The 72,089-nt window shown below is 42.1% G+C and overlaps 4 protein-coding genes and 1 pseudogene across 5 annotated transcripts; 3 read left to right on the top strand and 2 right to left on the bottom strand.

Moving 5' to 3' along the window:
- Positions 1–27,318: 27,318 nt before the first annotated feature.
- On the bottom strand, positions 27,319–28,505 carry RTL8B (retrotransposon Gag like 8B). 2 transcript variants are annotated; one of them, XM_071089197.1, is made up of 2 exons: positions 28,075–28,505; positions 27,319–27,522 (listed from the first exon to the last, which is right to left on the bottom strand). In XM_071089197.1, the coding sequence occupies exons 1-2, from the start codon at positions 28,264–28,266 to the stop codon at positions 27,463–27,465; spliced, it is 252 nt and encodes an 83-aa protein (XP_070945298.1). In that variant the 5' UTR covers positions 28,267–28,505; the 3' UTR covers positions 27,319–27,462. The 2 variants fall into 2 exon arrangements, with proteins under 2 accessions (XP_070945298.1, XP_011739268.1); XM_011740966.2 differs by lacking the exon at positions 27,319–27,522 and having other exon boundaries at positions 27,783–28,457.
- A 7,333-nt stretch (positions 28,506–35,838) lies between these two features.
- On the top strand, positions 35,839–36,998 carry RTL8C (retrotransposon Gag like 8C). The gene has a single exon (XM_024792735.2). It carries the CDS (start codon positions 35,839–35,841, stop codon positions 36,178–36,180), a length of 342 nt encoding a protein of 113 aa, XP_024648503.1. The 3' UTR covers positions 36,181–36,998.
- On the top strand, positions 36,156–36,998 carry LOC105481403 (CAAX box protein 1). Its single transcript, XM_071089196.1, has one exon. The coding sequence runs from the start codon at positions 36,156–36,158 to the stop codon at positions 36,780–36,782; it is 627 nt and encodes a 208-aa protein (XP_070945297.1). The 3' UTR covers positions 36,783–36,998.
- A 14,213-nt stretch (positions 36,999–51,211) lies between these two features.
- LOC105481399 (retrotransposon Gag-like protein 8B) lies at positions 51,212–52,503 on the bottom strand. Its single transcript, XM_011740965.2, has one exon. It carries the CDS (start codon positions 52,484–52,486, stop codon positions 52,073–52,075), a length of 414 nt encoding a protein of 137 aa, XP_011739267.2. The 5' UTR covers positions 52,487–52,503; the 3' UTR covers positions 51,212–52,072.
- A 5,863-nt stretch (positions 52,504–58,366) lies between these two features.
- On the top strand, positions 58,367–59,491 carry LOC139360880 (uncharacterized; annotated as a pseudogene).
- Positions 59,492–72,089: the final 12,598 nt, after the last annotated feature.

The raw sequence follows: 72,089 nt of genomic DNA, 5'->3' as shown, positions 1-72,089 counted from the left end.
TGATTAGTGAACAAGCTGAACGTCCATTTCCTTAATTTCACTTTGAAATTATTAGAAAAAAATTTTCTTTTTAAGACAACATATGAAGAAGACCAATACTGAACTTTAACCAAACAAATCATATTAAACATATAATCATGTTAAATGACACACAACACGTTAAATGACACACAAAACTGGCAGCAAATGCAGCTGCCATTGCTCGTCATAATCCCACACTGGATTCCTCTGGGCATTACTTTCCTCCTTTTCAGCTCTAAAATAATATAAATATGGGTAACAAAATGGACAAATGAGGGCAAAGTACAAAGTGTAAACAAATAATTGGAAAGAATATCCACCCAATAACTCTGCGAAATAAAGACAAGATCAGGTCCCTGGCGGCCGACAGCCACCGTGTGGCGTCCCGGACAGACACTAGCTCAGTCAACTGAATCAGCCGTTTCCTCATTTTTAAGTTGAAAACACTTCGAAACCTTCAGATCACGAATAGTGGGGGTCCAAGAACAACATTTCAACAAACGAAATGATCTGAAGGACTCATCACGTCGTTACACAAAGCACAACACTGCTCCCGATGAGGCTAAGAAGCTTCCCCGTCATCAACCCATAAGCCCGTGGGTCACATCTGTTAAAGATGGTAGAAGACACCATATACCCGATTCCATCAAAACCACAACACAAACCAACAACCAAGAATGAAAATCCTTTAAACTTACACTTCCGTGATTGCCGGAGGAGAAGCCGCCATGTTCCCATATTCCCGCGGGCAACTGTCAACGGAAGCCGCACTGCACAATCCAGTTTATTTTATTTTCCGCCCCCCCCCCACCCGTATCCCCGCGGGCAGCTGTCAACGGAAGCCGCACTGCACAATCCAGATTTATTTTATTTTTTTGAGACGGAGTCTCGCTCTGTCGCCCAGGCTGGAGTGCAGTGGCGCGATCTCAGCTCACTGCAACCTCCTCCTCCTGGATTCAAGCGATTCTCCTGCCTTAGCCTCCTGAGTAGCTGGGATTACAGGCGTGTACCACTGCATCCGACCCACAATCCAGATTTTAATGAGCCGGGTCACGTGGTAGGGCTTCTTTGACACCTACTCTATGACGCTGCCTTTAAACAGTATCACTGGAGGATGTAAAGTGATTGACAGGAAAACTGTCCACTGTCTCCAGGTCTACAAGTGGAAACTCCACCCAAGCCTTAAGGCCCGCCTAAGTAATAAGCAATAATTATTCTTGCTTATTATAACTGACCATCCCCCAATGTCCAGATGTACCACTCAGGTCTTTGCACATACCATAGTCTCTGTTTCTTGTTATTTCTGATTTTGGAAATTTGGCTCCCCCAGTTTATCCAGGCCAAGCAAAATTGCACTCTCCTCCAGGAAGCCTTCCATGCTTCACTCCTCTCACCTTTACAGGAAGATGGGAGTTGTTCTTTACTATTAGGAGGGCACATGAAGAGACATCAGAGGTGGAATGCAAGAGAATGATGTGAGCTCTGGGATCAGATACCTGTGGGCTGGGCACAGTGTGATGGATTCAAGGTTTGCCCTTGGGATTTTGGGAAGCCAGTTGAGGTTGCAGAAACTGTGGGAAGTCCAGGAAAGCCAACAACAAGGGAACTCAGCAACCTCCCAGGATTGGTTCCAGCACTGAATTCAAACATGCCTCCATCACCCGTTTTTTCTTTTTCTTTTTTTTTCTTTTCTTTCTCTCTCTCTCTCTTTGTATGTGTGTGTGTGTGTGTGTGTGTGTGTGTGTGTGTGTGTGTGTGTATGTGATGGAGTCTCACTCTGTCACCCAGGCTGGAGTGCAGTGGCGCAATCTCGGCTCACTGCAACCCCACCTCCCGGGTTCAAGCAATTCTCTCTGCCTCAGCCTCCCGAGTAGGTGGGATTATGGGCACCTGCCACCACATCCGGCTAATTTTTGTATTTTCAGTAGAGATGGGATTTCGCCATGTTGGCCAGGCTGGTCTCGAACTCGTGACCTCAGGTGATCTGCCCGCCTCAGCCTCCCAAAGTGTTGGGATTACAGGCGTGAGCCACTGCACCCGGTCCCATCACCCTTTTTTGGATTTCATGTATTGTCCTCCCTTTCTGTCTGCGAAAATCTTGCCCCACCTGTCAAGGTCCATGCATAAGCCACTTTTCTAATGTTATCCCTGATTTCATGTCCCCCCGCTACCCCCAAGAGGAGTGATTTCTTCTGTTGTTGTAAGATGAAAGATAATGGGGCTTCAGATTTCATTTGCAAAGATCACCAGCTTCATGACTTCTCAAGGTGGGATTGGACTCTGCTCCTTTTCAAGAGACCATCTGCTAAGTGATTTTTGTAGCTGCTTTCGATTTGTAAGTCAGTACAAACAGGGAAGTCCAGCTGACCTAGGGTCAACTAGCTTGAATGTTGAACTCATCGACCCTCAACCGTGGAAGGTGGAACACATAGTCTCTATGTCATGTTAATTGGACTGCAGAATCAATGTGGACATCATCCCTGAGAAGGCCACTCTAATGATAGTACTATCCTACCTATAGGAAAGAGTATTTTGAGAGGGAAGGGTGAAGCTCCATTGTGTGAATATATAATAGTTTATGATGTTACCCTACCTACTCTGGAATATCATAGTCAATAGTAGCTGGGAAAGATGAGCTCATAGTCCTCCAGGTAGAAGTCCAAAGAAACAGCAAAATCAAATTGACTAGAATTAGTTCCAAACTATGGTTTAGGAAGCTCAGACACCAAAGACAGACACTGGATTATTGTGTAGTGCTAAAAACATAGCTGTAAGAATCAACCTGTCTGTCTCCAGCATCTTAGCTTCCTAAACCACAATTTAGAACTAACTAGAGGCAGGATCGGGGAGAAATGGGGAGATGTTGGTCAAAGGGCACACAATTTTACTTAGACAGGAGGAATTAAATTTTTAGATCTGTTGCACAAAAAATAAGTATGTGAGGTGATGGATATTTTAGTTAGCTTGATTTCATTATTCCACAATGTATACATATATCGAAACAGCACACTGTACCTCATAAATATATACAATTATTTGTCAATTTAAAAAAGAACACAACCATTGGCTTTGATGGATACCTTATCCACTAGAGTCTGGCTGTTCCTTTACAAGCTCAGGGAATGTTTATAAATGAGTTTTTCCCAAGTTGGGGTTTGGGGTAAAATTTTTTATACAAAGATCTGGAGGGGCAGGAGAGTTGTTGCGAGCTTTGTGCCGCAATCACTGAAGCGATGAATCTGGGAACTTAAGTATCATGGGGAGGGAAGAGAATGAAGACCATGGCTGTTGATGGGAATCCTATTCCCAGGAACACCTAACTCATTCCCTACCTGTTGATGAGGCTTGTCTCTCTGACTAGCCTCTGCAGATGGACACATGGCTGGACCCTCTCAATGCCAGGACATCACACAGGTCCTATTTCTCAGTTCACCTATGTATCCACAATCTGTGGTCACAGATCACTCTTGTTCCATCCATACTTCATCTCCCACCTATAGCCTATCTGGAAAAATAATCTATTACTTTTTATCTACTATGCACTATGGACAGTGATTAAGTAATAAGGTTCAAGGCATGCTGTTTGGGTTAATGTCACAGCTCTTCTTCCTACCATCTGTTTATCTGTTAAGGGTTTTTGTGCCTCAGTTTCTTTACCAGTAAAATGTGATACTGTCTCAATCAGTTCAGGCTGCTATAACAAAATATCTTAGGCTGGGTAATTTGTAAATGACAGAAACTTATTGCTCAGGGTTCTTGAGGCTGGCAAGTCCAAAATGAAGGTGCCAGTAGATTTGGTGTCTAACGAGGGCCTGTTGGTAATAGATGGCACCGTCTTTGTGCCCTCACATGGCAGATCTATGTGCCCTCACATGGTAGAAGGGTCAAACAGGCTCTCTGAAGTCTCTTTTATGAATGCATTAATCCCATTACGAGGGCAGAGCCCAAAGGTCTTAATGATCTCCCAAAGGCCTCACCTCTTAATACTATCACATTGGGTGTCAAGCTCCAACATACACTTTTTGGGGGGGACACCATCATTCAAGTCATAGCATTCTGCTTCTAGCCTCCCAAAATTCATGTCCTTCTCACATGCGAAATAAACTCATTTCATCCCAATAGCCTGAAAATTCTTATTGGTGCCAGTACCAACTCAAAAATATAATTCCAGAGTTTCATCTAAATCAGATATGGGTGACAGCCATAGGTTTGATTCATCTTGATGCAAATTCCCCTACAGCTGTGACCCTGTAAAATCAAACCAATTATATGTTTCCAGTATACAATTATGGGACAGGCACAGGACAGGTGTTTCCGTTCCAAAAGGGAGAAGTAGGAAAAAAGAAAGGGATAACAGGTCCCAATGAAATCCAAAACCCAACAGGACAAACATTAAATCTTAAGGCTCCAGAATAGTTGTCTGTGACTTAATGTCCTACCTTCTGAAACACTGGGCTAGGGGTTGAGATTCCAAGGGTCTGGGCAGCCTTGTCCCTATGGTTTTACTGAACACAGTCCACACCACAGCCTATGACTATGGCTTTTCTAGGCTGGAGTTGCATGCCAGTGGATTTACCATTCTGGGGTCTTGGGGGCAGCCCCACTCCCATATCTCCACTGGGCAATGCCCTAGTGAGGACTCTCTGCAGGAACCCCATCACTGTGACAGTTCTCTGCTTGGGCCCTGAGGTTCTCTGTGTATCATTTGGAATCTAGGTGGAAGTAGCCATGCCCTCCATAGTTTGTACACCCTGTGCACCTGTGGAGATGGCACTATGTAGATGCCACCATGGTTTATGACTTGTGCCTCCTAAAGAGGCAGCCTGAACTGCACCTGGGCCTGCTTGAGCCACAGCTGGGGTGAATGAGGAGCACTGCAACAGAATGCAGGGAGCAGAGCCTTGAAATCATTCTGACCACAAGGCCCAGGCATTCTGGCCTGTGATGGGCAGGGCAGCCTCAAAGATCTCTGCGGTGCCTTCAGGATCATTCTTTCATTGTCTTGATGAATAGCATCTGGCTTCCTTTTATTCATACTAATCTCCTTATCAAACATTTGCTTGGCTATGCCTTTGGTGTTCTTTCCTTAACACATTTTTTTTTCATTCTTTACAACATGACCTGGTTGAGAATTTTCCAAATCTTTAAGATCTGCTTCCTTTTTGATTATAAATTCTGTCTTTCACTCATTTCTCTCTTACATTTTATTATAAGCAGTCAAAAGAAGTCATGCCATATCCTCAACACTTTGCTTAGAAATTTCTACTGCCAAATATCTTATTTCATTGCTCAGGAGCGCTACCTTTCACAAAGCAACCAGGACACAAACACAATCCAGCCAAGTTTCTTGATACTTTATAACAAGTATCTCCTTTCCTCCAGTTTCCAATAGCACGTTCCTCATTTCCATCTGAGGCCTCATCAGAATGGCATTTACTGTCCCTATTTCTACCAACATTCTGACCATAACCACTTAAATAATCCCTAAGAAGATTGAAGATTTCTCTACAGTTCTCATTTATTTCTGGTCCCTCTCCTGAATGACTTTTTATAGTCTACCCATAGCAATGGACTTCAAAACTCTTTCAACCTCTACCCATTACCCAGTTCCAAAGCCACTTACACATTTTTAGGTATTTGTTATAGCAACACCTACTTCATAATATCAATTTCTGTCTTAGTCTGTTCAGACTGTTATAACAAAATACGCTAAACTGGGTAGTTTATAAACAACAGATCTTTATTGCTCATAGTTCTTGAGCCTGGGAAGTCCAAAATAAAGGTGCCAGCATATTTGGTGTCTAGTGAGGGCGTGTTGGTAATAGATGGCACCTTCTATGTGTCCTCACATTGTAGAATAGGCAAACAACTCCCTCAAGCCTCTTTCATAACGGCACTAATCCCATTCATGAGGGCTCTGCCCTCATGACCTAATCACCTCCCAAAGGCCCCACCTCTTATTACCAGTACATTGGGTATTAAGCTCCAACATAAAAATTTTAAGGGGACACCAACATTCAGATCATAGAAGGTACCAATAAGAACCATTTATTCAGTTGCCATGACATTAGGTGAGTTAATAGAAAACACTTAGAATAGCTCCTGGAACATAGTAAGTTTTCACATAAAGTTAGCTATGATTGTTATTTTAACATCTTTCTGCATGCTTTGGTCAAATCTCACCTCCTTCCTGAAACCTTCCTGTGCCATTCTAGTCCACATTAATCTACTTTCTCTAATTCCTTTTATATGTAACATTCCTAACAAGAGTGAGTCAGCATATCCAGGCCCCAGGAGAGCCTCAGAGGAAACAGCCCAGGTCCTCAGGTCAGAGGTGAAGGGCCTGAGATGCAAATGGTGAATTCACAGCAGGAGGGAGGGGAGGCAGAGATGCGGAGCTTGCACAGAAGCAAGAGTGTAAGAAAATATGGCTTCTCAGGGAATAACTCCAATCAGACATAGTCTGGCCTGATTGGAAAGACTGAATTATGTAAATGGCAAAAGATAAGTGGGAGAAGCAGCCCAGAGAAGAGAAGCTTGGGTTGGATGCTATAAACTTGAAGAAACTTTGATAGTTTAAGGCCTTGAACAACAAGATCTATTATGCATTTAAATCTGCCATTTGGGTGTCAGTGTGCAGAACAAATAAAAATAGAGAGTCACTGAAGAAAAGACGTCACTTTGCCGGGCGTGGTGGCTCACACCTGTAATCCCAGCACTTTGGGAGGCCGACACGGGTGGATCACCTGAGGTCAGAAGTTCAAGACCAGCCTGGTCAATATGGTGAAATCCCGTCTCTACTAAATATACAAAAATTAGCCGGGCATGGTGGCGGGTGCCTGTAATCCCAGCTACTCAGGAGGCTGAGGCAGGAGAATCGCTTGAACCCGGGAGACAGAGATTGCAGTGAGCCAAGATCTTGCCATTGCGCTCCAGCCTGGGCGACAAGAGTGAAACTTCGTTCCAAAACAAAACAAAACAAAACAACAACAACAACAAAAGATGTCACTTAGTTACAAGCAGGTTGTTAAGAGTCCAGGTGGGTGGTAATGAATGCTGGAGCTATTAAAGTTTTAGGGAATGAAAAATATGGGCAAACACTTTAACCTATGGCATGGCATGGTGTGAATGTACAGCGTCTCCTACGTGAAGTGAGGGAAGATAAAGAGTCAGGAGCTACTGGGAGTTTACTGGTGCTGCTGCCTGGATGGATGGCAGTCCCATGAACTCACAAAAGAGACTAAAGGACAGAACAGTTTAGGGGAGAAGAGATGGAAGTTGTACATGCTTAATTAACTGTTTCAAATGAATTACAAACGGCCGATAAGTTTATTAAGATCATAAAGTATGCAGAAAAAAGTCTCAGACAGCAATTAGTAAAAACTATCAAACAATGTCAGACACCACATTCAAGGTCTTTTGCTGGCAGCTTCCAGTTACCTGCACCAAAAATGACTGTAACAGGTACTTAGCTTCAAGACTGACAAAGAAATGGAGAATGCTTAAAGGCTGTGTGTGGGATTCTTTAGTAGGTGGAAAGAAAAGGACTCAATATATGGATATAATAAAATAAGTGATTTATAAACAATGATATTTTTCTGGGGCTCTCAAAGTTGTCAGGTTTTCTAGCCTCATACAACATAGCATCATCTTGATTCTTTTGTCCTCTGCCTTGTAATTTTCTGTTCTCCCTATATCTACTCGTAAATATATTTTTAAAAATTCTCCTACATTTAGTGTTGGAGAGCAAGATCTATCCTGGAGTCATTTTGCTGCTTAGAAAATTTGCCTAGCCATTAAACCATTACTAATATATACAAGTAGTATGTTCAGTACTTTTCTACCTCAAACTAACTTTCTTTCTTTCTTTCTTTCTTTTTTTCTTTCTTTCTTTCTTTTTCTTTCTTTCTTTTTTTTAGATGGAGTCTTGCTCTGTTGCCTGAGTTGGAGTGCGAACTCGGTTCACTCCGCCTCCTGGGTTCAAACAATTCTCCTGCCTCAGCCTCCCGAGTAGCTGGGACTACGGGCGTGCGCCACCACGCCCAGCTTATTTTTGTATTTTTAGTGGAGATGGGATTTCACCATGTTGGTTGCCTAGGATGGTCTTGATTTCTTGACCTCATGATCCGCCTGCCTTGGGCTCCCAAAGTGCTGGGATTACAGGCTTGAGCCACCATGCCCGGCCTCTACCTCAAACTTTCAAAGCACTTCTGGTGCTTTAAAGGTTTTTACTGATCAACCGGCAGCTAAAGAGGCTTTGTCACAGGCCAGGAGCGGTGGCTCAAGCCTGTAATCCCAGCACTTTAGGAGGCTGAGGCTGGTGGATCACCTGAGGTTGGGAGTTCGAGACCAGCATGACCAACATGGAGAACCCCTGTCTCTACTAAAAATACAAAATTAGCCGGGCGTGGTGGTGCATGCTTATAATCCCAGCTACTCGGGAGGCTGAGGCAGGAGAATCATTTGAACCCGGGAGGAGGAGGTTGTGGTGAGCCAAGATCGTGCCATTGCACTCCAGCCTGGGCAACAAGAGCGAAATTCTGTCTCAACAAAACAAAACAAACAAACAAACAAAAAACCAAAAGAGGCTATGTCACAAACTATACCTAAATGAAAGATACATTCATCCTCCTCCCTCCTACTGCTTTGATGATCATTTATGGCATTTCATAAGTGTAGTTTTAAAAAGTTTGGATTGGGGGTTTTCAGGTCCTTTTTGGTGGACAAAGGAAGATTTCTGGAAATTCCATTATAACCAGCTCTTTCAGGGAAGTTGTTTTTCAATCCAAACTTAAACTACATTCCTAATATATGAACATGTTTGTCTTTTACCCCTTCCCTCATTGTCTCCTTCCCATCTAGTACTACTGTATAGACATCTGCGTATTTAGAAGAGTTTTACCCATTTTACAAAATATGTGAGAACTATTGACATACTGAGGATGTGGTACAATATGAACCTTGGAAAAAGGTAGATATTGAAGAAATAATAGGTATCTTGTGATTTAATACTTTGTGGCAGGACTGTACTGAGGTGTGAGATGAGCAGGGCTTGTTTTCAGGACCCTGCTGATCAAAACTGGATATAGCAAAGAAATGGGCCAAAACCAGATATGACTAGGAATTATAGTGCATTTGCATAAGACACTCCTAGCAATGCCATGACAGTTTGTAAATGATGCCATGGAAATGACTCAGAAGTTACCTTATATGGTTCTGGGAATTCCCTGCCCCTTTTCAGAAAGCTCATGAATAACCCGCCCCTTATTTAAGATACAATTAAGAGTGGATATAAATAAAGCTAGTCAGCACTCCACAAGTGCTACTCTGGGCCAGTCTACCTATGGAATAGCTCTCCTTTGTCTATGGAGCAGCCAATTTGCTGCATACAGTGGCTCTAATAAGCTTGCTTTTATTTCACTGTCTGCTCACTCTTGAATTCTTTCCTGAGTGAAGCCAAAAACCCTCCCTGGGTGAGCCTCAGTTTTGAGGTTTGCCTGCATGAGCCCTGTAAGCAAATGAATCAGACAACTACGCGAATCATAAACAAGAACTTAATACATACAGTAAATTAGGATATTTCCTAACATTTAACCTTCCTTATATTAACTGCTCATGGTGCATTATTCCTTGAATATGCTGCTCTGGATTATATTTTCTAATGTTTGGGGCTTTCCCATTAAATGTTGCAAGGAAACCACATCTGTAACCCACAGGCAATACTTCTCTACTGAGAGATGCATGAAGGAGCAGAAAAATGTGTTCACAGAGCCTCACTCATCTCAAAATATCTCATATACCCCATAAATACATACACCTATTATGTACCCACAAAAATTAAACATTAAAATATTTTTAAAAAGAACCTCACTCAAGTGGCATCCAGAGCCCAGGATCTGTGAAGGAATACCCTACAGCTGATGACTGAGGAACAGGGTGGGGTGCCTTATCAACATTCAGAACATGAACCTTCTGCTCTCCACCAGCAGCGGTCTCCACCTCCGCATGCACACTAGCAGCCATGGGCTCCTCCTCTGCTCCCCGCCTCTCCTCCCTGCGCAGTGTGGGAAATATCGGCCCCGCCCCTTTGATCCGACTGCCTCCTCAACTGCGATAGGTCCGTCCCCGCGTTGGTCCCTTTGCCCTTGTGTGCCTGGTGACTCTCCGGTGCACTGGCGACAACTGGGCTTTGTGGGCGGAGCTTGCGCAGGCGCTGCACAAAGCTGGGCTCCTGTTACACATTGGACAGACAACCCACAGCCGCCGCTGCCAACCCCCCTCCACTCCTTCAGACTGCCAGACTGCCAGACGACCACATCATTCTGCCCACAGACCATCGCCATCCATCGCATCCCACCAAGACTGCTGCTCCTAGTGATCTGGACTCACCTAGGAGGTATCTGAGCTGGCCATAGCCCCTGGACAATGATCCAGACAGCTGGCCATCCCCCAAGGAGCCTGTCACCTTCAGGGAGACCCATTTCCTCCCCATCCCGAGACCTCTTGTGCTTCTGCCACATGGCTGCCAGGGCTTAGGTGTGTCTGGCAACCAAATCCAATCTCTCATTTTTTTCCCTGTGGACCAGTTAGTTTTGCCTAGAATCCAGTTTTCTTCTGAATTTGCAACTGTCTCTCTGATGGGTGCCTTTTGTTCAACAGAGTAACCCCTGCTCCCTGCCCTGCTCTAATACACTACCTGTACAAAGGTCTTTTCCTTATTTTCAATAAATGTCAGACATTATTAAAAAAGAATGAAATCTCAATGAATATGGCACCTTTCCTTCTCTGGTTCTGTAAATGGGGTCCATATCTTGTTCAAACACTGTGTGCCCTGTCATGCTATGGCTAAAGTTGACTCTTGCATTATAAAAACAAAAGATTGAGTCCTGTGGTGCCCTAGGGATGGAGACCTTAATGGCAACCATCTAATGCCAAATGATGGCCCTTCTAAACCAGTCAGTTTCATGCCACTTTCAAAGTAGACCTTGATCTGATTTTGGCCAAGGTGATGTGAAGAGCTGTGAAAAAATTTTTTGAAAAAGGTTTCCTTATTTCCAAAAAATGGCTAGAAAGCACAAATCCCAAATTGTTACAGAACATAAATCCCACACCTCTTTGGTGAGCAGCTATCAAAGTAGTATTTACTCCACTATTCAGGGAACCAACAGAATGGCTTAGGTACTTCAGAAAAAGCATTCACATTTATATTGCTTTGATTTGTGGAGCCAGTGGAATAAGGTATACAAAACTATGACTAATTTAGGTAGAAGCCTCGTTAGTAATCTGCAGGTAAGTAAAATTATAACCTTTAATGGGCAGAAAATAAATAATCATTCCTTTTTATTATTTGGGTTAAATTTTTTTTTTTTTTTTTTTCTTGAGACGGAGTCTCTCAATGTTGCCCGAGCTGGAATGCAGTGGCGTGATCTTCACTCACTGCAACCTGTGCCTCCCAGGTTCAAGTGATTTTCCTGCCTCAGTCTCCCGAGTAGCTGGAATTATAGGCATGCACCACCACACCTGGCTAATTTTTGAATTTTTAGTAGAGATGGGGTTTCACGATGTTGGCCAGGCTGGTCTCGAACTCCTGACCTCAAGTGATCCACTTGCCTCAGCCTCCCAAAGTGCTGGGATTACAGGTATGAGCCACCACGCCTGGCCTAGGTTAACTTCTAAATGTATTTTGCTGTAAAAAGCCTTTGTTCCCTCATTAATTATTGGTCAAAGTTAAATATCCTGATAGAGTCAGATGTTCTATGGTTGGGCTTATAAGACAATGCTCCAGTGTGATGTTAAAAGGTTGTGTTTGGGTTCTGCAGAGAAACAACCAATAGGATATATAGATATAGATATATGTATGTATATCTTCTGTTGTATATTTATTATACGGAATTGGCTCTCATGATTATGGATGCTGAGAAGTCTTAAGATCTGGTCAGCAAGCTGGAACCCCAGAAGAGCTGATGCCCAGTCTGAGTCCAAAGGCCTGAGAATCAGGTGAGCCAACAGTATATGCTTCAGTCTGAAAGCTGGCAGGCTCAAGACCCAAGAAGAGCTGATGTTTCAGCTCAAGTCAGAAGGCAAGGAGAACAGATGTTTCAGCTCAGAGCAGCCAAGCAGGAGGAGTTCTCTCTTACTACTGGAAGAATCATCCTTTTTGTTCTCTTCAGGCCATCAACTGATTGGATGAGGGGAGGGAAATCTGCTTTACTCAGTCTATTGATTCAAATGTTAATCTTAGCCCCAAACACTCTCACAGACACACTCAGACTAATATTTGACCAAACAAATATTAGGGAGAGAGGGAGGGAAAGGAAGAGAGAAAATTAATGTCAGTGCAGTTCAGCGCATTAACCCTTGTATTGGCCCCATTAGCATGTATGCAACTTTTTTTTTTTTCTGGTCCATCCTGCACAGCTTTTCAGAAATGACAAGTCAGTATACTCCCTCTTCAATCCTCTCCTTTTCCTCAGAAGTGTCTCCTAATAAGTAGATCTATATACTTGTCTTGGGACCTGGATAACATTTTGGAGTTATAAATTGTCCTAATAATTTCTTATATATTCAAAAATCTTTATATGAAATGATGACATAGAGACACAAGAGGGTGCTAGCAATACAGATAAATGTTTTCACAACAACATATTGAAATTTGAGAAATTATTATATTGGTGGTGAATTACATTGGTGCATTCAGCTCTCTAATTATCAGGTTCTATGTCTTAACTGGTTAACATTATATAATTATAATGCCTAGTTTAGTATTTTCTTTCACAATTCATATGTCATTTCCTTTAACCTTCTCTGTAAACCTTGATTATTTGACTGGTTCAATCATGCATCATCAGTTATGTAGTAAGTACTTCCTATGTTCCAGGTACTGTACTATGAACTGTTGTTACATCATTGCAGAATTGTGGTCCAAGCCTTCAAGGAATTTACTGTAAAGTTGGCTGTAGTGGAAATATATGTATGTAGAGTCTGAGCTTTGGATTTGATTAAGAAGGACTTGAGACCATGCTTGGTTACACCATTTATATGACATTATATAAATTCCTTAACCTTCCTAAGCCACTATTTTTTCATATGTAAAGTGGGTCAAATAACACCTATATATTGGGGTCCTTATGGGCATTCAGTAAGATAATGAATATAAAGTTCTGATCATTAAATAGATGGGATGTACTGTAACTATAATAACAACAATAATTTTATTATTTTTTTAGGATGATAATGACTTGAAGCCTGTATATGGCAGAGTGGGAACATAGTAGAAAGAACATTTAAATCTTACCTACATGAGGCAGGGAACATCTCAATAGAGGAAGTAGCAAATGAGTTGAGATTTGACTCCAATCTAAGAGGCCACCTCTATCTGAGATATAGAAGAATGAGAGAGTGTGGTTAATCATGTAAAATTTAGGAAAAGGACATGGTAGGAGTTTAGATGGCATAGATGGAAGGCTACATCATAATGGGTCATGTTTGTTGTGCTAAGGCATATATCAATTATCCTGTACTCAGTAGGGAACAACGGAAAGATATTGAATGCGGGACTGATTTGATCAGATTTGTGTTTTAAGGTTTGCTGGGGTGGAAATTTTTATTTCTTTGATGAATAGTAACATTAAGCATATTTTTCATGTCCTTATGGTCCATTCGTATATTTTCTTTTATGAAGAATCTGTTCAAGTGATCCATCTTAAAAATTGTGTCATTTTTTTCTTTTTCTTACTAAGTTATAGTGGGTCTTTATATGACCAATCCTTTGTCATATACATGTATGTCAAATGTTTTCTCTAACTGTGTACCTTCCTGTTCAATTTTTTGAAAGTTATCTTTTGAAAAGCAACAGATTTTCATTTATATGAAGTCCAGTTTGTAATTTTTGTCTTTCGTGATTTTAGATCTTCCAACAACCAGATGCCAAGAAGGAATTAGACATTTGAGGGATTTCTTGGGGAAAACACCTGTGGAGGATAAAGGAGAAGGTGAGAAGGGAAAGGTGGAGCAGACCATGATGCAGGTCTGATACTTATGAAAGGAAAAAGGGAAGGAGGGAAGAGCCTCAGTCTGCAGTTCTAGTCTGAGAAAATCTCATTCCAGCTGATAGGAAATCCAGAGTGGACTATCTGTTACTGAAGTTCTGTGCCAGACAGGAATGTCCTGTCCTGGCTTCATTGGCTGGTAGGAGCTGAGGAGAGCATGACTTCAGTATAAACACTGCATTCGTTCTAAAAGTGCAGCAGCTGAAAGGTGACTGCTCACTATCATCCTCATAGATGTTTGTCTTGAAGAGAGATCCAAGTGACACACTTCCCTGGCTACCTGTTTACCCCTTGTACAGCACAGATATCCATGCAGGTTAGGGGAATATCTACTTATGGTTTCTATGGCCCTTTTTACCTAAGAGGAAACTTAGAAGACATAGATTAGTATAATGAACCACAGCCCCTGCCACTGTAATTGGTCTCCAGGCCATAATTTGCTACTCATTCTTTTCTTCCTCTAATATCCTTTCCAAAATTCCATCATTTTCAGATATCACTGTGATGATTAATTTTAGATGTCTACCTGCCTGGGTTAAGTGATACCAAGTAGCTGGTAAAGCGTTATTTCTGGGTGTGCCTGTGACAGTGTTTTTGAAAGAGATTGGCATTTGAATCAGTGGACTGAGTAAGGAAGATCTACCTTCACCCAATGTGGGCAGGTACCATCTGATCTGCTGAGGGCCTGGATAGAACATAAAGGCAGATGAAATGTTAATTTGCTCTCTCTCTTCTGAAGCTGGGATGCCCATCTTCTGCCCTGAGACTTGCACCAGTAGCCCCTCAGCTACTTAGGCCTTTGACCTGGGACTGAGAGTCACACCACTGGCTCCCCTGGTTTTTAGGCCTTCGGGCTTGGACTGAGCCATGCCACTGGCTTTCCTGATTCTTCAGCTAACAGATGGCAGTTCGTGAGACTTAACTTCCATAATCACATGACTCAATTTCCCTAATAAATCTCTATTATATCTATCTATCTATCTATCTACCTACCTATCTATCATCTATCCATCCGTCCATCCATCCATCCATCCATCCATCCATCCATCTATCTAATCTATCTCCTATTGGTTCTGTTTCTCAGGAGAACCCTGACCAGTATACTCACCTTGCAAATCTTGGTGGTTTACCTAGTGATGAGACCCAAATCTTCATTCTTTAAGGGCCTGAGGCCTTAACAACCCTATCCTCAGCCCAGAGTGGCTGCAAATATGCAGTTAAAATTGAGCAAGGCTGTACCACAGGGTGCCCGAGTGAATTACCTGAGTTCTACACATTTTCCTTTTTGTACCAATTGTATAAAGCATCTTAACTTCTTCCTGCTGATTAAGGTCAATCACCCCTGCTAGTAATTGACTCTTCTCACCTGCTGGTCCAGGGAAACAAGAAGTCTTAAGTGCCCAGGTGATAATTGTAGCTTATAGTTCAAAGGGACACTTGCTGTGTCCCCTCGCAAAACTGCACCCCCTTGAGAAAAAGGACCTCTAACTTTGCATAGCTATGAGTTGTTGGGATGTGGGATAAAGTTTACTCCAGTGTATCATTTGGAGTACTGATAAATAGGGCTACTCCTGCATCTACCTTTTGGTTCTTGTACCTATGTATTATTATTATTAATGACACAGCACTGTATAGAGTCCTCTGATTTAACACATCTAGTAGGTCCAAAGGATGCCACCCCATCCTTGCAGAGTATTTCTTCTGAGATCACACATTAACTATGTCTTTAGATGACCATTAAAATATGCTACGATTATAGCTTCTTTGTATATAGTATCATAGGTGACATGACCAGTGGATCCTATAGTTTCAGGAGCACTCCCACAGCTCCTTCTTTGTGAAGTGGGTCCCTGGGTTAGATGCCATGCTACGTGGACTTCCGTGCCTGTGGATCATGCATTCTATAAGATTCCAGATAGTGCTGAGACTGTGAGGGGGAGAAAAGGCAAACCTTTTCTGGAAATACTTATCTATTCCTGTGTGTGCAAACTCTTAACCCTTTTAGTATGGAAGGGGCACAATATAATCAATTTGCCACCAAGTAGCTTTTTGGAAATTGTGATATATTGGTGGCTTAGCATAGGTCTCGGTTTCAGGAAGGTTGCAAACTCATAGGCAATAGTAACTATATTAGCCTTCGTAAGTGGGATTCCAAACTGTTGGGTATATGCATAACTTCCCTCATTTTCCACACTTCTGAAGCAGCTGGCTTGATGGAATGGTGGAAAGGCCTTTCGAAGGCTCAGTTACAGCACCACCTAGGTGCCAGTGCCTTGCAGGGCTGGGGAAAAGTTCTTCAGAAGGCTGTATATGCTCTGAATCAGTATCCAATATGTAGGGTTGTTTCTCCCATAGTCACGACTTATGGGCCCAGGAATCACGGGGTGGGATTGGGAGTAGCATCAGTCACCATTTGCTTTAGAGATCCACTAGCAAAATTTTTGCTTCCTGTTTCTGTGACTTTATGGTCTACTGGACTGGAGTTCTTGGTTTCAGAGGGAGGAATGCTTCCACCAGAAGACACAATTCCGCTGAACTGGAAGTTAAGACTGCCAGCTGGCCACTTTGGGTTCCTCATGCCTCTGAATCAGTGGACAAAGAAAGGAGTTACAGTGCTGACTGGGGTGACTGATCTTATCAAGAGGAAATAGTACTACAGCTCCACAATCGAAGAAAGGAAGAATAGTCTGGAATATAGGAGATCCCTTAGGGCATCTCAATATTATCATGCCTTGTGATTAAAGTTAACAGAAGGGCACAACAACCCAATCCAGACAGGACTACTAATGTCCCAGAACCTTCAGTAATGAAGGTTTGGGTCACCCCATTAGGTAAAGAACCATGACCAGCCGAGGTGCTGGCTGAGGGCAAAGGGTATACAGAGTGGGTAGTGGAAGAAGAACACAATCACATGATCAGTTACAGAAACAAGAACTGTAATTGTCATGAGTATTTCCTTTTTATTTTGCTATGAACACATTTTTATGTGTTTTAGTGTGTATCTTTCTTTCCTCTCTTATTCCCTTATCATATAACATAAGATATATTGACTTTATGTAATGGAATTTAAGTATTATTAACTTTATGTCATAGTACTTAAGTTGTGGAATATTGAGGAGAGGAGTAAACATCACTCAAGGGATTTATTTCCTCCTCTAGGGAAAGGGTTAGTACATTTTTGGTTGTACACAGGACAATGGTATCACATTAGGCAGAATTATGACCGTGTTATTGTATTTATTTGGAGATTAACTATGGTTTAAGAAGATGGATACGGGTGTCAATTTGATAGGGGGTGGACTTGTGATGATTAATTTTATTTTTCAACTTGGCTTGGCCATGGTATCCAAGATACTTGGTCAAACATTATTCTGGATGTTTCTGATTAGATAGCGCTGCCCTTAGGTCAGAAAGAGTGTTTTCAGTTTGAAGGGTCAGTTTTAATGCTGAAGGGTTGACACTCTGCTCTCCAATAGAGTGGTACCTAGGAAGCCATGACCTGTTCACTATCCTGAAGGTATGGCTACTGCTGGGAAAGACCTCACCATGACTTGCACCAAAATGCTCTCTCCTTTTCATCAGGGTAATTGTTCAGATGGCATGGACTTCTCAGTGCACCACAATGTCTTAGTGTCACTCCTGAGACAATTGTTTTCCGCTCTCCAAGACTGTGTTCATTCTAATGGTCAGTGTCTCCTATGATGTCCAGTCTGAGGATGCCATCTGCTTACTGCTCTTGCCAGTTGCTATCAAAGGATAGCAAAGCCTGCTCTCTGGCTAATCTCTACACCACCCTCCTCTTTTGGGAAAGAGGAATTGGGTAAGGTTAAATCTCATATGCAAGCACTTCACGAGTTGGTTGTTTCTAATGGTTGTTCAAGTCCCAAAGGATTAGAGGAAATAATACAAAACAGTATCCAAAGAGGTGGGCTGGTATTCAACCAAAAGGACAAATCTGTAAACATTAGGCCTAGATCGTGACATCAAGTAAAAAGTCTACTAGCAACAGGAAGAGAGACAAAGGTGAGAGCAAGGTGGCTAATCACAGTTTATACCAGATGTCTGCTTCTAGGCTAGGATTGACTCTGTTATTCATAACTAGAGTTGGACTCAGGATATTCAGAGTGTTATAATATTTCAGGCTTGTATGACAAGGTGATGAGGTATTACCCACACAGCTTATTGGCCTGTTACAGACACCATATAGGTGCAATGGGTCCGATAGGTAAGTATTCCACCTCCCTGAGGGTGGACTAAGTTTGGAGGTATAGCTTTCAGCTGTGGCAGGTGGAACTCACCACCAAATCTGGGTATAGTGTCTCCAATTTTATTGCCAGCAGTACCTCTATCACAGGGCAGAACACTGGGTGCCAGGAAAGGTGCAGTGTGCAGAGGAGCTAAGAGCCACAGTAGCCCAGAAAAGGGCCATAAAACACAAAAGGAAACACATGACCACCCAGCCTTCACAAATCAATAGAAACCATTCAATGAAAAATCTGTTAAAAAAAAAAAATCTCCCAGTGTTTCTTGAAAAGTGTATTTGGATTAAAAAAAGATTATAGCCGGGCACGGTGGCTCGCGCCTATAATCCCAGCACTTTGGGAGGCCGAGGTGGGTGGATCACGAGGTCAGGAGATCGAGACCATCCTGGCTAACACGGTGAAACTCCGTTTCTACTAAAAATACAAAAAATTAGCCGGGCATGGTGGCAGGTGCCTGTAGTCCCAGCTACTCGGGAGGCTGAGGCAGGAGAAAGGTGTGAACCCGGGAGGCAGAGCTTGCAGTGAGCCGAGATCGCGCCACTGCACTCCAGCCTGGGCGACAGAGTGAGACTCTGTTTCAAAAAAAAAAAAAAAAAAAAGATTATAGGTAAATAAGTTAAATAATAAATTACAGATGAATTTTAAAATGTAAGCATAAAAATGAAACACGAGGAAACTGCAAAAAATATCATGGGAATATTACCTTCTCTTGCATAGCGGCAATATAAATTATTTAAACATGTAAAAACTCAAAATTTAAAAAACAAAATTGAGAATATATCTGCTATAACATCACTGAGGGTTAATAAACTTCATAAATAAGAAGCTTATAAAAATCACCTGGAAGACACTCCAACCCTGAAAGAAATGCGGGAATATTATTTGACCAGTCAACTTAGGGAAGATGAAAAACAAATGAACAACAAACATATGAACATGGTTCAACCTTAAAGTAATAATCGTAAGAAGTCAAATGGAAGAAATTATTAAAAATCCTTTTTTGGTCTATCAATTTAAAAGAATGAGAAAAGATGAAGAGTGATGTGGTGCAGTAAGGGGGGCCATCTCATAGTTTACTACTGGGAGTAAAAATTAATACATGCATTTTGTAAAGCAGTTTCCCAAAATGTATTCAGAGTCTCAAAATGTTCGTACCTTTTGTATAATAACTCCATTTTAACACTGCCACCTAAAGAAATAAACACAAAAACATATGAAGATTTATGTTTAAAAATGGTAATCAGAGCATTACTTATAATAACAAAATAAATGGGCAGTCATAGACCACAAAGAAAGATATTAGATATATTATGGTACATATGTATTATACAGGCATTGAAATTAGGTTTTCTTAAATGCTATACTGATATAAGTTATGCTTCATGATATAAAATAACTGAAAATAGGTGGATCCACAACTGTGTATGATTATAATTATGTAACTTAAGAGCCATATACACAACTCTTGAACAGAAACAAATAACATATTAAATTGGTTCTTATGGGTGATATTCCTTTTCCATTTGGTATTATTCTACATATTCCCAGATTTCTACAATGACCACATAGTGCATTTCTAATCAGATATTGACAAGGCGCAAGCCCTCATTCCATTGGAAGGTGAGCAGGAGGACCTCCTTCCCCTCCTACTAAGGGGCCCACTCTGCCCTCAGCAGAAGAATGGTCCAGAGGTTTGTATGAAAAAGGATGGAGTGTTCCGGGCTTCCGCTCAGGGGTCTGGGATGGGCAGCTACTTGTTGACCGAATCACAAATCAGACAATGGCTTTCCATGGTGAATCCAAGAGGGCTTGCTCCTCAGGGATAGATATGTCCAGGTATAGGTATCACTGTGACTCTGGCTTGATCCAACTATTCCTCTCTATCATCAAGGAAAACAGATTCCTGTACATTGAACTGGCACCACTGCTGGCCCAGTTTCAACTGTTTTAACAAACCAGTAGATGGTATAAAAATAAAAAAAGACTTCCTTTTTCAAATAATTCAAATTGTTCAATTAACTTCAACAGGACTTTGCTATATTAACATAGAAAAACTACTGAATTAATAAAATTTCGTAGTCTTAGTGCACATAATATAGCTGTAGTTTATTTACATCCCAGCAAATCACAGGGCACAGAATTAATGGATAGCAAAGCTTACTTGTCAAACAAAAAGAAAAAAAAGTAAAGCTATACCCGTGTGATATATATTAATCCTTCCACTTTTCTGGAAAAATCACCCAAAATGGAAATGAGGCAAAAAGATGACTCTGTACAACATTTTCATATCAGGGCAGGGAGTTTTCTAATAACCCTACCTGAGATCATCTGAGTCTATCTGGATATTTAACTCTGACCAACAACTAATTATGAAGAATACTACAATATTGTAGATTTAAGAGGTTAACTTAGAGAAATATGGTTAAGGAGTGATATTTTTCTGGGCATTGGCCAAGTTTGTTCCTAAATTAATCTTATTACCACATTCCTTCCCCGAAAGACCTTTACATGACTTTTTGAACTAACTCTGTCATTCTGCTGACTCCCTGAACAATGAGTTAAATAAACACTGATAGGTATTTACCAAAAAGCTGTGTGAAAATTACAGTTTGTAACAATTTGAGACTTGTACTTTCAAGCCTCTTATTACACAAGTTCTCTCCACCAGGATTGCCCTGGAACCCAAAGTATCAGTACGTTAAACCACTCAAAGGCTACAATGTCCCCTCTGTGCCTGTATTTCCCATATTAAGTTTTTGTGCATGTGTGTCACAAGATTTGCAGACATTTATCTTAATTATAGGCTTCAGGACAATAATGTCCCCAACCACCAAAAAAAGGGTGAATTACATTTTCTCTCTCATGCCCTTTATATGCATTGTCCTTTTACATTCACTTTGGAGATGTAGCTTCATGGTGGGGGATAGAATACATTGCTAAGAAGGAAGTGAGAAAAACAAACCAAGAAAAATAACAAGTGATAAGAATGCAAAGTAATTGCTATCGACTGATATTTATGTTTTTTGCCTACTCCCAAATTCATATGTTGAAACCTTAATTCCCAATGTGGTGGTATTTGGAGTTGAGGCCTTTGTGAGCAAATTAATTTTAGATGAGGTCATGAGGATGGGGCACCCATGTTGGGATTAATGCCCTTATAATAGGGGTCCCCAACTCCTTGCCCTCCTTATACTGGTCTGTGGCCTGTTAGGAACCAGGTGGCACAGCAGGAGGTGAACACTGGGCAAGGGAGTAAAGCTTCATCTATATTTACAGACACTCCCCATGGCCCACATTGCTGCCTGAGCTCTACCTCCTGTCAGATCAATGACGGCATTAGATTCTAATGGCAGTGCAAACACTATTGTGAACTGCACATGCGAGGGATCTAGGTTGTGCACTCCTTATGAGAATGTAATGTCTAATGATCTGTCACTGTCTCCCATCACCCCCAGATGGGACCGTCCAGTTGCAGGAAAACAAGCTCAGGGCTCCCACTGATTCCACATTATGGTGAGCTGTATAATTATTTCATTATATATTAAATAATAATAGAAATAAAGTGCACATTAAACGTACTGTGCTTGAATGATTCATCCTTAAATCATCCCCCAGCCCAGTCTGTGGAAAAATTGTCTTCTGCTAATCTGGTTCCTGGTGCCAAAAAGGTTGGGGACCACTGCCTTATAAGAAACAGACTGGAGTGTTCTTTCTCTGCTGTTAGATGACACAGCAACAAGGTGGTCTACAAACCAAGAAGAGGGCCCTCACAAGATACCAAATCTACCAACACCTTGATCTTGGATTTTCAAATCTCCAGAACTGTGAGAAATAAATGTTTGTTGTTTAAGCCACCCAGTCTGTGATAATTTATTATAGCAGCCCAAACTGAGTAAGACAATAATGAAAAAGAACCTCCCTTCTCCCCTTACAAATACCATTTCTTCTGTCTCTTTATGAAATCTTGCAAAGATGTTCATGATTCATTCTTGTGAACTGTTATCCTCCCCAAGATATTTATAGCATAAAAGAAGACTTGTAATGATAGAACTAGTGTAGACCAAGGAAAAATTCCCTGACAGAGCCATTCTGTCAGAAGGAAGAAAACTGCTGAGGCATTGTTGAGGGGGCTATGCGGTTACTGATATGATTTGGCTCTGTGTCCCCATTCAAATCTCATCTCAAGTTGTAATTCCCATAATCCCCATGTGTCAAGGGAGGGATATCGTGGGAGATAATTGGATCATGGGGGTGGTTTCCCCCATGCTGTTCTTGTGATAATGAGTGAGTTTTCACAAGATCTGATCGCTTTATAAGCGTTTGGCAGTTCCACGTTCACATGCTCTCTCTTGCTTGCTGCCACATAAGACATGCCTGCTTCCTCTTCTGCCATGATTGTAAGCTTCCTGAGGCTTCCCCACTCATGAAGAACTGTGAGTCAATTAAACCTCTTTCCTTTGTAAGTTACTCAGTCTTGGGTAGTATCTTTATAGCAGTGTGAGAACAGACAAATACAGTAAATTGGTACCAGCAGAGTTGAATACTGCTATAAAGATACCAGAAAATGTGGAAGTAACTTTGGAACTGAGTAACAGGCAAAGGTTGGAACAGTTTTGAGGACTCAGAAGAAGACAAGAAGATGTGGGAATGTTTGGAACTTAGTACAGACTTGCTGAATGGTTTTGACCTAAATACTGCCAGTGATATGGACAAAAAAGTCTAGGCTAAGGTGGTCTCAGATGGAGACGAGGAACTTATTGGGAATTGGAGAAAAGGTCACCCTTGTTATGTTTCAGGAAAGAGACTAGCAGCATTTTGCCCCTGCCCTAGAAATCTGTGGAACTTTGAGCTTGAGAGAGATGATCTGGAATTGGAACTTACGTTTAAAAGGGAAGCAGAGCATAAAAGTTTGGAAAATTTGCAATCTGACCATGTGGTAGAAAAGAAAAACCCATTTTCTGGGGAGAAATTCAAACCTGCTGAAGAAATTTGCATAAGTAACGAGGACTGAATGTTAATCACCAAGACATGGGGAAAATGTCTCCAGGGCATGTCAGAGAACTTCACAGCAGACCCTCCCATCATAGGCGTGGAGGCCAAGGAAGAAAAAATGATTTTGTGGCCTGGGACGGCCCCACCCCACTATGTGCAGCCTAGGGACTTGGTGCCCTGAGTCCCCGCCACTCCAGCTTCAGCCATGGCTAAAAGGGCCCAAGGTACAGCTCAGGCCATTGCTTCAGAGAGTGTAAGCCCCAAGCCTTGGCAGCTTCCATGTGGTGTTGTGCTTGAAGGTGCACAGAATTCAAGAACTGAGGATTGGGAATTTCTATCTAGATTTCAGAGGATGTATGGAAATGCCTGGATGTCCAGGCAGAAGTCTGCAGCAAGGGCAGAGCCCGCATGGAGAACCTCTGCTAGGGAAGTGTGGAAGGGAAATGTGGAGTTGGAGCACCCATACAGTGTCCCCACTGGGGCATTGCCTAGTGCAGCTGTGAGAAGAGGGCCATAGTCCTCCAGACCACAGAATGGTAGATCCACTGACAGCTTGCATTGTGTGCCTGAAAAAGCCACTGGCACTCAATGCCAGCCCATGAGAGCAGCCACAGGGGCTGAACCCTGCAAAGCCACAGGGGCGGAGCTGCCCATGGCTATGGGAGCCCACTCTTTGCATCTGCATGCCCTGGATGTGAGACATAGAGTAAAAGGAGATTATTTTGGAGCTTTAAGATTTAGGCTGGGTGCAGTGGCTCACATTTGTAATCCCAGCCCTTTGGGAGGCCGAGGTAGGTGGATCACCTGAGGTCAGGAATTTGAGACCAGCCTGGCCAACATGGTGAAACCTCATCTCTACTAAATAGCTGGGTGTAGTGGTGTATGCCTGTAATCCCAGCTACTTGGGAGGCTAGGGCAGGAGAATTACTTGAACCTGGGAATCAGAGGTTGCAGTGAGCTGAGATCACACCACTGCACTCCAGCCTGGGCAACAAGAGTGAAACTTCATCCCAAAAAACGACAAAAAAAAAAAAAAAAAAAAAAGATTTAATGACTGCCCTGCTGGATTTCAGACTTGCATGGGGCCTGTAGCCCCTTTGCTTTGGTCAATTTCTCCCATTTGGAATGGAAGCATTTATCCAATGCCTGTACCCCCATTGTATCTTGGAAGTAACTAACTGGTTTTTCATTTTACAGGCTCCTAAGTGGAGGGGGCGTGCCTTGTCTCAGATGAGACTTTGGACTTGGATTTTTGTGTTAATGCTGGAATGAGTTAAGACTCAGTGGGGGACTATTGAGAAGGCAACAACCAGTTTTGAAATATAAAAAGGACGTGAGATTTGGGAGGGGTCAGTGTAGAATGATATGGTTTGCCTCTGTGTCCCCACTCAAATCTCATTTCAAATTGTAATCCCCATAATCTCCACATGTCAAGGGAAGGACCTGGTGGGAGGTGATTGGATCATGGGGGCAGTTTCCCCTATGCTGTTCTCATGATAGTGAGTGAGTTCTCACAAGATCTGATGGTTTTATAAGTGTTTGACAGTTCCACCTTCACATGCTCTCTCTTGCCTGCTGCCATGTAAGATGTGTCTGCTTCCTCTTCCACCATGACTGTAAGTTTCCTGAGGCCTCCCTAGCCATGCAGAACTGTGAATCAATTTAACCTCTTTTCTTTGTAAGTTACCCAGTCTTGGGTAGTGTCTTTATAGCACTGTGAGAACGAACTAATACAGTTGCTGACATTGTTCAAAGGTTACCCATAAGGTCCCTGCCCATTCTACCTACCTCCAGAGCCAGTGGACACAGATCACAGGGAATATATTGGCCTACTCTGTTGGGTAAATTGCTTCTAAATACCTCTCCAACTGCTTCAGCAGAATCTATGTTTAAATCCAAACAGTGAATATGCTTAACACACTGTCTTTTTCACTCATCCAAGAAAGCAGACTACCAGCACCTTGACATCTCATAATTAATCGAGTTTCAGTTGTTTTTAAGCATGCTATAAATAATGAAATAATAAATTGCTTTTTTTTTTTTTTTTTTTTTGAGACAGAGTCTTGCTCTGTTGCCCAGGCTGGAGTGCAATGGCACAATCTCAGTTCACTGCAACCTCCGCCTCCTGGGTTCAGGTGATTCTCCTGCCTCAGCCTCCAGAGTAGCTGGGATTACAGGCACCTGCCACCACACCCGACAAATTTTTGCATTTTTAGTAGAGACAGGGTTTCACCATGTTGGCCAGGCTGGTCTCGATCTCCTGACCTGTGATCCGCCCGCCTTGGCCTCCTAAAATGCTGGTATTACAGGCGTGAGCCACCGTGCCTGGCCAATAAATTGCTTTTATTAAGCAATTCGATTTTTCCTTCAATTTCAAGAGTTAAAATTATATGTTAAACTGCAAATTAATTGTGGTTTTATTATTTGGAGGAACAAAAATATAATCAAGATACATTATTAGAAAATGTACCTCCGGCACCATATAAAGCCCTGCAAACTACAGCACACAAATGATTCTGTGGTTTGAATATTTTTGTCCCTTCCAATTTCATGTCGAAATGTAATCCCCAATGCAACAATGTTGGGAGGTGCGCCCCTTTGAGAGCTATTTAGGTCGTGAGAGTTCTGCCCTCATGAATGGATTAATGTCACTATAAAAATGTTTGCAGGAGTGGTTTATCTATCTTCACTCCTGTCACATGAACTTGGCATTCATCCTCTCTTGCCCTTTTACCTTCCACTGTGTGAGGACTCAGCAAAAAGGCCCTCACCAGATATCAGTGACTTGATCTTGGACTTCTCAGCTTCCAGAACTATGAGAAAATAAATTTCTGTTCTTTTTAAATGATCCAGTCTGTTGCATTCTGTTATGGCAGCACAAAAGGGACTAAACTAAATGGCAAAAGCTTATCTATTCAAATTAAGAAAGAGAAAAACAGTGAAAAAAATGCTGGTAGGATTCATTCTTTCATTCCCTGTTCTGGAAAATCACCAACAGTTAGAAATGGGGCAAAAAGTTGATTGCACAGCCTTTTCACACCATACCAGAACATTGTCCAATAAGTCTACCTGTGGCTCACCTGATTAGTATGTTTAACTTTGTTCACTAACAGTTGGTGAGGAAGCATAAGCTTTTTACAGTACTGTAAATCTAAGAGATTAAACTGCAGCTAAACCATAAGAAGTGATTTTTTTCCTGCTTATTAGGAAAGTTTATATATAGTTTTATTGTCCTGCAGGTCATCACCAGGTTTGTATCTAAATTAACAGTCTCATTTCTGCATTTCCTCCCACTACCTACATAATCAAGAATTTATAAATGCTTTTGAAAAGCACCTATATAATTCTGTTGGTTCCCTGAATCATGGGTTAAATAAAATTTTACAGCTGTTCACCAATAATCTGTGTGGGATTTATGGTTTGTAACAATTTGGGAATTGTGTTTTCAATCCACTTTCTGGAGCTGAGGATACCTTTTCCAAGGGCCTGCTGGCTGACTTCTCACAATGTTGGCCAAAATGAGGTAACCATTCATTTACTAAGAGGCTTGGGATAATCCTAACTGGTTTAGAGGATTCAACATCCGGGACAGAATGATCACCAGTGGGGACACTATCCCCAGGTTACTACAGGACTCTATCTTAGATGTTTTATAATGCAGGAGTCAACATCAATCACTGAATGGCAGGGGATATCACTTCTGAACAAGACATGGACCACGTTTACAGGACCAGGGAGGGAAAGGTGCCATATTCATTCAGACTCTTTCTTTTTCAATAGTGTCTGACATTTATTGGAAATATGGAAAATATTTTTCTCCAGGTAGTATAAAGGAGTTGAGCAGAAGAAACAAGTTATTTTGTTGATCAAAAAGCACCTGAGAAAATGCTGCAAATTCAGAAGAGAAATGGAATACGGGCAAAACTAACTGGTCCACAAGAGAAAATGAGAGACTCGATTTAGCTGCCAGGCACAGCTGAGCCCTGGCAGCCATGTGGCAGGAGCACAAAAAGTCTCTGGGATTGGGGAGGAAATGGGTCTCTCTGAAGGTAACAGGCCCCCTGAGGGGCAGCCAGCTGTCTGGATCATTGTCCAGGGGTTGTGGTCAGCCCAGATACCTCCGAGGTGAGTCCAGATCACTAGGAGCAGCAGTCTGTCAGTGGGATGCGATGGATGGCGATGGCAGTGGCAGCGCAGGTCTGTGGGCAGCATGATGTAGTCGTCTGGCAGTCTGGTGGGGAGGAGGGGGGTTGGCAGCGGCGGCTGTGAGTGGGCTGTCCAGTGTGTAACAGGAGCCCAGCTTTGTGCAGCTGGAGCGCAGGACGGCGTCCAAATGTGCATGGGAGGGGCTGGGCTGGCACGAGAGGGTGGAGGCAGCCAGCTCCAGAGTGAGGCCCAGGGGCGGCAGCAGGAGCCTGGAACGCTATTCCTGGAACAAAGGCAAGCACTACGCGGGAGGGGACAGGAGCGCAGGGGACATCGCGACGGCTCGAGGGGGAGGGAGGCGCGGAGGGAGGGCGCCTGTGGAGACCCTGGCGGTGGCCACTGGCACAGCGGACCCTCCCCAGAGCACCCGCCCCCAGGCTCGAGGGTCTCCCGGCCTAGAAGTCCTCGTCCTCCTCCCATCCAAAGACCCGCTTCATCTCGGCCAGGAAGCCCCGGTAGTCACTGAGTAGGGGGCTCTCCTTCTTGATGTAGGGGATCACCCACTGCAGGGCGGGCCCCGTGAGGCGGGTGATGAGGAACGTCACCTTCAGGGCGTCGTTGGAGAACGTGTTCTCGTCCACGAACATGTAGGAGCCCGTCTGCACGATGAACTCCGGGAGCCGGTCGGTATCGCCATCAAACGTCTCGGGAAAAGGAATCGGGTTCCTCCAGCGACGCGCCGCGGGCCGGAGGGGCCGGGCCAGGAGGGCCTTCATCAGTTGCACCCGACCGTCCATCGCGCCGCGCTCGCTCGGCTGAGCTTAGCTGAGCTGCACTGGGCTTGGCGGGGGGGCTGCACCGGGGCGTCGCGGGAAGTGCAGGTCGGGGGAGGAGGAGCCGGGATATGGGCGGAGCCATGGGAAGGGCCCAGCTGCTTTGGCAAGCTCTGCCCAGAAGGCCTTGAGGTCAGTAGTGCGCCAGGGAGTCCCGGGGCACCCAGCGGAGCAGGTGGTGGGAAATGTGGTGACTGGCTTAACTGGTCGAGGAGGCGGGGTCGCACCGTAGGGGTGGGGCGAAGTCTTTCTAGGTGGGTGGGGAGTGAAGATTTTTTTGGTGAGGTCTAAGCCCATTGTGCTTGGAGAGCAAAGCCTAGAAATTCTTTAAAGCTGAGTAGTCAGCCTGGTATATCTATCCCTTGTCCCATGCTATCTGCCCTTCCGTGTTCCTTTGCAAATCCTCGGCTTTGACACTTTTGAAAATTATTGGTCAACAATTTTTTTAAATGCCCCTAGATTTGCTTTCCTCTGATGTTTTCTCATGATTAGAATGAGTTATTTTTGCCAGGTATACTACAGCAAAGATTTTGTGTGTTAGTTTATCAAATCAAGGTGTTCATGATGTAGTATATTTTGTTATTGATTATGTGTACCTTGATCACTTGTTTGCCATAGATACTTTCAACGCAGTTGGGTTGACTAGGTTATGTAAGTCCTGATGAGCAGAGTAGCATGCATATTTGTGAAACATCCATACAGGCCATTCAGTAAAAGTGTCCTACCAGTACAACTAAATGTGATATATCTTTCCTCCAAATTACAAGATACCCTCCATGAATTTTATCTATTTCTTAATAGTGGGAAATGAAATCAGTCAAATGCATTTTCTGTGTCTATTGATGTGTCCTATGAATTTTCTCTTTGTGTTAGCTTTTTGTTGCTGTCTTAATGAATTACCACAAATCTAGTGGTTTAAAACAACAGAAATTTATCATCTTATTGTTTTGTAGGTCAGAAGTTCCATATGGGTCATACTAGACCAAAGTCATGGTATTGGGAGGCTATATTCCTTTCTGGAGATTCTATGAAATAAGTTCTTTTCCGTTCATTTAGACTATTGGCAGAATTCAGTTCCTTGTGGTTGTAGGACTGAGGTACTGTGTTCTTGCTCTGTAATATGAGGGCCATTCCCAGCTTGTAGAGGATGCCATATTTACTGGCTCATTGCCACCTTCTTCCTCTTCAAAGTCAGCAATAGTGGGTGTCAAATTTTTCTCATGTGGCTTCTTTCTAATCCTCTTTGCCTTCATCTTACACTTTTAAGAGTTCATATGATTAGATAATCGATGATAATCTTCATATTTTCAGTGTAACTGATTAGCAACTTTTGTTCTGTCTGTAGCTTTAATTCCTTCTTGCTTTATATTTTCAGGTTCTGGAAATTAGGACACACACATCTTTGGGGGATTGCCATTTTGTCTGCTACAGTTCCTTTTAGTTAGTACGGTAGTTATAATTGATTTTTGATTCATAAAACAACATTGCATTGCTGGGATAATTTCATTTAATCATGGCATATTATTATTTTTATATTTTACTAGATTAGGCAAATGGATAAATAAATTATGGCATAGTCATACAATGGAACTCTGTATTAGTACACACAGCAATATGGAGGAGTGCTACAGATGTTACACTGAATAGAAGTTGTGAGGCACAAAATTTGTATATACTTTAGGATTTCACTTTATATCAGTGTTAAAAATAGGCAAAGCTAAATGCTTATAGAATTCAGAATAGTGGTCATCTCAGTGGAGGAGGAATTATAGTGTGTAAAATTGGATGAAAGAAACTTGTTTCCCAAATATGTTTTCCCAAGTTGCTAACATTCTGTATTCCCACTGGCAATATATGAAAGATTAAGTTGCTGTGCAAACTCATTTACGCTCAGTATCGTCAGGTTTTGTTTTGTTCTGGGTTCTTCATTTGTTGATTTTCTTTTTTACTTCAGCCATTCTAATAGGTGTGATTGTGGTTTTAATTTGCAATTCCCTAACTGCATAAATTAGGGAACACAGAACACACATAGACACAGAAAATGCATTTGACTGATTTTACTTCCTACTATTAAGAAACATAAAATTCGTATGTCCCTGAACATCTTTTTTGTTGCTTATTTGTCATACATTTATCCTTTTTAGTGAAGTGTCTCTTCAGATATTTTTTCCATTTTAAATCAGGTTGTTGACATTTACATTGTTGTTTTGAGAGTTCTATATGTATCCTGTATTCAAATCTTCATTATATATGCCATTTACAAATATTTTCTTCCAGCCTGTGCCTTCTCTGTTCATTCTCTTAACATTGTCTTTTGAAGAGCACATGCTTTTTAATATGATGAAGTCCAATTTACCAAATTTTGCTTATGAGAATTGTGCTTTTGTTGTGATAGCTAAGAAATCTTTGTCTAATCCAAGGTTTCAAAAGGTTTTTTTTCCTGTTTTCTTCTAGGAGCTTTATAATTTTAGGTTTTACCATTAGGTCTATTAACCTTTTTGAGTTAATTTTTGCATGTGGTATGAGATATAGATCAAATTAAATTTTTTGTAAATGAATATTCAACTTTTCCTGCATCATTTTGAAAAGATTATCCCTTTTCCACTGAATTGCCTTTACAAAACTTTACAAAAATCAGCTATCCATATATGTGTGTGAATTACATATCCAATTCTATTCATCTACAGTTGGCCCTCTATATCCATGGGTTCTGCATCTGCAGATTCAACCAACGGCTGATCAAAATATTCTGGAAAAAAATAATAAAAAATAATTTGTATACATTGATTTTGTATCCCGAGACTATATTGAATTCATTTATCAGATCTAGGGGCTTTTTGGATGAGTCTTTAGGATTTTCTAGGTATAGAATCATATCATTAGTGAACAACAATAGTTTGACTTCCAATAAATATAGTACATTTATTGATTTGCATATATTAAACCATCCCTGTATCCCTGGTATGAAACCCACTTGATCATAACATATTATCTTTTTGATATGCTGTTGTATTTAGTTAGCTTGTATTTTACTGAGGATTTTTGCTGCTATACATCAATAATGACCAAGCTGAGAATCAAATTAAGAACTCAATCCCTTTTATAACAACTTCAATAAAAATACTTAGGAATGTACTTAATGAAAAAGGTGGAATATATTTACAAGGAGAACTACAAACCACTGCTGAGAGAAATCATAGATGACACAAATGGAAACACACCCCATGCTCATGGATGGGAAGAATCAATATTGTGAAAATGACCATACTGCCCAAAGCAATCTACAAATTAAATGCATTTACCATCAAAATACCATCATCATTCTTCACAGAAGTACAAAAAACAATCTTAAATTTCATATGGAACCAATAAAAAGCACCCACATAGCAAAAGTCATACTAAGCAAAAAGAACAAATCTGGAGGCATCGCAGTTACTGACTTCAAGTTATGCTACAAGGCTATAGTTACCAAAACAGCATGGTACTGGTATAAAAATAGGCATGTAGACCAATGGAACAGAATGGAGAACCCAGAAATAAAGCCAAACACAACCAACATATCTTTAAAAAAGCATACAAAAACATAATTTGGGGAAAGGACATCCTATTCAATAAATGGTACTGGGAAAACTGTCAAGACACATGTAGAAGAATGAAACTGGATCCCCATCTTTCGCCCTATAAAAAAAATTCAACAAGGTGGAGCAAAGGCTTAAACCTTAGACCTGAAACGATAAAAATTCTAGAAGATAACATAAAAACTCTTCTGGATATTGGCTTAGGCAAATAATTCATGACCAAGACCCCAAAAGCAAATGCAACAAAAATAAAAATAAATAAATGGGACCTAATTAAACTAAAATCTGCTGTACAGCAAAAGAAATAATCAGCAGAGTAGACAGACAGTATTAACAAACTATGCATTCAACAAAGGACTAATATCCAGAATCTACAAGGAACTAAAAAAAAAAAAATCAGTAAGAAAAAAAAATCCCATCAAAAAGTGGGCGAATGACATGAATAGACATTTCTCAAAAGAAGATACACAAACAGCCAGCAAACATGAAAATATGCTTAACATCACTAATTCTAGAAGATAACATAATTATCAGGGAACTGCAAATTAAAACCACAGTGAGATACCGCCTTACTCCTGCAAGAATGGCCATAATTTAAAAGTCTTAAAAAAATGGATGTTGGCATGGATGTGGGGAAAAGGGAGCATTTTTACACTGCTGGTGGGAATGTAAATTAGTACAACCAGTGTGGAAAACAGTACGGAGATTCCTTAAAGAACGAAAAGTAGAACTACCATTCAATCCAGCAATCCCACTACTGGGAAATAAGGAAAGAAAAATCAGTCACTCTGTGAAAAAGACACATGCACATGCATGTTTATAGCAGCACAATTCACAATTGCAAAGATATGGAACCAACCTAAGTGCCCATCAACCAACGAGTGGATAAAGACAATGTGGTATATATACAACATGTACTACTACTCAGCCATAAGAAGGAATTAAATAATGTCTTTTTCAGCGACTTGGATAGAGCTGGAGGCCATTATTCTAGGTGAAGTTAACTCAGGAATGGAAAAGCGAATATTGTATGTTGTCACTTAGATGTCGAGTTAAACTATGAGGATGCAAAGGCATGAGATTGATACAATGGACTTTGGTGATCCAGGGGGGAAGGATGGGAGGGGAGTGAGGGATAAAAGACTACATATTGAGTACAGTGTACACTGTTTGGGTGACAGGTGCACTAAAATCTCAGAAATCACCACTAAAGAACTTATCCATGTAACAAAAAACCACCTGTACCTCAGAAACTATTGAAATAAAAGTAAAAATTAGAAAAAGAGTACAATTAAAAATATGAGGTAACAACTATTTACATAGAATTTGTATTGTATTAGGTATTATAAGTAATCTAGATATGATTTAAAGCATATGGGAGGATATACATAGGTTATACGCAAATATTATATTTTTTATATAAGGGAGTTGAGCGTCCTCAGATTTTGGTATTTGCAGGGATCCTGGAACCAGTCCCTTGTAAATACTAAGGGATGACTATATTTGTCTATTTTGATAACAATATCACATTGTCTTAATTGCAGTAGCTTTATTATAAATCTTGAAATCAAATATTATCAGTCCTCCAACTTATTTTTTCTATTTCAAAGTTGTTTTTGCTAATATATATATATATATATATATATATATTTTGCATTTCCCTACGAATTTTAGAAGCAATTAGTTGTTTTTTATATGTTAAAACACTCACTGGGACTTTGAATCTATATATCAATTTTTGGGAGGATTGATATACTAACAACATTAAATCTTCCAGTCCATAAATATATCTCTGCATTACTCAGATATTTTGTAATATATGTCAGGAATGTTCTGTAGTTTTCAGGGTACAAGTCTCATCTCTTTTGTCATATTTAACCCTAACATTTTTTAAGTTTTTATGGTGTTTAAAATTCTAGCTCAAATTTCTCTTGTTCGTTACTAGGAATACAATTGATTTTTGTATATTCGCCTATGTCCTGCAACCTTGCTAAACTCGCTTCTTAGTTCTAGTACTTTTTGTTGATCTTAGAAAATCTGTTTTCTATATGCACGATCCTAGTGTGTATGAATAACAAAAGTCTGCCTTTGCCCTGTCCAATCTAGATGCCTTTTATTACTTTTTCCTTTCCTTATTTTCTTTGCCCTCATTGCACTGTCTAGAATCTCCAGTACAATACTGCACTAAAGTGATGAGAGTGGGCATATGTACTTGTTTTGTTCGTCTTTTTTAACTTTCAAGTTCAGGGGTACAAGTGCAGGTTGTTAACATAGTTAAACTTGTGTCATAGGAGTTTGTTGTACAGATTATTTCATCACCCAGGTATTAAGCTTATTAGCCGTTAGTTATTTTTCCTGATCCTCTGCCTCCTCCCACCCTCAACCCTCTGATAGGCCTCAGTGTGTGTTGTTCCCCTCTATGTGTCTTGTTCTTGATCTAAGAGTGAAAAGCATTCAGGCTTTCACCTTCGAGTATGACAGCTGTAGGATTTTTGTAGATGCTCTTCATCAGATTTAGGAGTTCCCTTTTAAGTTTGATGAGAGTTTTTAATGGGAACCATATGACATAAATCTTTGCTCTAGGAATTTGCTCTAGAAAAATGAAAATCTGTGCTCACACAAAAATCTGTACGTAAATGCTTATAGCTGATTCATTTGTAATTTCCAAAACCTGTAAATGTGCCAAATATCTTCCAACAAATGAATGGATCACCAAATTTGTATATCCATGCTATGGCAGACAGATTCTAAGGTGGCCCCCAACATCCCAATATCCTGGTCATACCTTTCAGTGTAGGTGGGGACTATGGCTTGCTTCTAACCAAGAGAATGTGGCAAAGGTGATGAACTCCCATGATTATGTTAGTTTATACATGACTCCATCTTTCAAGGAGAAACATTCTCCCTTTGTTCCATGAAGAAACAAGCTGCAGTGTAGTGAACTGCCTAGAGACAGGGCAACGTGACAGAGAACTGAGGGCAGCTTTTTATAACAAATTAAGAGATTTCTTAATATTTAACTCTCCTTACATTAACTGCTTGTGGTATATTATTCTTTTTAAAAATTTATTTTCTAATTTTTGTGGGTACATGATAGGTATATGTATTTATGGGGTACGTGAAATGCTTTAATATAGGTATACAATGCATAATAATCACATAATGGTAAATGGGGCATCCATCCCCTCAAGCACTTATCCTTTGTGCTACAAACAATCCAATTACACTCTTTCAGTTATTTTTAAATGTACAATTAAATTATTTTGACTGTAGTCATCCTGTTGTGCTATCAAATACTAGGTCCTAATAATCACATCATGGAGAATGGAGTATCCATCCCTCAAGCGTGGTGCATTACTCTTTGAACATGCTGCTCTGGATTATATTTGCTAATATGTGGGGCTTCTCTATTAATGTTGCAAAGTAGGGAGCCAATAATCTGGTTGAGAGACGCAAGAAGGAGCAGGAAAATGTGTTCACAGAACCTCATACTAGTGGCGTCCAGGGCCAAGGCTCCCCGAATGCATACCCAAGGGCTGATGAGAGGTGGGGACCAGTGCAGCGGGAGGACTCCTCAACTACCAGAACTAGGTAGGGCCCCTAACATACCCTTGGAGCGAGGTCCTCGCGCCCCATACACCACCAGGTCTCCCTGGTTCCTCCCCTGCTCCCCGTCCCGCCACCTTAGGAACCCTCAGCCCAGCCTCTCCGATAGGACCCTGCCTCCTTGAGGGCTTTAGGCCCTTCTTCGCAAGTGTGTGCCCCACGACGCGCCTGCGTACTAGGGAACACCCGGCCTTGTGGGCGGAGTCCATGAGAGGGCTGGAGCCCCGCTCGTGGCCCCGCCCACCCTAGCTTGGGCAGGCCTTCGTGGACACGCATTTCCGGCGACGCCTCGGTACTGACCTCTGCAGAACCGGGTGGAGCCCATTGACGTCCAGCGAAGCGAAGAGCAGCGATGGACGGTCGGGTGCAGCTGATAAAGGCCCTCCTGGCCTTGCCGATCCGACCTGCGACGCGTCGCTGGAGGAACCCGATTCCCTTTCCCGAGACGTTTGATGGCGATACCGACCGGCTCCCGGAGTTCATCGTGCAGACGGGCTCCTACATGTTCGTGGACGAGAACACATTCTCCAGCGACGCCCTGAAGGTGACGTTCCTCATCACCCGCCTCACGGGGCCCGCCCTGCAGTGGGTGATCCCCTACATCAAGAAGGAGAGCCCCCTCCTCAATGATTACCGGGGCTTCCTGGCCGAGATGAAGCGGGTCTTTGGATGGGAGGAGGACGAGGACTTCTAGGCCGGGAGACCCTCGAGCCTGGGGGCGGGTGCTCTGGGGAGGGCCCGCTGTGCTACTGGCCGCCGCCAGGGTCGCCACAGGCGCCCTCCCTCCGCACCTCCCTCCCCCTCGAGCCGCCGCGATGTCCCCTGCGCTCCTGTCCCCTCCCGCGTAGTGCTTGCCTTTGTTCCAGGAATAGCGCTCCAGGCTCCTGCTGCCGCCCCTGGGCCTCACTCTGGAGCGAGCCGCCGCCCTCTCCTTCCAGCCAGCCAGCCCCTCCCATGCACATTTGGACGCTGTCCTGCGCTCCAGCTGCAAGCTGGGCTCCTGTTACACACTGGACAGACCACCCATTGCCGCCGCTGCCAAGCCCCCTCCTCCCCACCAGACTGCCAGACGACTACATCATTCTGCCCACAGACCTGCGCTGCCACTGCCATCGCCATCCATCGCATCCCACTGACAGACTGCTGCTCCTAGTGATCTGGACTCACCTCGGAGGTATCTGGGCTGGCCACAGTCCTTGGACAGTGATCCAGACAGCTGGCCCCCCAAGGGATCTGTCACCTTCAGCGAGACCTATTTCCTCCCCACCCCCAGAAACCTCTTGTGTTCCAGCCTAGACCCAGGTGTGCCTGGCAGCCAAATCGAGTCTCTCATTTTCTCTTGTGGACCAGTTAGTTTTGCCTATAACCCAGTTTTCTGAGTTTGCAACTGTCTCTCTGATGTGTGCCTTTTGTTCAACACAGTAACCCCTGCATTCTGCTCTGCTCTAATACACTACCTGGAGAAAGTCTTTTCCTTATTTTCAATAAATGTCAGACATTATTGAAAAGAAATGGTCTCAGTCAATATGGCACTTTTCCCTCCCTGGTTCTGTAAATGGGGTCCATATCTTGTTCAAAAACTATATGTCCTGCCACGCTATGGTTGATGTTGACACAGAGTCCTGTGGTGTCCTGCAAATGGAGATCCCACCGGTGACTAATCCCAGACGATTAATGTTGTAAACAAGTCAAGTTTTGTGCCCCTTAGGAAATGAACCTTAATCCGACTGTGGCCAAGATAAGATAAGGAATAGTCAGATAGGGTGCTTTTTCTTCCCTCTTTTCCAAAAAACTGTCTGAAAGCATATACCCCAAATGGTTACAAGCCATGCATCTCACACATTTGTTGGTGAACACTTCTTACAGTTTTATTTAATGCATTATCAGGGAACCAGCAAAATGGCTTAGATACTTCAGAAAAAGCATTTACATTTATATTGCTTTAATTGGGTAGGTGGTGGAGAAAGGAATGCAGAACTGTAGTTAATTTAGGTACAAACTTGTTTAATGAATGACCTGAAACACAATACAATTACCACCTTCCCTAATGGGCAGAAAAAAAAAAAATTCTCTTCAACGTATCTCTGCATGCGAATCTTTGAAATCTACTGTGCTAACATGCCTCTGCCACCCCATCTATCTCTGGGAAAAGCTCAATATCCCAACAGAAGCAGATTATCCTAAGGTGGGCTTGTAGGGCAGCACTCAGTCAACAACTCTCTGCCTTTTTTGTTGTTGTTGTTGAGATGGAGTCTTGCTCTGTCGCCCAGGCTGGAGTGCCGTGGCATGATCTCAGCTCACTGCAACCTCTGCCTCCTGGGTTCAAGCAATTCTTCTGCCTCAGCCTCCTGAGTAGCTGGGACTACAGGCACGTGCCACCACACCTGGCTAATTTTTGTATTTTTAGTAGAGATAGGGTTTCACCATGTTGGCCAGGATGGTCTCAGTCTTCTGGCTTCATGATAACCCAGCCTTGGCCTCCCAAAGTGCCGAGATTACAGGCATGAGCCACTACGCCTGGCCTCTCTGCCCCGTTTCTAATACGTGTTATTTTTCCAGAGCATACGAATGAGGAATAGATCACAAGGGTTTTTTATGTTTGTTTACTTTATTGCTTCTCTCTCTTCATTTAAATAGGTGAAATTTTGCCACTCAGCAGTGATTCATAGGGCTGTATGTGGAGGTGGAGGTACATTATTATCTGTATTATGTATGTGATAATATTTGTATTCCCAGAAGTAGTGGAAACATCATTAATTTGTAGTTTGGCATATAATAGGTCAAAATCTTTTTGAAATCAGAGATGCAATTCAAATTGCCTAATAAAATAAAGTTTTTATGATTTATAGGGCTCTTAAAACAACTGAAACTGGGCTAATCATGAAGGCCAGTTCAAGGTGCTGACAGTCACCTTCCTGGATGAGTATGAAGGAAGATTGTGTTAAGCATATTCACTGTTTGGTTTTAAACACAGATTCTGCTGAAGTGGTTGGAAAAGTGCTTGGAAGCAGTTTACATTACTGAGTAGGTCCAGCATATTCCCTGTGTTCTCTGTCCACTGGCTCTGGAGGTAGGTAGAATGGGCAGGGACCTTCTGGGTATCCTTTGAACAATGTCAGTAACTCCTCACCTCCCTCAACAACGATGCCCAGCAGTTTTCTTCCTCCTACAAGAATGAGAATTATTCCTTGATCTATGCTAGTTTTATCATCTCAAGGGTCCTCTTTTGTGCTGCAAATGTCTTGGGTAGGGTAATAATTCACAATCATGAACATCTTCACAGGATTTCATAAAGGGACAAAGGAATGGCATTTGTAAGAGTAGAAGGGGTTCTTTTGTATTACTTTGCAGTCTCACCTTTTCAGTTGTCACTGTTTGTTTGTTTCCTTCACTTCATTCTCTGCAATGTGATCAATACCCAAGCAAGAGGCCTTACCTCCAAAGGATGGAGAAACATAAAAAGTGACAATAGGAAGATGAATATAAGAAAGAGAACAGAAATACAGTTAACCTCTTTCTTTTGATGATTGGGACCAGTAATGACTTGAAACCTATAATTAAGATAACTTTACCCAAATTTTTGTGACGCTTAGATCTACAAAGATTTAATAGGGGAACAAAGTAGGCTTTGGATGGTTCAGTGCCCTGAGACCTTGGTTCTCAGGGGAATCCTGGTAGAATATACTAGTGAAAGGTCACTCCCCACTTACTCCCAGTGCCCTAAGTGCAATCCTGTACACAGAGTCAACCTTAAGGCAGAGATGTAGTAAGGAAGGGGATTTCAAAGGGACCCTTTGTGAGTGTCCCTGATTTGCCTGTCACTAGGAGGCTGGAGGACCAAAGGAGTAGGCTGAGAGATTGAGTACCAGAAGTCCTAGACGTAGGGATGCTTCCTCCAGGTGCCACTGCGGAGGTCTGATGACCTGCCTGCTTCTATAGATATTGCAGCAGTGTTTTGTCTTCCATCATGAAGGTCACTCAGATTACACAGGTACAGCAATAAGCAGTTCTGAGCAGCAAAGAGCCTAAAATGAAAAGTATGAAATCTATTGGGACCAAGTATGGGATGGACAAAGGTCAGTCAGAATACATACCCGTTGAAATAAAGTAAAATGAAAGGCCATGATGATCTCAAACTATTTAATGACATGGGGAAATGATCACATCTGAACAGTAAAGAATAAAAGGAATGTACAAAGCCTTCAAAACTTGGTGAGGGCAATCAAAGTCCCTCTGTCTTACCACCACTGAAGCTCATCACGGACCCAATACTGAAAGTACCTGGACTTTATGTGCATGAACGATCCCTGACTTTATGATGATGGAGAACGTGGTTCAGGGAAGGCTGCTTGGCTTGATTCTTAGCTGCCGGCCCAGAACTGAGCTCTTTCTCTTCCCTGTACACCGCTGCTTTTGGCCCTCTTGACGGTTGTACCACATTCTTTCACTCGTCCCCAGTCCTCTTCATACCCACTTTCTTACTGCTCCTTAACAGACGGTCACCAAACTCATTCTACCCCCAACTCTCACTTTAGTGGGTCCCTCTTTTCCAACCCTGAGCAGTACCCCAATTCTAATGCCTGTCCCCTTTAGCCCACTGCTTGCAGAGGCCCTGCCATAGTGCCTAGCTGATCCTGGAACCTATTTTTCTCTCCCTGCTGTGGCTATTGCTATGTCTTAGGCTGCTGAGAGCATATTATCACATGATCAAAAAGAGAACATTTAGGATTTCACAACCCTGAAATTATAGTAAGCCTGTTAATTTGGGTCTTGGGCTAAAGACTGCAATAGTACCCGTTCTGCAACCTGAGTGGAGGACTGCATATTTACTCACATTAGAAGCAAACACAGTTTTGGTAAGATCATTAGGACAGATTCCTAAAACTAATGTATATATCAAAGGCCATACGATTTTAACTGTTTGTTAAAAATCTCACTCCAGAACAATTGTTTGCAAATTATATTCTCATGAGTAATGTGAGGGAATTTTTTTTGCCTCTATCATTACTAAAACTTTAATTTCAATAAAGATAATATTCCCAAAAATAAATACTTTTTCCCACAATAAAATTCCTTTTTTTGTAGGGTCCTGTTTCACCTCTATCACCAAAAAGGTAAGGCTTTTACAAAATGTTTATTTTCTCCCTCTCTTCTGCCCTACCATAATTGAGACAATCGGAATACTTTTAATTCTACTTTCACACCCTTCTCTCATCCCCCAAATCATGGGGCTGGTGGAGATAGTTGGTGTCTGAAGGTATAAAAGTAATACAGCTAGGGATTTTTAAAAAATCATTTTTAAGCCTCTATAGAGAGCAATATTTAACTTATAATATGAATGCCTATTAATCAACTTTCAGATATTGAGCATTAAATGACATTTTTAGGGATGAAGACAACAGCAAAGTTGAATTTAGACCTTGTCAAAATTTAAGGAGGTCTCCAACATTGAGATGTTCCCAACTTCCCAAAAGAATATAAGTATATTTAAATAATGAGTTAGCAAAGTTACCAGGTATAATGGTGAAAGAAAAAAGGAATACCTGCCCATAAGATGTTGTGAAAAAATACAAGGATCAAACATTAAAAAAAAAATTCAGATGTAACCACCCACAAATTTGGGGGCCACATTCACATTCAGCAAGAAACCTTAAGGAGGAGAATTTATTCTAAAGTGGTTCTGGGCTGCTTGTGTAGAGAATATAAGGTTAAAGGGTATGTACATTCAAATTGACTTTCAACTTAAAAGATTGCCTATAATCCTTCCAAAGGCTCCACTACTCCCAGCTTGATCTACCTTCATGGAATCACACAGAGACAGCCTATGTTAGAAGCCAAAGCTGAGTAATACCCTGACTATAATCATCATTCTCAGTGCTTTCCTGTACTATTATTACTTCAGTGGGAATATTACCCTGGCTGATTTTGGAGTCCCTCTCTCACCAACTGTCCAGCCATTTCCAAAGTGAGTTTAATGAATATTCTTATATCTCTAGTGTTAGAGGAAGACTAGACAACAGAGTGCATTGAACAGGACTCTCCTGGGCAACGCTGGAACCTCAGACCAGCATGGGTCATTTGAACCCATTCGATGAATTGACATCTACACAATGTATGTAATCAAGGCCATCAAGATGAGAGTAAAGAACTTGCATGTAAGTAGCCATGACATCAGATCCAGCCTTGTCCCCTCTGCCAAAACAAAAACATATTAAGTTGTAATACTTAAAAATGATGAAGAAATGTGTAGTGAGGTCCTAATATGTACAAAGAAATGTTAGATGTGCCTCGTGCACATGACCTTATTTCATCATCATTTTAAGATGGAGTCCATATTTCTACCTACTCTTTTACACCGGTACAGATAGAGAAACAGGCATTTGCAAACAAGAGAATATACTCCAGGTATTTTTTAAATTGGAAATTTTAACAATGTTTTCTCAATATTTAATATAAGAACTAGACAAAATACCAGTACGGACATAGAAAATCTAAAGAATAATACACATGTCTAGAACACTGTATCAAACAACTAATACACAGTGTTTTCGAGTGCATATGGTGCATTCACCAAGATAAGCCATTTACTAAGGCATTAAACAAGTCTCAATACATTTTAAAAGCTTGATGTTCTTTGGTCATAGTAGCAGAAAAAGCATTTGACAACATTGAACTTCAGTTCATAAAAAACCCCAGCAAATTGGGATTGGAAGAGAATTCTTGTCTGATAAGGAGCATCTACAAAAACCTATAGCTAACGTCATACTTGATGGTAAAATGTTGAGTGTACTTTTAAGTGGGTATATTTAAGCCCTTAGTTCAGATAATTGCAAGGAAGGCTGAGGGAGAAGGATCTAGCTATCATTATTTTTCGTGGTGTTAAGACTAATACCCACTAAAACAGACACTATTAATATTCTATTCTTATCCCCTTGGTATTCTTGGCCATTTTAATCCACCTTTGCTCTGCTTTTGCTTTTTCTCCCAATAGCCAGAATCTGTGGCTCTTTGTCACAGGACTGCAGAACCAACCTCCTTTTGTCTCCAAGCATGAAGAGCCAGTATCTGAGAATTAAAGTCCGCCAGAGAGTAGACTTTAGCTAATAATTAGTAGATATATAGTTATAAATACTGCAGCTCTGTTGCTCCTGTTTGAGACAACTCTGATTTGTGACCTGTATTGTCTCCAGTGTCCCCCTATTGGATTGTGCCACAGTGATCCTTAATGGTACCTTGGTTGATATCAAAATATTGTTTGGCCTTCTTCCTCTCCCTGTTGCATGGTCCCACTCCCTAGTCACTATATTTTTACTTGGACCACTTCCTAATACATCACTTTCAGATGAATCCTCAGTCAGAGCCAGCTTATGGGGAACCCAATCTAAAGGCACAGCCAAGTCGTTTTCCAAAATATTTCTTTTACTTTACACTCTTGCCCTCAATGTATGTGGTCCCATTTCCTCACTAGTATTTGGTACCATCAGTCTAACATTTTGTCAAGTGTGTTGCTTTAATTACTTTGTATTGACTAAATTTATATGTTAACTATGCATATTAACTTTTTGGAGTGATCACTAAAATAATGTAAATAGAGTGTATAACTTCTTAACGAGTAGAAAAAAGCAATGAATTAATATAAGGAACTTAGAATGTTTTAATTACAAATAATTGCCTCCCAGGGTAAATGTCCTTCTTCTCATTATTTTAGCTGTTTTTTCATCTTCAAATTAGACATTTATACTGTTGTTTGTTTAGATTTAGCCATGTATTTGCCATTTTCTTTGCCAGCATTCCAGACATTTATAATAGTACATTTTCCTTCTTCTAAAGTATATCCTATAGATACTCCTTTAATAATGGTCTATTAGGGAAAATGTGATGTCTTTCATTTGCTAAAAAGTTATTTTATCCTCATTCTTTTAAAATTATTCTTGTTGAGTCTCTTTGGTTTGTGGAACCATTGATATCTCTTTTTTTCTATATAATATTGTATTATGTGCCACCAAAACCTTAGTGATGTAATAGTTCTTAAATGACAATTTCACTCTTTTGTCCTAAATTTTTCCCCTTAATCCATCATCATCAGTTCGGCAAGTTTTGATACAGGTGCTTTTAATGTTTGCATATGAGCAGGCAGTAACTACTATGTCACAGCAGCCCCTTGGCCAACAACAATTCATAATTTTGATTGATTGTAAGAAACACCTTGATATAAGAGATATTAAAACGTGGCAAATTTGAACAGAATTGATGGAAACAGCGTTATTCTCTAGTCTTCTAGCTTCCATTTTTGCTGTTGAAAAATTATTTGTCAGCCTAATTTTGTGTTTCCTCTTTGGTTGTTTGAAAAATCTCTTTGTATTGGTGTTCTGTAGCTTTTCTACTGCTTATCTAAATACACAGTCCTTTTTCCTTTTCTGATATTAAAAAAAAACTGAGATATGAGTTACATCCAGCAAAGGATAAAAATCTTGAGTGTATAACTTGATGAACATTTACATATGTATACATCAATATAACACCACTCAGATCAATGTATAGAACATTTCCAACATTCAAAAAGACTCTCAGGCCGCCTCTCGGGTAGGAGCCTCTTAATTATAAGCATTCTTCTGACCTTTATCACCAAAGATAAACTTTACCTCTTTTTGAACTGCTTGTAAATGAAATTATACAGAATTTATGCTGTATGTCTGTGAGATTCATCTATGTTGTGTGTTTCAAGTGTTCACTCTTATTTATTGAGGTTTAAGTTGATAAGTCTGTGGCGATATCTCATTGTGCTAAATTTGCATTTCTAGGCTGAGTGAAGTGGCTGACACCTGTAATCTCAGCACTTTGGGAGGCTGAGGCCAGAGGATCACTTGAGCACAGGAGTTCCAGCCCAGCCTGGACAACATAGTGAGACCATATCTCTAAAAAAAAAAAAATTACAAAAAATTAGCAGGGCATGGTGGTATGCACTTGTAGTACCAGTTACTCAAGAGGCTGACGTGAGAGAATCACCTGAGCCTGGGAAGTCCAGGTTGCAGTGAGCCGTGATTGTGCCACTGCACTCCAGTTTCAGTCTTACGCATATGCTAGCCGGTTATCCCTGCACCATTTATTGAATAGGGATTCCTTTCCTCATTGCTTGTTTTTGTCAACTTTGATGAAGATTAGATGGTTGTAGTTGTGTGGTTTTACATCTGGGCTCTGTATTCTGTTACATTGGTCCATGTGTCTGTTTTTGTACCAGTACCATGCTGTTTTGGTTACCGTAGCCTTGTAGAATAGTATGAAGTCAGGTAATGTGATGCCTCCAGCAGTTTTGTCATTTTTGCTTAGGATTGCTTTGGCTATTCTGGCTCTTTTGTGGTTCCGTATAAATTTTAAAATAGATTTTTCTAGTTCTGTGAAAAATGTCATTGATAGTTTGATAGGAATAGCACTGAATCTTTAAATTGCTTTGGGCAGTATGGCTATTTTAACAATGTTGATTTTTTTTTTCTGTACATGAGCATAGAATGTTTTTCCATTTGTGTCATCTCTGATTCCTTTCTGTGGTATTTTGTAATTCTTGTTGTAGAGATTTTTCACCTCCCTGGTTAGCTGTATTCCTAGGTATTTTATTTTTTTGTGGCTATTGTGAATAAGATTTCATTCTTTATTTGACTCTCAGCTTGGATGTTGTTTGTGTACAGAAATGCTACAGATTTCTGTATACTGGTTTTGTATCCTGAAACTTTGCTGAAGTTGTTCATCAGATCCAGGAGCTTTTGGACAGATACTTTGGGATTTTCTAGGTATAAAATCATAGTGTCTACAAACAAATAGTTTGACTTCCTCTCTTCCTTTTTGGATGCCTTTTATTTCTTTGTTTTGCCCGATTGCTCTTGCTAGGACTTCCTATATTCTTGATGTTCATATCTTCCAGGCAAAGGCCACTAGGAATATCTCGTCATTGAACAAATATTGAGTTTATTATTCATTGCAATGAAGGAGAACATACCGTGGAGAATTGTTGGGAATCTCAGCAAAAAGGTGTTAGAAAATGTTTGAAGTGTTTGGGCGTATGTTAGGTGATTTTCAAGAGAGTTTAAGGAAGTGAAGCTTTGCTCTGGATTGGATGCTGTCAGGAAGCAGGGTTAATTGTATGCTGAGTGTCTTAATAAACATTTTATCTGGGAGGGCAAACATTATTAGTGTTTTTTTGTGTCCTGTTTAATACATCTCTGCCAAACTTAATATGATAGTCTCCTATATGTTCCTCTAATATCATGTTTTAGCTTTCAAATTTAAGTCTATGATCCATACTGAATTAATTTTTATGTATGCTGAGAGGCAGGGACCAATGTTCATTTTTCAATATAGGTATCTAATTGATCCAATAGCACTTATTGCAAAGACTATTCTTTCCCCCCAGTGAATTGCAATTGTGCCTTTGTTATAAATTAGGTCACCATATATGTGTGAATTTCTTTCTGGACTGTTTATTGTATTGCATTTTTCTGTCTATCCTTGCACCAATACTATACACCTTAATTTATGTTCCTTTATAGTAAGTCTTAATATCTGGCAATGTAAGTCATCTAACTTGTACTTCTTAAATATTACCTTGGCTATTCTAGATCCTTTGCCTTTCCATATAAATGTTAGAGTCATTTACCAATGTCTCTTGTGGAAGAAATCTTTGTCTAACACAATATCATGAAGATATACTCTACTTGTTTTCTTCTAAAATCTGCTTGATTTTTATTGGGGTTGCATTGAATCTAAAAATAAATTTAGGGAGAATATATACCATAACAATTTTGAATTTTCCAATTCATTAACATCTTATATCCTTCCATTTATTTAGTTGTTTAATTCATCTCAGTAATGTTTTGTAGTTACTAGTGTTGAGGTATTGCAGCTATTTTATAGATTTATTTCTAGATATTTGATACTTTATAACACTATCATAAATGGTATTATTTTGTTAAATTTTATTTCCCCTACTTTGTTGTTATTAAATAGAAATACAATTAATTTTTAATAACAGATTTATTGAGATACGATTCACTTACTCTAATATGTACCCTTTTAAAATATACAAGTCAGTGGTTTTTAGTATATTTGCAGAGTTGTCCAACCATTACCATTATCTAATTTCGCAACATTTCCATCACCCCAAGAAAATACCCTATGTCTCCCTGTTTTCTTCTTCCTCAAACCCCAGGCAACCTCTAAATGGTTTTCCACATCTATATATTCGTGTATTCTGGAAGTTTCATATAAATGGAGTCATACAATATGTGGTATTTTGTGACTGGTTTCTTTTATTTAGCATTATGTTTTCAAGGTACATCCATGTTGTAGCATGTATGTAGCATTCATTCCTTTTTAAGGTTGAATAATATTCCATTGTATGGATATACTATATTTTATCTATTCATCAGTTTCCGGAGTTTTTGGGTTGTTTCTCATTTTTGGTTATTATGAATAATGTACAAGCTTTTGTGAGGACATATATTTTCAGTTCTCTTGGATATATACCTAGGAGTAGAATTGCTGTATGGCAACTTTCTGCTTGACAATATTAATAATTTTATATTAACACCAACTCCTACTGGTGACACTTATGTTGCTTCAAATTTTGGCTCCTGCAAACAGGGCTGCTGCTTATGATCTGTAGGTTGCTCACTTCAGAAGTGCCTCTTACCAAATGAGTGACTGAGGCTACAATCTAGCCCCTACCTAGTCCGCCACGTCAATCAGTGGGGCTGCGTACACACTTAATACAGTTCGCTTTTTTTTTTGAAGCACAAAATTACTAACAGCTTAACAAACTCTGCATTCATGAGGCTGCTTTCCCCAAGAGGAGGTACCTTTTATTAATTTAGATAAAGGTACTATGCAGCTTAGCAGAGGTACTAATCATATATACATTTAAAAAAATGCTATAGTCAACATCCTTGTTGGAATTGCTTCGTTGTAGGGTATGTTTGTCTTAAACTTTACAAGGTGCTGCCACATTCATCTCCAATTTTGTTGTACTATTCTACACTGTTATAAGCAGTATATAAGAATTCTCATTTCTCCATATCCCCTCAACACTTAATATGGTCATTTTTACTCTCTTTTTTTTTTTTTTTTTTTTTTTTTTTTTTTTTGAGATGGAGTCTCGCTCTGTCACCCAGGCTGAAGTGCAGTGCCGTGATCTCGGCTCACTGCAACCTCCGCCTCCTGGGTTCAAGCGATTCTCCTGTCTCAGCCTCCTGAGTAGCTGGGATTACAGTCACACGCCAGCATGCCTGGCTAATTTTTGTATTTTTAGTAGAGATGGGGTTTCACCATGTTGGCCAGGCTGGTCTTGAACTCCTGACCTTAGGTGATCCACCCGCCTTGGCCTCCGAAAGTGCTAGGATTACAGGCATGAGCTACCGCACCCGGTCTACTTTTGGCAATGTAATGCTTTTGAAATGATACCTGTTTTTGTTCTATCTAAAATCTCTCTGATTACTATTGCAATTATGCATCTTTTCAAATGTTTCTCACTCAGAATTGATTGTTCACATATCTCTTGGATACCTTCCATTTGCTCTTCCAGATTCACTTTCCACTCTCCTCTATCCTGGAACAGGGACAGCTCTGTTCCCAGAGGCTGACCTTTATGGACTGCATAAACCGTTCCCTTGCTCTCTGGCTTCTGGTTGAGTTTGGTCAATGGGAGAGCTCCATCTCTAACAGATTAAGAGGTGGCTGTGGCTGAGTTCCTCTATCAAAGGCCACAGGTGCTTTCCAGGGATTCTCTTCTATAGCTAGAGCTCTCTGTGTTCCAGTAACCCCTCCCAGCCCTTACTCTTTTATGCCTTGGTGGGAGGCAACAGCTCACTACTGTTGCTAGCCCCAGGATAATTCAAAATCCATTGTTGGTTTCAGTATTAGTCAGCTATTGCTACAATAATGCTGTAGAAGAAGTCTCCTCCAAATTAATTAACAATCATTTGTTCTCTTTGCTCATGTGCTATGGGCAATCTGGGGCTATTCTTCTCCAGGATACAGTTAGGGTGGGCTTGGCTCTGGGATTCAGATTGTGTTTAGATCTGTTCCATGTGAATCACTGTATGGCCCAAGCTGAGGGATCAGCAACAACCGGAGGCATGCTCTTCTCATGGCAATCACAGGAAGGCAAGAAAACAAGCAAAACCACTCAAGCATATTTAAATCCTCTATTTATGTCATGTCTGCTCATATTCCATTGACAATAACAAATGACGGCCAAGCTTAGAGCCAGTGGAGCAGGGAATTACATCCACCATAGGGGTGTGGGAAAGTGAGGAGTGAATATTTGTGGAACAGTTATCCAATCTATCATAATTTATCTGAAACCTACCCATACATCTGTATATAGTTTGTTCTTTTAATTCTCCTCAATCACCCCATTTGTATATACCTTCTGTTTCTTTTTGGGACCCTGACTGATACTATATACTCCTCACAAATTTTTATAGATTTTTCAGTTTTCAATGCCATACATTTAATCTCCCTGCGTTTTAGAGCAGCCTTTTTTTCTTTCATTTTGTTGTGTGCATCCCCCTCTCTAAGGCCCTACTCCATCTCTGGCATCAACCTTTCCTCACGTCTTGTGGCCTGCGCTAACACGCTAGTGTATATATGTCTATATTTTTCTTCATACTTAGCTTATTGTATATGTGTGTGACTGTGTGTGTGTATTCATATGTAGGCCTTTGGGGTTAACATCTGTTTAACAAAAAAATGGGCCACATTATGCAATTTTCTGCATATTGTGTTTCTTACTGAACAAAACCTTGCAAAAATCTCTCCAAAGTAGCTAGCATAGGTCTATCTTATTCCTTTTAAATGGTGAATTAAAAAAAAAAAAAAAAGAGTACACCACCTCCTCCAGGTAACACCACATCGAAAAACTAGTCCATGTGGCCTCTCCTCAATTCAGACAATTTTTTTTTCTTTTCTTTTCTTTTTTTTAGATAAGGTCTTCTCTGTCGCCTAGGATAGAGTGCAGTGACGTGATCATAGCTCACTGCAGTCTCCAATTCCCGGGCTCAAGCGATCCTCCCACCTCAGCCTCCTGAGTAGCTGGGACTACAGGTGTGCACTAACACACCTGGCTAATTTTTAAATTTTTTTTTGTAGAGACAGGGTCTCACTGTGTTGCCCAGGCTGGTCTCCAACTCCCAGCCTCAAGCAATCCTCCTGCCCCGGCCTCCCAAAGTGCTGGGATTACAGGTGTGAGCCACTGTGTCCAGCCTCCATTTAGAACATTTCTGAATGGCTGTGCCAGCTTTAGATATCCCTGTGGGATCAGGTGAGGCATCTGTTGTAAAAGTATGTTTCTTCATAAATTCTCCCTCTGCTGGATCCTACTTCTATCACTCCATTACAAGTGTTGTTCATGAGAGTCTGTTTCTGAGGGAGCTTAAAGTTTAATATTTGGTGTTAGTGGTGGTCATGAGGCAGATTATAAAATTGGATTTTGGAGCTTGATTACCTGCCAGGTGGCTAGTAATGGGAACTACATCACTGTTGGTAAAGGAAGTACTGATAACCTGCTATGTGGTAGTGGTGCAGCTGTCAAAACTTCCACCCGTGGTGAACTGAGATAGGATATCAATGGAAGGAAATTTACTGACAGGTGCAGTATCTCAAGAATTTGAAATGTTCAGAGGAAGTAGTAATTATAAAGATTATGCGATCATATATGGTTGTTACTGGAGGCTATTGAATTGCAGAGAGACAATGAAAGGCTAAGGGTGATTAATCACCAATTTAAGTTAAAGTTGAAAGACAAAGAGTCTCATCTCCCCAAGGCAGAGGACAGAAAAGTATAAGGACCAGTCCTTTTTGTGGTACAATCACAGTCTGTTTTCATTTTCCACCCACACATCAAGCAAATCTAGCTACACACTAAGCTCAGCCTATTCCCACCTCTTTACATGTTCTGGAAATTCACACAAATTGGAAATAAGGGACAGAGTTGGATGCGTGATCTTTTAATACCAGAGTGCTGTGCTATTGGATTCTACTGGAATAAATTTCACCAACAAATTTGAACATCAAATAGTTGATGGAACAGAGGCTGTTTGTAGCACTATAGATTTAAGAGATTAGCCTACAGAGAAACAGTAATGAATATCAACTTTTATTCTGCTCATTAGAGAAAGTTATAATTGTATCGTCTCGCAGGTCATCAACCAGGTATGTACCTAAATTAATAATCACAGCTCTGCATCCCTTTCCTCATTACCTCCATATTCAAGGTTTTATAAATATAAATGCTTTCATAGAACACCTCTGCAATTCTGATGTTTCATTAATGAATCTCTGGTTAAATAAAACTTTGACAGGTGTTCACAAACAAATGTATGGGATTTATGGTATGGAGCAATTTGAGATTTGTGTTTTGTAGCCATTTTTTGAAAATAAGGAAACCTTTTACAAAAGTTTTTCCACAGTTTTTCACATTGCCTTGGCCAAATCAGATCAATGTCTACCTCAAAAGTGGCATGAAACTGCCTGGTTTAGAAGGGTCATCATTTGGCATTAGATGGTTGCCTGTAAGATCTCCATCCCTAGGACACTCCACAGGACTCAATCTTTTGTTTTTATAATGCAAGAGTCAACTTCAGTCATAGCATGGCAGGGCACATAGCGTTTGAACAAGATAGGGACCCTATTTACAGAACCAGGGAGGGAAAGGTGCCATATTCATTGAGACTCCATTTCTATTTAATAGTGTCTGACATTTATTAAAAATAAGGAAAAGACCTTGTACAGGTAGTGTATTAGAGCAGGGCAGGGAGCAGGGCTTACTGTGTTGAACAAAAGGCACACATCAGAGAGACAGCTGCAAATTCAGAAGAAAACAGGATTCTAGGCAAAACTAACTGGTCCACAGGAGAAAATGAGAGATTCCATTTGGTTGCCAGGCACACCTAAGCCCTGGCAGCTATGTGGCAGGAACACAAGAGGTCTCTGGGGATGGGGAGGAAATGGGTCTTGCTGAAGGTGACAGGCTCCTTGGGGGGCGGCCAGCTGTCTGGATCACTGTCCAGGGGCTGTGTCCAGCTCAGATACCTCTGAGGTGAGTCCAGATCACTAGGAGCGGCAGTCTGTTGATGAGATGCGGTGGACGGCGACGGCAGTGGTAGCGTAGGTTTGTGGGCAGAATGATGTACTCGGCTGGCAGTCTGGAGGAGTGGAGGGGGGTTGACAGCCACGGCTGTGTGTGGGCTGTCCAGTGTGTAACAGGAGCCCAGCTTTGTGCAGCTGGAGCGCAGGACGGCGTCCAAATGTGCATGGGAGGGGCTGGGCTGGCACGAGAGGGTGGAGGCAGCCAGCTCCAGAGTGAGGCCCAGGGGCGGCAGCAGGAGCCTGGAACGCTATTCCTGGAACAAAGGCAAGCACTACGCGGGAGGGGACAGGAGCGGGAGGGGACAGGAGCGGGAGGGGACAGGAGCGCAGGGGACACTCGAGAGGGAGAGAGGCGCGGAGGGAGGGCGCCTGTGGAGACCCTGGCGGTGGCCACTGGCACAGCGGACCCTCCCCAGAGCACCCGCCCCTAGGCCCAAGGGTCTCCCGGCCTAGAAGTCCTCGTCCTCCTCCCATCCAAAGACCCGCTTCATCTCGGCCAGGAAGCCCCGGTAATCACTGAGTAGGGGGCTCTCCTTCTTGATGTAGGGGATCACCCACTGCAGGGCGGGCCCCGTGAGGCGGGTGATGAGGAACGTCACCTTCAGGGCGTCGTTGGAGAACGTGTTCTCGTCCACGAACATGTAGGAGCCCGTCTGCACGATGAACTCCGGGAGCCGGTCGGTATCGCCATCAAACGTCTCGGGAAAGGGAATCGGATTCCTCCAGCGACGCGCCGCGGGCCGGAGGGGCCGGGCCAGGAGGGCCTTCATCAGTTGCACCCGACCGTCCATCGCGCTGCGCGCGCTCCGCTGAGTTTCGCTGGGCTGCTTGGGGTCAGCTAGAAGGCGTCGCCGGAAGTGCATGTCGAGGGAGGGGGCCCCGGCCAGGGCGGGCCGTGGGCGGAGCCATGGGGAGGGCCCAGGCGCTTGCGCGAGCTCCGCCCACAAAGCCTTGTGGTCACTAGTGTGCCGGTGCGTCACGGCGCGCAGAAGGCCAATGCCGGAAGGTCGGGGTTGGCGATAATACTGTCGAGGAGGCGGTGTAGCCTCAGAGGAGTGGGGCGGAGATTATGCGAGGCGCGCCAGTGGGGCTCTCAGGACAGCAGTCGGTGTGCGGGGAGGCTGAGCCTGTTGCCTCTGGAGAGCAGAATATCCCTGTTCTGGATTTTGATGCGGCCTCCTGCCGCACCCCTCCTGACCCCTCACTCATTAGTCCTTGGACATTGCATTCAGAACCCTGGGCTCTGGACGCCACTTGAGTAGAGTTCTGTGAACACATTTTTTTTGCTTCTCCGTATATGTCTCAGCCAGATTATTTGCTCCCTGGCCGCAGATGTGGTTGCTTTGCAACATTAATGGGAAAATCCCAAATATTAGCAAATATAATCCAGAGTGGCATATTCAAAGTGTAATGTGCCATGAGCAGTTAATGAAAGGTGAGTTAAATATTAAGAAATATCTTAATTTGCTATATTAAGACACCAAAAGAAGGACAATCAGTTGATTATCAAAAGAGAAGTTGAAAGAGGAAACTGAGAATGGTTGGATGCTTTCCAAACGACATTATACGTGTTAATACATAAGAATAAAGGAAAGAAATAACAAAGTTTCACGAATTGGAAAGGGAGAGGGAAAATTAAGCATTACACTTTGTATCCTAATTTAGTTGTGTGGCTGAGTACAAAATTAATAGTAATTCATCACTAGATTTCACATATGCAGAAAATAACCTATTAAAATATATAATTTGGCTTTGGGAGGCCGAGTTGGCGGATCACGAGGTCAGGAGATCGAGACCATCCTGGCTAACACTGTGAAACCCCGTCTCTACTAAAAATACAAAAATTAGCCGGCGTGGTGGTGGGCGCCTGTCGTAGTCCCAGCTACTCACGAGGCTGAGGCAGGAGAATGGCGAGAACCCGGGAGGCGGAGCTTGCAGTGAGTGGAGATCGCACCACTGCAGTCCAGCCTGGGCAACAGAGTGAGACTCCGTCTCAAAAAAAAAAAAAAAAAAATTTATATATATATAAATATATATGTGTGTGTGTATATATATACACACACACACACACACACACACATATATGTGTAAAATTTGGTTAAAGACGAAAATTGAAAAGTAATTCAAAATAAGTAGGGATTTAGAAATAAACATTAAAAATTATAAATTGCCACATAAAACGTTTTTTTATTGCTGAGGAGGAAAACAAAAGAATACTCAAAAAATGAAAGGCTATCCCTAGATCTGGGATGGGATGACTCAACATCATAAAGATGTTAATTTTCTTTATGTGAGGAGATGAAGGAGTTGTAGATTTATACCAGGAACTTCACATAACTGCCCCAGGAGTTGAAGAAGCTGAAGGAGACCCAGCAGGGCTAAATGAACTACAGATCCAGCTATTGCCCCATACCAACAAGGTGACACAACAAATTTGCCTTCACCTGTGTGAATTGCAACAGTGCCTGGTGACACCATAACCTTTCACATGCAAAATATCTGGCAGGCCTGATTAAGGCAGTAGTATTCAGAGAAAGCTGTTCTGAAAAGTGTTGTTCCATTAATGCTTAGTTGATACAATATAAATGCATTACAACTGTGGCGGTAAACCAGTATACCCCACTGTAATTCAGGCAACACTTATTTCTTCTGCTTGGCTGGTCCCATATCAGCACTGACTCCTTAAGGACACATTATATTTATTTATTTATTTTTAATTTTTAAAAATTATACTTTAAGTTCTAGGGTACATGTGCACAATGTGCAGGTTTGTTACATATGTATACATGTGCCATGTTGGTGTGCTGCACCCATTAACTCCTCATTTACATTAGGTATATCTCCTAATGCTATCTCTCCCCCCTCCCCCCACCCCACGACAGGTCCCGGTGTGTGATGTTCCCCTTCCTGAAGGACACATTATATATAGCATTGCATATAAGCGTACATGCATCCAGCCAGATATGTAGTCAGGGGTATTCTGGGTGGATTCATGGCCTCACCACTGCAGTCGTGCCTCTGCTAAATTTAAATAGGCCATTTTGAACATTGTCTCTGATAATGTTACTCTTGTATAATATACTGAGATTAAAAAAAAAAAACCGTGGTAGATTGTATTATTGTTTGCTAAATAGTCTGGTTGCTACCCTGCAGTGTTCCTTGCTAGGTAGCACTCCCTGTCCACATACTTGTCCTGTTGAATGCATGTTGAATGCATTGCATGGCCATGTGACTTGCTTTGACAATGATACATGGGCAGAAATGTTCTGTGTCACTTCAGGGTAGAAGCTTTAAAATATATCAGATGGGTCACTGTGTCTTTTTTCCTTCATTCCTGGTGACTGCTAATATCTCAAACAGGCTTCTCTGTCAGCTTGGACCCTGGAGTGGAGATGATGTGGAGTAGAATCTTACATGACCCACAGTGGGCATGCTGTATGAGCAAAAACCAAAATTCTGTTGTTGGAATCTAGTGAGATTTTTGGTTGTTTTTTCTTCCTCAGTTTACCCTGTCTGCACCAACAACAAAATTATTTTGCCTCTTCAAAATTTGTAATGACATACTGAAGGTAGAAAGGGGCTTTGGCCATCTCTTCTTGACAACAACTTAATCTGAAGAGATTTTAGAGTAATTACTATAGAGTTAGCTGCGGAAAGAGATTATGTTTTTTCCTTTGTACAGTAAAGTTGGTTGTTAAAATTCATTGCTTGGGAAGGCTAAAGTGAGGCTAGAATTTCCACACTCTGATGATGGTCTTGTGAATTGAAACACCATTTAAAAATCAGAATAGCAATATGTAAGAGTCACTTTGACTCACTGCTATGGACTAAATTGTGTCCCCCAAAATTAGTATGTTGAAGCCCTAACATCCAATGTGATGGCATTTGGTGATAGGCCCTTTAAGAAGTAATAAGGGTAAGATGATGGTGTGAGGTAGGCCCTCATGATGGGATTAATGTCCTTATAAGAATAAACACCGTGTTCGCCAGGATGGTCTCGATCTCCCGACCTCGTGATCCGCCCGTCTCGGCCTCCCAAAGTGCTGGGATCGGGAGGCTGAGGCAGGAGAATGGCGGGAACCCGGGAGGCGGAGCTTGCAGTGAGCTGAGATCCGGCCACTGCACTCCAGCCTGGGAGACAGAGCGAGACTCCGTCTCAAAAAAAAAAAAAAGAATAAACAAAAAAAGAATAAACACCAGAGAGCTTGCTCTATGTCTCCAGCATGTGAGGACACAATGAAAAGAGGGTCATATGCAAGCCAGAAGGAGAGCCTTCATAAGAACCTGACCATGCTAGCATCTCAGACTTCCAGCCTACAGAACTGTGAAAAAAATATATAGATTTATGTTGTTTAAGATAGTGGTCCCTAACCTTTTTGGCACCAGGGATTGATTTCATGGAAGACAATTTTTCCATGAATGGGGGTGGGGTGGGGGATTTCAGGAGGAAACTGTTCCACCTTAGATTATCAGGCATTAGATTCTCATAAAAAGCATGTAACATAGATCCTTCACATGTGCAGTTCACAATAGGGTTCCCGCTCCTATTGATACAGGAGTGCTGGGAAGGGAAGAGTGTGGTCCCTTTAAATGATACGGGAGTGGTGAAGGGAAGTGCTGGGTAGAGAAAGGTGGGTCCCTGGCCAGGGCTCCACCCCCATGGACCTAGGTAAGGACAGGCACTCCTGCTTTCACGCCCAAATGTTGCATTTTCTAAGACCACCCTGGCCCGCCACGCCCCCATCCTGGGCCTATAAAAACCCAAGACCTAGTGGGCAGACACAAGTGGCTGGACGTTGTGAGGAACACATTGGCAAAAGAAGACACATGCGGCTGGTTGTTGAGAGCACACTGGTGGAAGAGCACATCAACAGGCACTGGCAGGCTAGCAGGCCATGGACTGGTGGAATGACGTGGAATTTGACTGGAGTGGTTGGAGAAGAGTTGGGCCATGGAGTGGCCTGCCTCCAGGGGAAAACCATCTCCTATCGGGCTCCCCAATCTGCTGAGAGCTACTCAATAAAACCTTGCACTCATTCTCCAAGTCCATATGTGATCCAATTCTTCCAGTACACCAATACAAGAAACCCAGGGATACAAAAATCCTTCTGTCCTTGTGATAAGGAAGGGGGTCTAATTGAGCTAACAGAAGCCACCTATGGATGGCTAAATTAAAAGAGTACCCTGTAACACATGCCCACTGGGGCTTCAGGAGCTGTAAACATTCACCCCTAGATGCTGCCGTGGGGTTGGACCCCCACAGCCTGCCCGTCTGTATGCTCCCCTAGAGGTTTGAGCAGTGGGACACTGAAGAAGCGAGCCACACCCCCATTACCTCCCCTGAGAGGGGGACAGGGGAACTTTCGCAGTTCACTGTGAGAATCTAATGCTTCCCACTGATCTGACAGGAGGCAGAGCTCAGGCATTAATGCTGGCTCTTTCTGTGCAGCCTGGTTCCCAACAGGCCACGGACTGGTACCAGTGTGCAGCCCGGGGATTGTGGGCCCCTGATTTAAGCCACCTAATCTGTTATGGCAGTCCGAGCTGACCAAGACATTCATTAATCCAACACTTGAGAATTGAAAAGAAAATAATTAACAGAAGAAAATATTATTGAGGCATAGAGATATCCATAGCAAGAAAATCTATAATCCTCAAAATAAAAAAAAAACAAAACCCTAAATATCCAATGAAGGAATCCCCTACACATTAGTATTTATTAATACAATATATATGCAGTCATTAAAATAATTATGAAAACTAAAGAAATTAGCAAAATAATTAACGTAAAAAGCAGAGTCCAAAATGGTGTAAGATGATTACAACTATGCCAAAGTTAAAATTCGCTGTGTGTAGCAGCACCAAGCATCTGATGTTATGAAGTGGCTACCCAGTCAGGTAGCACATTTCTAGTCCTCTGTGAATCCTCCTGGGTCTATGTGCTTAAGTTTTGTTAAAAGGAATGTACGCAAAACTTCCATGCCTGTCCCAGAGAATAGAACCGAAGAGAACGCTATAGAACTGATTTCATAAGGCTGGCAAAACTTGGCATGAGAACCTGCCATGGACATTATGAGTCAGGAAAATCACAGGCTGATCTCACTTATAAACACAGATGTAACAATCTGAAACAACATATTGAATCTTGCAATATGTAAAAATCATAATATTTCATAAACAAGTTTGGTTTATTCCAGGACTATAGAATAAAAAAATCAATATAATCCACAATTTTAATTAGAAAATGGGGGAATCATTCATATAATGATTTCTTAAAATCTAGAAAAAAAAAAGCATTTGCTAAAACTCAGCTACCATTCATGATAACTATTAGCAAGTTTGGAAAAGAATGGAACTTTATTATTTTGATAAGCAGAATTAAATTCGTTAAATGGGTAGAAGTTTTCCGGCATTGTTTGTTCTTTAAACATATCAGGCTGGGCACCGTGGCTCATGCCTGTAATCCTAGCACTTCGGGAGGCCGAGACGGTGAATCACCTGAGGTCAGGCATTCGAGACCAACCTGGCCAATATGGTGAAATCCCTTCTCTACTAAAAATACAAAAATAACTGGGTGTGGTGGCTCACGCCTGTAATCCGAGCCACTCAGGAGGCTGAGGCATGTAAGGAAAGGAGAGATCAGACTGTTACTGTGTCTATGTAGAAAGGGAAGACATAAGAAACTCCATTTTGACCTGTACCCTGAACAATTGCTTTGCCCTGAGATGCTGTTAATCTGTAACTTTGCCCTAACCACTTTGCCCCAACCACTTTGCCCTAACCTCTTTGCCACAACCTTGAGCTCACAAAAACATGTGTTGTATGAAATTAAGGTTTAAGGGATCTAGGGCTGTGCAGGATGTGCCTTGTTAACACAATGTTTACAGGCAGTATGCTTGGTAAAAGTCATCGCCATTGTCTAGTCTCGGTAAACCAGGGGCACAATGCACTGTGGAAAGCCGCAGGGACCTCTGCCCTGGAAAGCCGTGTATTGTCCAAGGTTTCTCCCCATGTGATAGTCTGAAATATGACCTCCTGGGATGAGAAAGTCCTGACCGTCCCCCAGCCCGACACCTGTGAAGGGTCTGTGCTGAGGAGGATTAGTAATAGAGGAAAGCCTCTTGCAGTTGAGATAGAGGAAGGCCACTGTCTCCTGCCTGCCCCTGGGAACTGAATGTCTCAGTATAAAACCCGATTGAACATTTGTTCAATTCTGAGATAGGAGAAAAACCGCCCTGTGGTGGGAGGCGAGACATGTTGGCAGCAATGCTGCTTTGTTATTCTTTACTCCACTGAGATGTTTGGGTGGAGAGAAACATAAATCTGGCCTACGTGCACATCCAGGCATAGTACCTCCCCTTGAACTTAATTGTGACACAGATTCCTTTGCTCATGTGTTTTCCTGCTGACGTTCTCCCTGTTATCACCCTGCTCTCCTACCGCATTCCTCTTGTTGAGACAGTGAAAATAATGATAAAAACTGAGGGAACTCAGAGACCAGTGCCGGTGCAGGTCCTTGGTATGCTGAGTGCCGGTTTCCTGGGCCCACTGTTGTTTCTCTATACTTTGTCTCTGTGTCTTATTTCTTTTCTCAGTCTCTCGTCCCACCTGACTAGATATACCCACAGGTGTGGAGGAGCAGGCCACCCCTTCAGATAAGCAGGATTGGATTCGTTAAATGGGTAGAAGTTTTTTGGCATTGTTTGTTCTTTAAACATATCAGACCGGGCACAGTGGCTCATGCCTGTAATCCTAGCACTTCGGGAGGCCGAGACGGGTGGATCACCTGAGGTCAGGAGTTCGAGACCAACCTGGCCAACATGGTGAAATCCCTTCTCTACTAAAAATACAAAAATAGCTGGGCGTGGTGGCTCACGCCTATAATCCCAGCTACTCCGGAGGCTGAGGCATGAGAATCGCTTGAACCTGGGAGGTGGAGGTTGCAGTGAACCGAGATTGCGCCACTGCACTTCCAGCCTGGGCGACACCAGTGAGACTCCATATCAAAAAAAAAAAAAAAAAAAGGTACATATACACAATGGAGTATTATTCAGCCATAAAAGAAAATGAGATTCAGTGATCTGCAACAACATGGGTGGAACTGGGAATCATTATGTTAAGTAAAATAAGCCATGCACAGAAAGACAAACATCTTATGTTCTCACTTGTTTATGGGATCTAAAAATCAAAACAGTTGAACTCATGGACATAGAAAGTAGCAGGGTGGTTACCAGAGGTTGAGAATGGTAGTGGGAAGGTATGGAAGAGGTGAGGATTGTTAATGAGTTTAAAAAAAAAAAAAACACAAGAAACCCCAGAAATAATTAATAAGACCTAGTATTTGATAGCACAGCAGGGTGACTATAGTAAATAATAACTTCATGATATATTTTTAAATAACTTAAAGATTGTAATTGGATTGTTTTTAACTCAGAGTATCAGTACCTGAGGGGATGGATACAATAATAATAAATTAATAAGTTAAGAAAACATTTAGGGATGAAACAAGCATCACTCGAACACAAAGAGGATAAAAAGCAGAGAATACCTCCCAACTCATTGTTAGGGTCAGCAAGACTTTAAATGCAAAATGTGACAGGGAGAGTATGATAAATATAAATTATGAAACTATCTTACTTAGGAATATAAATGCAAACATCCTAAGCAAAATATTACCAAGCCAATTCCAGCTACATATAAGACAATCAAGTTGGGTTTATTCCATGAGAGCAAGTTTGGTTTAGCATTTAAAAAATCTATCAACATAATTCATGATACAATTGTGAGGTAGGAGGTTGGCAGGACTTATTTCCTAGACCGGGGTCCCCAAGCCCTGGGCCATGGACTGCTACCAATCTATTAGAAACCAAGCCGCACAGCAGGAGGTGAGTGGCAGGTGAGCAAGCGTTACCACCTGAGCTCTGCCTCCTGTCAGATCAGTGGTGACATTAGATTCTCATAAGAGTGTGAATCCTATTGTGAATTGTGCATGTGAGGGATCTAGGTTGTGTGCTCCTTATGAGAATCTAACTAATGCCTGATGATCTGAGGTGGAACAGTTTCATCCTGAAACCATCCTCCCCCAACTCCCATCCTTGGAAAAATTGTCTTCCAGGAAACCAGTCCCTGGTGCCAAAAAGGTTGGGGACAACTGTCCCAGACCAGACAGGAAACTGGCCAGAGCCAGCAAGTGAGGCTGTAAGCAATCTCTAGTTGCTCTCACTGCCCATCAGCATAAGACACTCCCACCAGTGCCATGACAGTTTAGAAATGCCATGGCAACACCTGGAAGTTACCATCAGTTTTTAGAGATTTCTGAATAACCTGCCCTTAATTTGCATGTAATTAAAAGTGAGTATAAAGCTAGACAACAGCCCATATACTGCCACTCTTGGTGCACAGCCTATGGGCTTGCCCTGCTTCACAAGGGGCAGCCTCTGGGCTGTAACACTGTCACTTCAATAAAGCTGCTTTCTTCCATTGCTGATTTGCTCTTGAAATCTTTCCTGAATGAAGCCAATAACCTGCCCTGCATCATCTGGTGCCTGATGTGGGGCTAGGGAAGATGGTGGCAATTGCAGAGGTAGCTAGACAGCAAGATGCAGAGAGGCAGCGACTGGAGAGAGATGGCAGCGAGGTGGCAAGCCAGTGAGAGGTGACGAGATGGCAAATGGCAAGAGACAGCGAGACAATCTGTGATTGAAGCTGCAAGAACTGTAACACAGAGGTTATAATGCTAAAGAGCTGCTAATGCTGAAGAGCTGTAACACTAGTCTAAGGCTCTTTTCAGAGTCACCATCTTTCCTGACAGGTGGAGGCAGCAGAGCTGTGTGGATGGGCCAGTGGCTGCGTAGTGCTGCCATCTTGTGTGGGACCAACTGTCTTGGCTGGCAGGTCATTGGTGTGTCAGCTGGACCTCCGTAACAGCCAAACCTGCCCAAGCTGGTGGAACCTGGGAAGAACTTCACCCAGGTCCCACACTGGAGACTGGTCAGCACCATTTAGGCACGTGAGGATGGGTGAGTGTCCTCGCTGCCCCTCCTTCAATATCAGATAAACCAAGAAATAAGGCCTCTGTTTAGGTGGTCAATTCAAAGTCCCCCATCATTTGGGTGCCCGGGAGAGAAGCATGCCTGACCACCTACATTCTTGTCACCCTTCTCTTGATCCTTTCTCCTCTAATGCTATTTTATTTGGGGCATTTGGTGAGGGGATCCTCAGTGGCTATTACTTGGGTGCATTGGGTTTGTTTGCATTGGGTTGTTGTCTACCCCCGGATGCTCTGGGGTTTTTGACATTGGCCATTCCCTCTAGGATTGTGGGTTATAGCCCCTTCCCCTTGGAGAACCTTGGTCTTTGATAAGGTTTTGGTCTGTGTCCCCATCCGAATCTTATGCTGAATTGTAATTTCTAATGTCGGGGGAGGGACGTTGGAGGAGGTGATTGGATCATGGAGGCAGATTTCCCCCCTTGCTGTTCTCGTGATAGTGAGTGAGTTCTCATGAGATCTGGTTGTTTGAAAGTGTGTGGCACTTCCCCCTTTCTCTCTCTCTGTCTCATACTCTGCCATGTTAAGACATGCTTGCTTCCCTTTCACCTTGTGCCATGATTATAAGCTTCCTGAGGCCCCCCAGTCATCCTTCCTGTACAGCCTAAGGAACTGCGAGTCAATTAAACCACTTTTCTTTATAAATTACCCAGTCTCAGGTGGTTCTTTATAGCAGTGTGAGAATGGACTAATACAGTCTTGTTTTTTTCTGCACTGAAGTTGGAAATTATCATTTTCCATAACAGCCAGTTGTGGGCCTCTCCTTGTGTTCTGTCTTCCTTTCTGTCCAATAAATTACCTAGCTCAAGTGCATCTTGGACTCTTGGTTGAAGAGACCAGGTGTTCCCAAACCCCTGACCTAACAGATGAGTACCCACAGCAGTGGACAAGTGGCCGCCTTAACACTTTCTTTGGTGTCTCTACTGCTGGCTGGATTATCCAGTAGCTGAAGGTCTCTGAGGTCTCCCTTTGAGCCACACTGTTTGCCCGTACTCTTCCTCCCTTCCACAATCACTTTCTTTTTTTAATCCATCTTTGCCCAAACTGAAACACTTTCTTCACTCTCTTTGGAATTCAGACCCATCATTCTACTGCTCACTCATATCTCATGATCCACTTTTGTAATGCTTTGCTACCTATACTAACACCTTCTCTGCAGGACGCGAGAATTTGAAAGGGAAAGTAAGGCTCTCACTAAACTTAGGCAAACTTGGAAACCTCCTGTACAGATTCTTACTGGACAATGGGAACAATGGTGAGCATCCTGGAAGACTCAACAGTAGGGTGTCTTGTAGGCAATTGGTGCACATTCAAATTAGAAATTTTAAAGAGAAAAGGAACTCATTTTTTATTGCAACACCATTTGGATCCAATACAAATTGGGAGACCAGGAAATTTGGTCTAAAAATGGTTCTTTATGTTAAAATATAATACTATTTTACAATTAGACTTATTCTGTAAAAAAGAAGGAAAATGGGGAGACGTTCCTTATGTGCAGGCTTTTATATGCCCTCTACCAGAATCCTGACCTAAGGGATAGCTATAGAATGCATTGGACTCATGTTACTTCCAGGCACCAAGAAGCTGTGCCAGGTATCATACGTGACCCCCTCCTAACTGCTCCCACTGGAAGGTCCATGCCCCCCTTGGAGCCTCCTCAGTCCTGCAGTTCTGAGGGGAATTCTGCCAGTTCTCCAGCACAGGAATCCACCCCAAAGTCATCAGGCACCCCTCCCCCTTATCCAGCTAGCCCTGTCATATACCCCTGTTGCCTGAGAAAGTAAGCCCAACCAGTACCACCAGGAGTGGGGCCCCGTATCGGCCCCTAAAAATGAACCTGTGTCCATTGTGGGAGGTAGCTGATGGAGATGGGGGAACAATCAGAGTATATGTGCCATTTACTATATCGAATTTGGCTTTGTGCAAGGAGAAATTTGGCTGGTTTTTGGAGGATCCATGGAAGTTTATAAAAGAATTTGATACATTTACCATGTCCTCTGAAATAACTTGGCATAACTTGCGCATATTATTATCCACTTGCTGTACCATAGAGGAGAAACAAAGGATTCTAAGTACTACACATGAATTTTCAGATGGACTGGCCAATAATATCCAAGGCCATGCCATTTATAATGTGGGGGGAGATGCAGCTCCTTATTTGCACCCTCAATGGGATTCCCAGAGGGGTTCCCAAGATCTCAAACACAGAAATCACATTCTAACTTGTTTAATAGAAGGTATGAAAAGTATGTGGTTAAACCAGTTAGTTATGACAAGGTTAGAGAAGTAACTCAAGGAAAATATGAAAATGCCACTCTATTTCAAGGCCACTTAGTGGAGGCCCTCAGGAAATATGCTAATGCAGACCCTGACTCTCCGGAAAGGTGAGCTCTCCTGGGCATGTATTTTATTACTCAATCTGTCTCTGACATTAGGACGAATTTACATAAGGCAGCAATAAGACCTAAAATCCCCACGAGCCAACTTTTAAATATGGCCTTTGAAATTTACAATAATAGGGACAAGGTGGAGAAAGAGGTGAAAACTAAAAATAATAGCCAAAAAGTGCTATTATTCATGGCTGCCTTAAGCCCCCTACTGCCTTAGGGTTACCAATGCCAAGAAAGTGTTGCAAGAGTTGTGGTTGGGATGTCCAGATGAAAGCCTCTGACTTCTTGGCCCCTGGGCCAAAATCAACGTGCCTGTAAGCAAGAGGAACACTGAAGGAAGGACTGCCCCAGTCTTGAAAGGGAGTCTGAGCCACCCAGACCTGTAATGGCTGAGAGAACAGAGCACTGACAGGGCCTGAGATCTCTTGTGGTTTCCACTGGACACCTTACTATCTCCACAGAGGAGCCTCAGGTAACTCTTGATGTGGCAGGTAAAAATAATGAGTTCTTGGTGGACATGGGAGCAGACTTCTCAGTTTTAACCTATTTCTCAGGGCCATTGTTTTCCCATTCTTGTACCATAATGTAGATTGATGGCCAACCAAAAGTTAGGTGATTCACCCATCCCCTCAGTTGCACTGTGGGGAACCATGTGTTTTCCCATAGCTTTTTGCTTATGCTTGAGTGCCCTATTCCTTTACTGGGAAGAGACTTACTTCCCCAGCTACAGGCCACAGCTCAATTTGGAGAGCCTTTTGAGAAGGCAACAGGCCAGGAAGAGACACTTCTCCTAGCTCCAAGTACATGCCTTAACACAGATAAATAAAAGACCTCTATTTCACTACATCTTACTTCTCAAGTAGACCCCTCTGTTTGGGACATGGAAGTTCTTGGTAGAGATGTTAATGTACTCCCAGTCCAGATTATTTTGAAACCCAATGTTAAGTATCCATACAAAAAACAACGTACCTTGAGATCTGAGGATCAGAGGGGCATTCAACCCCCTAATACGGAAGTTCCTAAAGTATGGATTACTACAGTCCTGTCAGTCCCTATGTAACACCTCCATTTTGGTTGTGAAGAAACCGAATGGGGAATACAGATTTGTTCAGAATCTGAGGGCAGTTAATGAGGCAATAGTCCCAGTCCACTGAATAGTTCCTAATTCATGCACAATATGGACCCAAGTCCCTGAAGATGCTAATAGATCATGGTATTAGACTTGAAGGATGCTTTCTTTTGTATACCTTTACACGTGGGCTCCCAGTATATCTTTGCTTTTGAATGGACTGATCCAGACATTCATGCTGCATCTCATCTTACAAGGACTGTTCTTCCTCAAGGTTTTAGGGACAGTCCCCATTTCTTTGTCAATACATGGCAAAAGAATTAAGGGAACTCTGGTTAAATAATGGGTCTCTTTTGCAATATATGGATGATCTATTAATTTCTAGGCCAACCAGGGAAGATTGTGACAGGAACACAATCCAGATTCTTAATTTTTAGGGAAGATGAGGTTATCGAGTATTCCTACAACAAAGCCCAAATTTCTGCACAAAAGATTAAATATTTGGGGTATGTGTTAACTCCTGGGGCAAACACCCCAGCCCAGGAGTAAAAAGAGACCATCTTGGCACTCCGGTCCCCTCAGACTAAGAAACAATTAAGAATCTTTCTGGGAATGGCCAGATTCTTCTGGATTTGGAGTCCCAGGTTTGGGCTCATAGCAAAACCACTCTATGAAGCTCTGAAAGGGAGTGATCATGAGCTTTTGAATTGGGATGGAACCTGCCAATAGGCATTCTTAACCCTAAAAGAAAAACTGGGAACAATCCCTGCTTTGTGACTCCCAAACTTAGAAAAACCTTTCACCCTATATGTGGCTGAAAAACAAGGGATAGCTTTGGGTGTTCTAACTCAGAGTCTCAGGAATAGCCCTAGACCAGTGGCTTACTTTTCTAAACAGCTAGACCAAGTGGTGGCTGGGTGGCCAGGATGCTTCTGAGCTGTGGCAGTCACCATTCTATTGGTAAAAGTCAGTAAGTTTACCTTGGGACAACAATTAGATGTAATGACCTGCCCCAATCAAATACAGGGGATCCTAGAGGCAAAAGGACACTAATGTCTAACAGTGGTTCAATTACTTAAATGTCAGGTTCTTCTATTTGACACCCCAGATGTTACCTTTAAAGTCTGTTGTTTTAAATCCTGCTACCCTGTTGCTGGACTTCACATCCCAATTCCCAACTCATTCACTCCTGTGTGGAAACCATGGAACAGAGCTCCTCTAGCAGGCCTGACCTTAAAGATGAACCCCTGCCTGACCCCAATGTTGAGTGGTTTAGAGATGGAAGTAGCTTTATTCATGAGGGATTAAAAAGGCAAGTTATGCTGTGGTTAGTCAGCAATAAGTCATTGAGGCCAAAGCTCTTCCTCCCCAGACTTCTGCTCAAAAAGTGGAATTAAATGCTCTAATTAGGGCCCTCCAACTGGGAAAAGACTTAAGAATCAGTATATTTACTGATGCAAATACAGGTTCCCGGTACTCCATACTCACAAGCCATATGGAGGAAAAGGGGACTGTTAACAGCCATGGGATTCCCCCATACAACATCACTCTGAGATCTTGGAACTTTTAGATGCTGTCCAACTCCCAAAGGAGATAGCAGTTATTCACTGCTGGGGACACCAAAAGGGAGACATCTCTATTATCAGAGGAAATGCCCTGGTGGATAGAGCAGTCATGGCTGCCGCTAAAGGAAGATCAGTACTGCTGGCTGCTGCACTAATACCTGATGCCCCGCCCATGTCAGCAGTGCCATACTATACAGCTTAGGAAATTAAATGGGGCAGAACAGAAAGACTTACAAAAGGATCCCTCAGAGTGATTGCTAGAAATCAATAAACTCTTTCTCCCTGAGGCCGAGCAATGGAAAATAATTAAGCATTTCCATGATTCCTCACATTTAGGATGGGATTCTGTATTCAAATTCGTTTCCCTAATATTCTTGGGAAAGGGACTATTCCAGACTATAAAAAGGGTCACCAAGGCCTGTGAACTATGTGCTCATAATGACCCAGGAAACCACCCCATACCCCAGTCCCTACTCAAACCTGTACAACACCAAGGAACATACCCGAGGGATGACTGCAAATAGATTTCACCCAGATACCACCTTACAGGGACTAAAATATCTTCTACTATTTATGGACACTTTCACTGGGTGGACAGAAGCTTTCCCTACAAAGACAGAAAAAGCATTGGAAGTGTCCAAATTCTTAAAGAAAGCATCCCCATGTTTGCATTACCAAAAAGTTTGCAAAGTGATAACTGACCTTCCTTTACAGCTAAGGTGACTGAGCATGTTTCCTCAGCCTTAGGCATTATCTATCATCTTCACTCCTCCTGGTGGCTTCAATCTTTAGGTAAGGTAGAAAAAAGTCAACCATGTTTTAAAAAGGATATTAGCAAAACTCTGTCGGCAGACCTCAGAGGCCTGGGCCTCTCTCCTACCATAGCCCCTTTGTACATAAGGATGGCTCCAAAGGGAACCTTAAAATTTAGTCCATTTGAAATGACCTATGGGAGGCTTTTTTTTTTTTTTCCTTCAGACCTCCTATTTGATGAAGAGACACATAGAATGCTCACCTGTATTATCAACTTAGGCCAGGTTCAAAAGGCCCTTCAAGAATATGGAAATGAAGTGTTGCCTCCTCCTACAAGGGAAATAATTAACTCCCTCATTCAATGAAGAGACTTAATCTGACTAAAATCTTGGAAAGAAGGATCCCCCGTGGATCAATGACAACCCAAATGGAAGGGTCCTTATCAGGTGTTAAGTACCCTTATTGATATAGTTTGGATATTTGTCCCCATAGCAATGCAAGAAAGGCCTAATACACCCACTGTGGGTGGCAAGCCACCCAGGTGCCAAGGCAAGAGACTGAGGGCACAAGCTGTTCCAGTATAATAAAGAAAATATATAGAATAAGAATAGTTATACTGGAAATAGATTATAGATATGATTATATATGAATATTATTAATCATTAGTTTGTAGCATTACTCTTTATTCCAATATTGTAATAATCTTTCTTCTACAATTACAACCTAGGAAAAACCAGGCCATATAGAGATAGGAGTTGAAGGGATATGGTGAGAAGTGACCAGAAGACAAGAGTGTGAGCCCTCTGTCACACCTGGACAGGGCCACTAGAGGGCTCCTTTATCTAGTGGTAGCGCCAGTACCTGGGAAGGCACCCGTTAGTTACTTAGCAGACCAGGAAACGGAGTCTCCCTTCCCCCGGGGGTATTAGAAAAGACTCTGCTCCACCACCTCTTGTGGAAGGCCTGTTATCAGTCAAGCCATCCGGAGGCCTAACAGTCTCCCTGTGATGCTGTGCTTCAGTGGTCACGTTCCTGGTCCGCTTTCATGTTCCACCCCGTACACCTGGGTCCACCTTCTAGGTAGCAGTAGCAGAATTAGTGAAAGTACTAAAGTATTTGAAATGCATAGAAGAAATAATGACGTTAGCTGTCTCCATTCTCTCTCTCTCTGCCTCGGCTACCAAACAGGGAAGGGCACCCTGTCCAGTGGACAGGTGACTTGTGTGACCTTACCTATCATTGGAGATGGCTCACACTCCTTACCCTGCCCCCTTGCCTTGTATCCAATAAATAACAGCGCAGCCAGGCATTCGGGGCCACTACCGGTCTCTGCATCTTGGTGGTAGTGGTCCCCCGGGCCCAACTGTCTTTTCTTCTATCTCTTTGTCTTGTGTCTTTATTTCTATGATCCCTCGTCTCTGCACATGAGGAGAAAAACCCACAGGCCTTGTAGGGCTGGACCCGACAACACACTGCTGGTAAACTTTAGGACATCACTAGCTGAGTACACCTATCCAGGATTAAACCCGTTTCTTATGAGTCCCCACAAGTGGAAAAGAAGAACACCATGACCTATACCTATGAACCTTTGGAGTACCTCCACTACCTATTTAAAAGAATCAACACTCAGCCAGAAGTGGTAATGTGATGCTGTGGGTGGGAGTAGGAACATTAATTTTTCTCTTCTTCCTGATTGTATATTTCTTTTCTATTGCTTTGGCCACTTGCCTCCTCCTGGGAAATACCTCTTTTGTCCTTGTTAGGTGTAGAGGCCACTCTAAGGTCCAACCAGACACCATCCCGCCTCTGTTAATCCTGTTTGCCCTCCTGATTAACCTAATCCAGTGTGGTGGGAATAAAACTCTATAGTAAATATTTCAAAAATCATAGCATCAAGGAATCATCTTCATGATTGCTGGATTTGTCATCAACATCCCCAGGATAAAGAGTTCCACCTTCTGACACATCTGGAAAACCTCATGGCCATCTCCCTGGACCTCCTGATTAACCATAGTGATCCGTTAGTACCCAGATCCCTACTTATTAGGTGGAACTTTTTCCCACTTAATGAATTCGACCTAACTGCTCCTGCCACTATTACCTGAACTTGGGAGATTGGGTACCTGTACTTCAGGTGTCCTAATGACACTGTGTTTTGCACTCATTGTGTTAACGACAAAAAAGTGGAAACTTCCCTGACTTGCTCTAATCCAATTCTAGTTGCCAAATTCCTGAGGCCACAGAGAGGTAAATGGGATCCCACTTGTAAGTGAGAAAACCACACATGGTGCTTCCTCCTCCATCAGAACAAGCAAGGGAAAAACAACTGCCTAATCTAGGAAGATAGGAGTACTGGCTTCTTCTGGAAAACAAGGGATGTTTGACTACCCCCATTGGAGCAAGGGAAATATATCTATAGACATGACTGGGTAACAAAGGATAGACATCACATCTCATAGGCCTTCTATTTGTGCCCCAACTGGACTTATTTTTGTCTGTGGCCATGAGTAAGTAGAAGTCCCATCTCCTAACCACTCCTGACTCCCTGGGGAGCTACCTGTTCTTTTAGGAGTAGCTTTCCCTTGTATACTAAAAACTAGAAATGGGGTGAATGTATACTGGCCACAATTGCCCCTCTGGGAGTCACCATCTATAATCCCCATAAGGCCCAGGAATATCAGAAATAAATGAGCAATATGATTAATTCTGGCAGGAATTGAGACAGTAATAGGACTAGTGGCCCCCTGGGGTAGCTTTGTCTACCACAAGTCAATCCAAAAGAACTTGACTCAAACCCTAGAATCATTGGCCACCAATATAGGCCAGGCAATAAACAGAATTCAGTAGTTCCTAGACTCTTTGACAAATGTTGTCCTTGACAACAGACTAGCATTGGATTATTGGATTATTTACTAGCTGAACAAGGTGGAGTCTGTGCAGTTATTAATATGACCTGCTGCATGTACATTAATAACTCTGGAAAATCAAGGTTAACATGAAAAAATCTACGAACAAGCTACCTGGTTAGATAGATATAACCAGGGCACTGACCCCAGCTATAGCTGGTCACTTATCCAAAGTGCCCTCCCAAATCTTGCCTGGTTTTTACCTTTCCTAGGACCTTTGCTAGCTATCCTGTTACTACTAATTTTTGGCCCTTGCTTGTTTAACTGCTTAGTAAAATTTGTGTCTTCCAGATTACAGTAAATCCATGTAAAGAATGCTGGCACAAGGCTTCCAACCCATTCTGTATTCTGACCTGGAGAATGAAAACATCCTGCCTTTGGGCCCCTTAGATCAGTTATCCAGAAATTTTTACTCCTCCAATGCTCGGCAGGGCCTATGCCCATAAAAACAGCAGGAAGCAGTAACAGAAGATGGATCTCTGACCTTCTGCGGCTCCTTTAAGATTAAGGAGGCATATCTAATCTCCGACGGGGGAATGAGATAGGAGAAAAGGAGAATTTGTTTTCTGGACCAGATAGAAAACCAGCCAGAACCAGCAAGTGGCACCAAAAGCAACCTCTGGTTGCCCTTGCTGCCCATCAGCATAAGACACTCACCTCACCAGTGCCATGACAGTTTGCAAACGCCATGGCAGCACCCAGAAGTTACTGCCCATTTTCTAGAGATTTCTGAGTAACCCACCCCTTAATTTGCATGTAACTAAAAGTGGATATAAATACAGTTAGTCAACAGCCCACACACTGCTACTCTTTTAAAAAAATTTTTATTTTTAATTTTTGTGGGTACATAGTATGTGTATATATTTATGTGATATTTTGATATAGGCATGCAATGCATAATACCCACATCAGGGTAAATGGGGTATCCATCACCTCAAGCATTTGTCCTTTGTGTTGCAAACAATCCAATAATCCTCTTAGTTATTTTTAAATGTACACTTAAATTATTTTTTACTATAGTCACCCTGTTGTGCTAGTAAATACTTTGTCTTATTCATTCTTTTTAACTATTTTTTGTACCAGTTAACCCTCTCCACGTCCCCCAACCCCCATGACCTTCCCAGCCTCTGGTAACCGTCCTTCTATACATGCTGCATTGCCTATGGGCTAGCCCTGCTCTGCAATGAGCAGTCACTGAGTTGTAACACTGCTACTTCAAAAAAACTGCTTTCTTCCATCACTGGCTTGCTCTTGAATTTGTTCCTGGGCAAAACCAAGGACCTGCTCTGCATCAATCGGCTGTGTAGAATACTCAGAATTATCCACAGATGCATCATTAGAATATATCACTGTTGCTGGATACAAAATCATTGTGCAAAACTCAATTGGTGTTTCTGTATAACAACAACATTTAATAAATGAAATTTTTAAAAACTCTACCATTTAAAATTGTATCAAACTATCAAGTCTTTAAGATTAAGTTTAAAAAAATGTGTGCAAGGCCTCTAAAGAAAGCACTCTAAATGTTTATTGATATATATTAAAGAAAATTAAATAAATTTAAAGTTACACTATGCTCATAGATTACAGGACTCAATATTGTAAATACTCTTAAAGAAACAGAAGGAAGGATTTGCTTTAGCAAATGTAAAGTTATTATAAAGCAATAGTAATTAGGACACTTTGGTACCAATATAGTGATGTACACATAGATGAATGGATATACTAGACAGCC

Source organism: Macaca nemestrina, chromosome X (genome assembly GCF_043159975.1).
Source record: "Macaca nemestrina isolate mMacNem1 chromosome X, mMacNem.hap1, whole genome shotgun sequence".
Lineage (NCBI taxonomy): Eukaryota > Metazoa > Chordata > Mammalia > Primates > Cercopithecidae > Macaca > Macaca nemestrina.
This window is presented reverse-complemented; position numbering and strand designations above follow the sequence as displayed.

Excerpts from the sequence above, each read along its gene's own strand:
- RTL8C (XM_024792735.2), top strand. The coding sequence starts at position 35,839 with ATGGACGGTCGGGTGCAGCTGATAAAGGCCCTCCTGGCCTTGCCGATC.
- RTL8B (XM_011740966.2), bottom strand. The coding sequence starts at position 28,266 with ATGGACGGTCGGGTGCAACTGATGAAGGCCCTCCTGGCCCGGCCCCTC.
- LOC105481403 (XM_071089196.1), top strand. The coding sequence starts at position 36,156 with ATGGGAGGAGGACGAGGACTTCTAGGCCGGGAGACCCTCGAGCCTGGG.
- LOC105481399 (XM_011740965.2), bottom strand. The coding sequence starts at position 52,486 with ATGCACTTCCGGCGACGCCTTCTAGCTGACCCCAAGCAGCCCAGCGAA.